Raw genomic sequence first — 72089 nt, 5'->3', positions numbered from 1 at the left:
CCGACAATATTGCTGCACAGATTTTGACGGTTTCTCTCTGTGTAAAACAGCGTGACACAGAGCTCAGAGCTAAAGTATTGAATTGTACACTCCTGTGGCTGGTTTTGTAGCAGGCACAACTGCACAACAAACAGCCTGGAAGTCAGCTAGTCTGGAGCTGCTGGGGATATTCCCAGTAACAAACTCAAGACCAGAACCAACAAATTATCAATGTGTGAAAGGAGAAGAGTAGAAGACAGAGGATATCAGTCCCCAAATAGGTGTCCTGGGAATTTGTTAGATAAAATATTCAGCTTCACCTTTGGAAGCAACATATGATTTGTTCTCCAGAAAAGTGTGAAATCCTGAGGGAAAACCCCTTCTCCCTGTCTGGTCACTACATTAATCACAAACAGGAAAAGACCAGCAGGAGGCAGGACTCAAAGTCCTATTGTCTCCGTACCAGCGAGTGGCCCACACTGTGGTCTATGCCTGCTGCTTCAAAGGGGGGAAGTGAATAAAGCTCAAAAGCTTTGTTATTCTTTCAGGCTGCAAAAAAATCTTCCCCAACCTTGCAGATGAGCAGCAGAGCACTGAAGCATGGAATTAATTATATACAGTAATTATTTGTTTTGACAGAACAATAAAGACCTGATAGCAAAGGCTTTATTCAGTCAGTTGAACTATTAGAAAAGTGTTGCTGCATTCACTGAGCTCTATCTTGAAATAGAAAAGGTTTCTTACTACTATCCCAATTAAAAAGCAGATCCAGAACCTTCACTGCTGGGATGACTTGAGCCTCCTGATACCAGCCTAAATTCACTCATACTTTTCACATACTCCTGTGATGCTGCAGAAAAACTGCCCTTAAACTGAAATAAAATCTTTTCTTTCCATTGATACTTGTTTCCCTGGAATGTGTTTAGAGACATTTCTTCAATCTCTGTTGCTAAGTTGGCTTGATGTTTTGCAAATGGCAGGCATCTGCACAGCCAATCATCCTACCAACCCTTTTCTCTTCATGTTTGTTTGAATTGATGTTTTCTGAACACAGATGTCCCTCACAACCTACTTTCATGGAGGAGGGAGATGGGGCATGACTATCCCAAAGAAACAGAAAGGCAGACAGTTTGTTTGACTCTCTGTTTCTTTTCAGTCCTTGTGCAGAGCACTCCTATAGCAGAACAGGAGTGTCTGATGCCCTTTCTACAGAGAAGCTGCAAGGCAAGGGAAAAATGCCCTACACATACAAATGACACTATTTACAAGAGCATGTAGGGGACAAGGGAGAATAGCTTCAAATTGACAGAGGTTTTGATGAGATATTAGGAAAAAATTATATACTGTGTGGGTGGTGAGGCACTGGAACAAGTTGCCCAGAGAAGCTGTAGCTGCCCCATCCCTGGAAGTGTTCAAGGCCAGGTTGGATGAGGTTTTGAGCAACCTGGTCTAGTGGAAGGTGTCCCTTTCCTAGGTGGGGGAGGTAGAACTAGATAGTCTTTAAGGTCCCTTCCAACCCAAGCCATTCCATGATTCCGTGGTACAGTAGAGATTAACCTGTTATAGTTTCAAGATTTACACTGAGCATAGGAACACCTGGGGTTTTCTGATGGTCTTTTCCATAAGGATTAAATTATACTTTTTTTCTCCTTTCAGAGAACCAGCACTTATAAAAAGGCAAGTAACTAAAACTAATCGTGTTGCTGTTGTTCATACTTCAAAAAAAATTCCATTTTTAAAAAGTTTGAATTGAAAGAAAAATATGGAAAGGGCATGATGGAAAGGGCATGATCTTGATTACATCAGTATAAATCTATTCCAGCTGTAACAGAGTCTGTGGAGTTTAGTGAGGGGTTATGCTCTGCTGATCCCATATTTCTGATGACCCCAGTATGTACATCCTTCTGTTCTGGCTGGTCTCTCTCTCTCTCCTGACATAGTCTGCTTTTCTATCTCTCATATTCTGCTCTCTGCCTTGTTCCACTGTGCCTTTCTCTATGGTTTCCCAACTGTAGCTTCTAAGAAGCTAAAGAATTTTAACTGAAATCATGTTGTGAAGTTGCCCTAGTATAGAAGGTGACTCTTAAATATGTCCAAGGAAGAAGAGACTATAATATCCTAAGGTAATTCATCCCAGGTTTTTTCCACAATAGATCCATGGTGTCACACTCAGTCTTTTTTTTTTCTGAAATTCAGAAAATTTCTTTCCCTTGCTTGTCAAGAATTTTGGGGGCTAATACTGTTAAACAGTGTATATACAACAACTTCACACAGTGTACACTATAAAGGTGGGTCATGTAAGAATAGTAACATCATGTGTTCACTGGGTCCAGTGAACTCCTTTGTTGTGTGAGCACTTTCACACAAGCATCTTCTATCAAGCAGATCACCCTATATTTATCTCCTAGTTGGAATAAAAGTAAATTGGCCCATGTCTTCCGAAAAAAACTCCCACCAGCCTGCTCCAACAGAATTCACAGACCTGTGTGTTAATTCCCTCTTGATGTCAAAATATTTGAAATCAATTTTTACCGCCAGATTCTATCTTTTAGGAGCATTTTAGTATTCAAGAAGACATTCTCATACACAGAACTGCTTTTTCAGAGGTTTTTTCACCTTTTTGTTTTCTAGGAGCCACTTCCATCATATGCTCATCTTCATGCCACATCATGACATTTTCTTGGAAGTTTCCAAAACAATAAAGAAAGATTCCTCCTATAAACCCATCAGCACATCATAGCCTGTAGATAATTTTATGTTTTGTGTAGTGATAAAGAAGGAATTATTGGTTTCATTTAGCCATGGTGATTAGTCAGCAAGTATCTCTAATGTTACAGAGCAAACACATAAGTGGAACAGAAATGTCTATTCTGACCAAAGTATGAATACTAAGATGCAGTACTTTCACCATTAAATGCAACATGTGTTTAACAATTTTCCAGAAAAGCAAAACCAGTGGGGTAAATGATTTTGGTGCGGAGAGGCTTTTTCTGGAGTTTAGTGGGCTTGGCAGTACTCTAGTGAAGGTCTATGTTAGCAGAGACAACATATGCATAAGCAGTGTTCACTCCCCTTCAGTGAGAAATTACAGTAAGGCAAGATCAGCCTTGCAAGATGAATTGTTCTCTTATGAGAGTGTAAATTTTAGCAGGTCTTTCATAATGTGTGTTTTAACATGCAAGCAAGGAAACTTTTCTGCTTCATAATGAGGAGGGAATTTGTACGAGACAGTTTGTGACATATTTACCCATGAAGAAACTTATCAGATGAAGAGCAGAGTGGCAAATGTCATAACTGGATGCTCTTGATTTGAGTCCCGTTCTTAATGTATGATTTCTGACAATACAATCAGATCTGTTATAAAATAACAGTCAAGAACATGGGAATTGTTTGGGAGTGGAAAATTCGACTCAGTCAGTCATGGGGCTTGCAAGTAAATGCTTTTCCTGATATTTCAAATTTTCTGACTCTGTAATGAGCTTCTCCATCTAGTTAATATATTAGTAAAGATATTAGTAAATATATATTATATATTTACATATTTATACCAGTAAATACATGAATTAATTTATCCAATGGTTAAAAATTTCGTAATGTGGTGGGTTTGTGTGCGTAGTTTTGGCCATTCAAGCAATTTCACAAAGCTCTACTGTGTCTTCACAAAATGCTTTTATCCAGAATCCCCCAAAACTCTTGTCAGAAAAAGATGTATATAAAGCACCATCAGGTTGGTGGTTATCTTTCAGCTGCAGTCTCTTGAATTAATTGAATTTATTTCTGCTGTGACTATAAATATTCCTGGACAGCTTATTTTCACTGGATTATTAATTTTCTGTAAAAGGACAAGGGTTATGCAGTTGGATTGCTTGCCCCAGTGGGAATACAATGGTTTAATGGTCATGTAAAAGGAAAATTTGATTTTTCTATCACATTAAAATATTTTTTTCCTTCCACATATTTCTTCTGATTTCTTTGTCAGCTCAAACTCTTTTCTACACTGTTAATAAATACACTATCCAAATAAATCTCCAACTCTGGAAATAAAAGTTTGTTCTTTAATTTGTCTCTTTATCTGAGCCACATATTTGCTAGAAAATGCAAAAAAAAAAAGTGCATTCATGTATAAATTCCTCCCATATCTTTACATTGAAATCCTGTCTGCTGATGAACAGAGATTCCTGCAACCAGATTCAATTCAAACCAAAACTGATGGTTTCCTCCCTTGCCAGAGGTTGAGGAGCACTGTCCCAATGTGCTCCCAACCTCTGACAACAGGACAGTGGCTTTCTAATGTCGCTAAATCAGGCTCTCAGCCAGGGAAGGCTCATAAACACTTTGATGTACTGTGCATCATCTGCCAGCCTTTCATCCCTTCAGTCAAAGCATTTCCTTGGGAAATGATTTTTTGAAACTGAATGATAGCTTACATTTTATTTTATTTCTGTATATCTACAGAAGTAGTGCTGCAATTGCATTTTCATGCCTCAGTATGCATGCCTTAATTGACTTAACCTGGTGAAAGTACACCAAAATCAAAAGATTCAGAGACTGAGTAGTCAAATGGAGCAATTATGGGAATTTTTAGTTACTTCAGGTGTAGAGATACTGTAGCATTGAGCAGATGACATTGTAAGTTAGGTCTGCATACAGATCTGTGTGTCTGGGACCACGAGCTCAAGAGCAGAGATCGTAGCACAGACATTGAATTTTTTTTCTAAACTGCTGGAGAAAATCTTTGCAAGACACTTGTGACCTTTTTATTTACTGACAGCTTTAATTTAAATTTTTTGAAGGACAAAGATGAACATTTACCGAACCCAGACGAAACCAGATATAAATTACCATCCAGGGAAGCTTGTCCACTGCCTCTCTCAAATTTAGCCAATAGAAAATGTTTCTCTATCAGGATCTTGTTTTAAAAATATCTTTCCCCAAATCACAACCACCTCATCTATATGTTCATTTTAAAAGTACATGTATTTAAAATACTATATTTTCCACATTTTTAAACTCCAGTTATTGTTTAAAGCATTGAAAATATCTTTCATTTCTGAACATGTCACATATGTTGCAGTTCAATGTTCAAGTTTCGGAGTTGATGCCTGCAACCCTAGCTCTCAGAAGGCTCTCTGAGGTCCATTTGTTTCATTTATTCAAGTAAGAACTCTGAAATACTGGGGAGTGGATAAAGGTGTGGAATATAAAAGCAAGGACAGCACAGTAAGGAAATATTCAATGTATCAATGTGTTTTAATCCTAAATATTAGCCAATTAGTTTGTGCTGCTCAAGTATCAATTTATGTAGCTGAAAATCTTAGAAACACTCCCATATTGTCATCTTCTTTTTTCTCTAAAAAATAAAGTTAAATGAATTTTAATAGCAACAGTTTTATCTCAAGGGATAGCTTCCTCTGAAAAATATAAACTACTTCGCAGAAAAATTTTCCCAACTTACCATCTCTGGAACTTAATAAGATGTTCAAGAGACTAATCAAATTACTATGTAGGAAAGCCACTGCTGGTATCATGTTCTTTCAGTCTGTTAGATTTTGGAATGTTCAGAAATTTGAAAATTAGCTTGCTTTTTCCTTTATTTTTCAGATCACTACATTTAGGAAAATTAAAGTCTTGATCAACCGTTTTGTATTCATGAGTGATATCTTGATAGCATTTAAAAGTAAAATTTTAGTTGTTATTTTTATTTTAAAATACTTTCCCTGTTAAGTCTTTAGAAAATATTTACTTTCTGCCTTATGAATACACACTTGAAGGTCGAAGCACAAATAAACCAAATCAGGGTTGAAATCCCTCCATCACTCTCTCATCACTCCTGACAGCATTAAGAAAGTGACAAAAAGGCAAATGTTAATAATGTAATGTCAGCCTGGATATTTGTCACTAATGTTGAATGCCCTTGCCCTTGTGTGTACTTTTATCAGTGCCCTTACATTACTTTAAATCATTCTCTAGGAGAAAAAAAAAAACAAACTATAAGAGAAAAACAGCACAATGTCAGCAAACAGTGTAATTGTCTGAGTTCTTTGTGAGGACTCTGAGGATCTCTTCAGATCTTTAATCTAGCTCCAAGGTTGCAGTCATCTATCCTTGATAAACCCCTCCCTAAAGCTGGACTGTTCCTTGATGGAGATGACACAAAAAGGACATCACCAAAGGAAAAAACTAGGGAATTTATGACTTATATGTTTTTCTAGAAACCATCAGAGATACTGGACATTTTCACTGGAAAGGCCCATGTCTCCTACCAATTTTTGTGTAGGCCAGAGGGGCTGGTCCAACAGCGTTCAGTGCACTCCCACTGATGGATTGTTTTCATTTGCTGTTTAAAATTTCGCCACCAAGTTCACAAAAATAAAATATGGCTAACAAGTGGGGACAAGTTCGTCACATCACAGCAACCTGGTCAAATTGCTACACTAGTCATGTCACTTAACTAGTCAGCCCAATTTCAGTTGTCATCAGAACTCAGGTTCCACCTACCAGAGGTGTCCTGGGGTGCCAAGAGCAGAGAGTAGGTTGTCATTTCTCTGAGACACTGCTTCAGGTCTGTTCCTTGCCTCCCCTATCATGAGTCAGTTGTCTCACAGCCCATTCTCACTTCTGCATGCTTCTCAGTCCAGACAAAATCCACTGCCCAGAGTGGATGGGCAGCAGAGCTGACACACTTGCTGCAGGGTGGGATCCTTCCAGGAAATGTTCTGGCCCGCAGAAGGCCTTCATAAATTATGGCCACTGCGATAGTGACCAAATTGACACTGGCCATATTTCTCTATTAAATGCCGTACTGGGGGTCAAGCAAGTTAGTCTCTTCTGCTGAGCCTGTTAGAGATGGTCCCAGAGAAAGGACACTACTGGAAGAGGGTATCCAGACATGCCCAGTACTCCCTCCATCCCATTAGCATTACAAAACCAGTGTCTACAGAGTTGTCTACAAAGCATTTGTGTTACAATACAAGCAGGCTCAGTGAAAAAGTTTTACACCAAGAGAAACTGTACTTGTGGGATTGGTAGTGCTACTGGAGACAAACTTAAGTTTTAGAGTGTGTTATAGAACTCCCATACACTGTATCATTGTCCTATCTTGGACTATGGTAGAGATTTAGGGTTTTGAGTTGCTACTGGCACTGCAGCTTTGATGAGCTGGCCATGGGTTTTGTTTGTTTATCTGTTTGTTTCTGTGTGCTTGCACTGGCTGATAATTTTTATTTATTGTTTTTAATGTACTTCTCCAATCTGTCTCCATCAGGTTAACAGAAATGAACTGACCTGATTCACATGACAGAAGAAAGGAAAACCATTTTCCTTAAAATTCAAAAGAAGGCATTTTGTTTCTTAACGTGCAATAGACTTTTGAAGTGTGAAATGGTCAGTGCAGTCTCTGGTATGCAGTCTAATATGACAGAAAAATCTATGTGGTGAAATGAATCTATGGGAGAAGAACAAGTGCACAGCTGTGGAACAAGCCTGCTCAGTCTGGATGCAGGTTGTGCTGTGGTCCCATCCTGTGCATGTGTCGGTTACCTCAGAAATTGTCTGTCACTGGGAATCCCTGGGATGCAGCTGTGGGGGTCTCCCACCACAAGCACCAGATGTGTTTATTGAGGGACATGGAAGGAGCTGGGGGGCTTCCACATGTGTGGAAGGGCACAGCATGCTTTGTCCTGTGGAAGCAGCACTAATCAGTGCGGCTGAGGTTCTGATGTGAGTAGTGATTCCTGTGGGTGCTTTTTTACTTCAACGTAGTAAAACTAAAGGATAACTGAAAGATAGTTAAGAAGAATGAAACTAGAAAAAAAGAATGTGTCCTGGTCCCTTATTACTGGTAGAGAAAAATCCTAATCACTGTTACAATTTTGGAGTCAGAGACAGAAAGAGATGAATGGGGCCATTAGTATTTTCAAAAGAACTCACAGTTCCTGCAGCTATATGGCTGAGTAGGATGAATTTACTCAAATGTTTCAGTAATTTTTTACACAGGTATTTAGTCTTCTGAACCAGTCAGCTAAGTACTTCTGTTCACCTTGTTCTACAAATGAAAGAGGGGAAAGGAGTAAAATTGAACTGGCAAAACTTTTTGTTTGGTTAATCATTTTAAACTCCAAAGTTTCAGCCTCAGAATCTGTTCTCATTCTACTAATGTTTTATGATCTCAAACCTTTGCTCAAGAGAATATTTTTTTTCTTTTTTTCATCTTACTTTAGGATTCACACTACAGTAAATCAATTTTCACATTAAAGGCGTATTAACCACCCCAGGCCCCATTCTCCTCCATGTTGCAATCACATATTCTTTAAATTGTCCTGACCTGGAGACAAATTAATTTATTATTTGATTGTCAAGCATTTTTCTAATGCTGTATATTTGTTTTTGCTTCAGCAGCATATTTATGACAGGAAATCCTTCTGACTGTTTTCCTTAATGACTAGCAAAGCAGTTACAGGCAGCACCACTGAGGGTTCATACCACATGTTTTCTGATTAGTTTGTGGAGGACGGCCTGGTTCATTACTTATGATTTTACTGTGATTTTTGTGTTTTAGACCTCTTTCTCATTTTATATGCTGGTATTTTGTTTTTAAAAATGATAGCTGTTAAAATGCCTTAAAATATACAAGCACTTAGTTTATTTCGAAGTCCTAAAATAATTGAAAAAAAAATAAAAATCAGAGGATTTTCATTATGTAACTTCCTTAAAGTTCACTGAAATCATTGTAGATGACTAATGACTCCATCAATCTTCTTATTATGTCATATCTCTAGGATAAAATAGATGGTAATGGTACAGGCAAGCACCAGTATTCTGAGAGGTCCTAGTGAAACTTGCACTGATTACCATGTAAGTGTCTATCAACCTGTCAAAACTCATGAACCAAAAAGGTTTGCAAAACCATATCTGAGTAACTACAGGGGGGAAAAGGTGAAAACTCTAGCAGAACTAGTTAAAGATGGCACTGGAATATCTCTGAGTATGAATAATTTATTTTTCCAGGCATGGGGTTTTAAACAACACAGTTTAGAGATTTACGATCCCTTTGCTGCCATGGAAACATCAAGTGATTAGTGTCCAAATGAAGTCTTCATCACAACAATGCTGTTAAGCAGATTTCACCTCAAAAAAATGCTAATTGTGTACACACTGTAAATATAAACAGTTTGGGAGAGGGATATGTATTACACCTTTCTTAGGTATAGAACAGGTTTCTGTCTTGGAGTAGTAACTCCAGAGGAATGAGGAACCCAGAAAAGCAAAATTTGGATCAGTATGGGAAGAGGTCTTCTATTTAGCTTTCTGATTTACCCATTTGAAGAGCAGATACAAAGGCTATTGCATTGTAAACCATCTCTATGGCATTACAATAAGATGGACAAAATTTGCTCAGAAGAAAATATTTTCATGGATCTCTTCATGACTTTCTCCTATTCACAGTGAAAACAAACGATCTTCACCTTCCAAGAGCTGCCAGCAGAGTGTCTGGATTACTCCTGAGTCTATACTGAAGAATATAGTACATTGTGAAGATTTTCATCTGCTTTTGCAACTATACCAAGAAGTCTTTCTTTTTTCCTTTTTTGATTGTTTAGTCGAAACCACATCACGTCCCAACATGCTGTGGTGGGTTGAGGTAAGGCTCACGGGTCGAGGTAAGGACAGAGATCACTCAGCAGTTACTGTCACGGGCAACACAGCCTTGACTTGGGGAAAGCAATTAATTTTTTAGCAATCAAATCAGTGTAGGAAAAATGAGAAGTAGAAACTAAATCACAAAACACCTTCCCCCCACCCCTCCCTTCTTTCTGGGCTTAACTTCATTCCCCTTTTTCTCTACCTTCTTTCCCCAGTAGTGCAGGAGGATGGGAAAGGGGGCTGTGGTCGGTTCATCACACATTGTCTCCTTCTGCTCTTCCTCCTTGGAGGGAGGACTCCTCACACCCCGCTCCAGTGTGGGGTCCCTCCCATGGGAGCCTGCACTCCATGAATGTCTCCAACATGAGTCCTACCCATGGGCTGCAGTTCTTCAATAATTCCCTTCCTTGGGGTGCAGTCCTTCAGGAACGGACTGTTCCAGTGTGGATCACACAGAGGGTTACAAGTCCTGTCCAGCAAACCTACTCCAGTGTGGGCTCCTCTCTTGATGGGACCGCAGGTCCTGCCAGGAGCCTGCTCCAGCATGGAGGGTCACAGATTCCTTTGGGCACATCCGCTTGCTCTGGTGTCGGTCTTCCATGGGCTGCAGGTGGGTGTCTGATCCACCATGGACCTCCATGGGCTGCAGGGGAACAGCCTGCCTCACCATGGTCTTCACCATGGGCTGGATTCTAGGTTTTGTGAAGTGGTTAGTGCAAGCTCTGCAAGAAAAAAAATTAGTGAAAGTAAAATTGATATTATAAACTGTGAGACTTCACTCTCTTCTTCATTGTTATCAGTTAATCCCATAAGAGACTAAATCAGAGAGAACTGTTTTTCTCCTTATTTTTACATTTTTATTTAATCATGAAGCAAAAAAACCAGTGTTATTCCATTAATACTTTGTTTCCACAGGAACATTCAAGAAAATTAAACTGAATTACCTAATTATTTAAATTTAATGCATGCAGAACAACTTGCCCTAGACCGCAGTGCAGCAATGTTCAGAAACAGCTTTCATTTATGAAAATTTGTTTCTGAACAATTCAGACTATTTCATCTTGAGTGAAATTTTCTGAGGAGAAGTCTAACATGGTTTAACATGTGCCTCATATTCATACCTTTGGGTAAATGGACTTCTCTTTCTTAAAGAAGTCCTGAGAAATTAGATATTCACAGAAGAGTTTAGATTACTTCTGTGTCATAACAGAACTTCATACCACATTCTTGATTTTAATATATCCTCTGAGTGATATATTTTAATATATAGTTCAACAAGAGAAACACTACTAAAAATTATAGAACCATAGAATCAGCTGGGTTGGAAGGGACTGCCGAGATCATTAAGTCCAACCCTTGATCCAACACTGCCATGATTACTAGACCATGGCACTAAGTGCCACATCCTGTCTCATCTTAAAAACCTCCAGGGACGGAGAATCCACCACTTCCCTGGGCAGCCCATTCCAGTGCCTGATTACCCTCTCTGTAAAGAATTTCTTCCTAATATCCAACCTAAGCCTCCCCTGGCAGAGCTTAAGACCATGCCCTCTCGTCTTACTGACAGCTGCCTGGGAGAAGAGACCAACTCCCACCTGGCTACAACCTCCTTTCAGGGAGTTGTAGAGAGTGATGAGGTCTCCCCTGAGCCTCCTCTTCTCCAGGCTGAACAACCCCAGGTCCCTCAGCCTCTCCTCATAGGACTTGTGCTTGAGTCCCTTCACCAGCCTCATTGCTCTTCTCTGGACCTGCTCCAGCACACTTGCCCAACATCATTGGGTTAAAAATTCACGGAAAAAAATAATCTCACTAATACTACATGGGCAACATTTTTTACGAAACACTTAGGGGATGAAACATAAAACTTTATAGTTAAGGATTTACTTTACAATTTCTGAATCAGGTAAAGCAGCATTAGATCTTCATTGGGAGATTTCTCTTGAATTTTTAGCATTTCATGAGCCATGTAAAAAGAAAACCGAATAACTTTATAAGGATTGGTAATAAAAATGATAGATTTTTATGTACCTCTTGCAGCAGGATGATGGTCACATTTCTAAAGCCATATGAAAAATTTAACTACTTGTGAGACACTAAGTGAGAAAATGGAAATGGAATAGGATGGTTAAGAAGAAATGATAGTCAAAACCATGACTACTTGTGCTAGAAAGTATTAGGAACTGAAGAGCACTCAGAAGGCCTTGCATTGCACAGGTCCTATAACTCAGCAATCTTTTAATTTCTCTCCTCCCCGTAAAGAATATTTTGTTTGGAAACTACAGAGAGATTTTAAAGCAAGATGATTATATTTTCTTTTTGAAGAATTCTTTTTTCTTAATGACTATTTGTTGAACATACAAGGGGGGGTGTCATTATTTGAACTCTTCATGTTAAAACATTTGAAAATTATGAAGACAGTCTTAATGAAAACAAGTTTTCTACACAACCTATTACATAGCAACAAAACAATTTCTTAGGAATGTATTATGAAAACTGCATGAAAAGAAACTATTCTCCAAAGTCTTGGGGCCCATTTTGAAGGCAACAGGACACAATTCTCTGAAAATCTTATGGTCTAATTTTTTTTATGTGAAAGGAGGAAGAGATGAAGAGGCACTTCCTTCTTTGACAGCAATTAAAGGTTAGGGCAGGATGCCTGGATTCTCGTTTTAAACAAAGAGCTGTTCAGGTGTGTGAACATAATATATGGCATGTGAAACTATTTATCCTTCAAACAATACAATCTATTTAAAGGAAATAACTGTATGGGCTGAAGGTAAAGAAAGATTTCTGGCTGATTTCTGACTGACCCTTACATCTAACTGCATATCAGTAACCTACTGATAAAAGGGCTCTCTCTGCACCCTCTGGAGTCCCTCCTTGCCAGTTACTGGACACATTCTGACACACTGTCTTTACCTATGACATAGAGGCACAGCTTCAGGGTGTGTACATTAAGATGCCTACTAGTATCATGGGTATGTTCATGTTGTAAAGCGTAAATGAGACACAATTTGATCCTCCTTTACAATGACACACAAGTTGATTCCAGACAAATTTCTGATCCACCAAACTACCAGTGTTTTACACAAGAATGGAAAACAATGGGAATGGGTGGGGTTTCACCTATGATTTATGTAGATATGTATTTTCACATCCATTATCCAACATCTGTTTTAACAGAGAACACTTTACTTATTAAGGTGTAAAGTGAATGGGCGATTGTCTACATTTGCCACTGGAGATTTTCCCAGTGTTGGGAAAATCATAAAGCTGAAGCATAGATTTTTCATCTGATTTAAGGAAGGCAAGAGTTGCTACTTCTCTGTCAACTGCTGACGTGAAAAGTCAAAATGAAGCTCTTGAACATGGTAGAACTTCTGGTTTATTTGAAAAAGAGTGTTCACAGCTGTCAATATTCTGCAATACAATGATCAGTAAGGTGCTTATTGCCTGTGTGATGGTGTGCTCCTTTCACCCCCAACCTGACCTTCATTTCCCATATCTCTGCTCAAGTGATAACCATCAATGATGGCTGGAACAGATGCCTCTGGTTACGTTGGTGGCATCTGACTCAGTGGATCCATGAGAGATCTTATCCATAAATACTGGACAGCTGTCACTGCCAGAATGGAAACTTTGGACAAAGTTTGTCAGGAAGGCCCTCTTGTTGAATCACAAGGTTCAGAATGGACTCCCTTTCTGCCTCAATCCCTTCTCAGGGAGGAGTCCAGGTATGCTTGGATCCAGTCTTAGTCCCAGACTTGGACAACTGTTTATGTCTAAGGGATTACATTGATGTAGTTAATCGTTTATACTACTTTTTCCTACAGGGTTAAGGACAGCAAACTAAATATATTTATATAGGTAAATAAACTTTGTATTTCAATTGATGATGGTAGTGACAATTGTTAGACTGAAGAACTTCAGAATTATCTACTACACAGTATAGACAGTTATAGGTGATATTAGATGGTACTATTTATTAAAAGCATAGTTTCAAACCTAGATTCATAATTGTTAAATAGAGATTGATGTTACTGACCAATACTGATGACTATAGGTAAATCTTTTCTGCTAATTCTCAAGGAGTAATCTTGAGGAGTGTCCCCACTCAAGGAAGGAATCTCGATACACTCTCCTGGAAGTGATGTGCTAGAAATCCCTACCAGTAAAAAGTGGCACTGAGCTTTAATATTATTAAGTGGTTGACTGTCAGTCATATGTTGCTAGGATAGCTGTGCTAGCTCGTAGAACATAATTTATCTTTAAATTAGTTATCAGTGCTATCACTTATCGGTTCCTCTATCAGGAAGCATCTGTCCTTCACAACCCTGCCAGCACAAGTTTCTGTCAGGAAACACATGTTCTTCACATCCTTGTGATGTTTAATTTTGGTATTCTCGAGTCAGGCTGGTCTCAGCATTCTCTAACATGAAAAGCAGCATGACCTTTCCCTCCATCACGGATACTCTGAGCAAGTAAGGTGAAGTTCGAGCTGTTCCACCCCCACTTAGAGTGTCCTGCTGCAACAGTCCGGGGCCCATTGAACCCTGCTGCACAGGAGCAGGCAGCACATCTGGATCTCCCCTAGAGTAGGGATGCCTCTCAACGCTACTCCTCCAGGCTGAGCAATTCCTTGTCACAATCGATTCTGGGTAAGTGATTAATAGCATGTTTAACTTTGAAATCTTAGCTAAGTGATATAAAGGATTGATTATGAACATATAATCCTTTAGACATAAATGAACCAATTTTGTGGCTAAGTTTGTATCCAGTTGCATCTAAACTCCTCTCTGAGAAGCAGTTTAGAATGCAGGGAGTTCCTTTCTGACCTCATGACTCAATGGGAGGGTCTACCTGACAATTTTATCTGATCCTGTCTTCTATGAAGTAAATAAAGTGTACCTTGTCATCGAATCTTGTTAAACCACTGTTGCATTTGCTATCAAACTTTGTAAAAACGTTGTTTTTATATCAAAAAGCATATTGCTACTTCTCTGTTAGGAATGAAGTGCTTCAGTGCATTTGCAACACCCTGGGACCAAATCAGCCTGGCCCTGGAGAGACCAAAGCAAAATAACTTGGCTCACAATGTCTGTGATCATGCAATATCTAACCTCTAGTTTTCCAAGGTTCTTGTTACTACTAAAAAATAAATAAAGAGGAATTTAATAAAGCAGGATTCTGAGCTGAGTAGAATCCCATGTCCTATACAAGATAAAAAGAAGAAAATAAGCAAATTGGATATAATATTATCCTGTAGTGAGACATAAAATTTTCCTGTGCACAAGCTTGAAGTCCTTACTTATCTCCTAATAGCATCTGTGGATGTGGGCTCACATGTGGAAGCTGGAAGGCAGAAGTGGTTTATGTCCACAATTTCTACTTCTCCTCTGGGATGGCTGGTTACACCATACATCTGCTCCTGCAGGAGGTTGTAATGTAAACCAGCAGTGGTTTTGGTTTGTTTTGCTTCAATGACTGTGACACTGGACAGCTCTGGAGCTGACAAACCTTCTGTTGACCCATGACAGTATGAAGGTGGCAGGTCTCAGACAGGGGCTGTGTAGGCAGGTTGAATAAATTAGCCCATCACCTGGCCCAGTTTAATCCACACTATATTCAAGGAGATACAATAGAATCACTCAGTACTACTTCCTGAGTTGCAAAAAGTCATGTTGACTTTAGCAAAACTTTGCAGGCAAGGCCCCTATCATGTTCATCAGAAATAGGTTGAATCTGCACACTGAAGCTTAGGATGTTTGAAAAAATATGAATGTTATCACTGACAGAGACCGAAGGAAAACTGAGAGCTGAAATTGTGTGCTGACAGACAGCAACTAGCTGAAAATGGAGCTTTTTTGCTTCACTTCATTTATTCTCACAATACAGATCATACATTTTTCATGAGAAGCAAGTGCCTATGCAAATAAATGTCTGCTGGGAGTCCAACTGGGATGAAAGTACCCACTTCGAACTCATATGCGAGTAAGCTTTTGAAGCTACTGACTATAATATAATATTGTAATGGTTTGGAAGTTATATATGAATTCTGAGTCCTGCTTCTCTAAAGATACACCAACCTATTGACTCAAATGGGAAAACAGATCAAGAACAGAGAAAGGCATTTCTCATTTAATCTGATCCTTTGACTGATACTTTCAAAAAAATTACAGTAAACTTCACTTTTCAGCATATTTTACTGGTTTTATGTTTGCATTTCCTATTTCTACAACAGAACAATGAAGAGTAAAGCAAGTGGCTTTAAATGTCAGGGGTAAGCTCAAAAGCTTTATTTACTTCTGTTCATCATGTCAATCTTCTGTCCATTTCTTTGAAAATATATCCCATGTTCACACAGAAATGATTGCAATTTTCAGTGTAGTACAGAGTATTCATATCACTTATGAGCCACAAGCACAGGTGACAGAAACTGTCAGCCTCCAAACAAAGAACACAACAAAATCCACTATAAATTTAAATAATTTAATAAATCTACTTAAAGTTTAAAACAATGTTCATAAACATTCCATTATATCTTGACAGCTGTTTCTCAAAGGGAAGGGATAAAACTTGTTTACAAAATACTCCCACAATTCTGAGAAAAATTACCAGCTCCTCCTGTGCTCCTCACTATAGAGACAGGCACTGTGCCACTGTGGAATTAAAGTGCATGATTTTCCAGGTTTGAATGCACAAAATCCGTTTCCAAGACAGGTCAATTTATTGTTGGAAAAATCTGTTGGGGAAAGAGGAAGGGAATAGGGATTAGAAGTTTATTTGCTTGGTCCTGATATTGATCACAGTGATTGTCAACATAATTTAGGGAACCCTAATACAATATTTGAATCTTCCCTTACGCTCAATCACCATCAGTCTTGGAAATATTTCCTTCCAACAGTGCTTATATTGGTGATCAAAATGGCTCTAAAAATCAGCCCATGAAGAAGGTCACTGAATTCAGCGGCAGGATTTCACTGCAGTAGTAGGCTAGACACCAAATGGATTCCTTTATCCTTCCCTAGCATTCCAGATTTTTCTTCTTATTATGTTTTTCCCCTTGTTATGCTTTTTCCCAGTATGAGGATGGTATAAATGCAGGACAGAATAAGATTAATAAGATTGTTGTTCTTAACTAATCATATTTTAAGATTATTTGTGCAAGGATACATAATTCTCAGAGGGAGAATAAGAGAAGCATTAAAACCTCCCAGGACTATTAGTTATTACAGCAGGCTGAAATCTCTTTAATTTTCAAAATGACTTCTAGAGCATGGAAGAAGCAAAACAAAACAGAAAGAAAACAGTTTGCAGAACCTGTGTAATATGTGAATGAGTGCGGTAATTCTCCAAGAGTTTCGGAATCATATAATGGGTTGGCTTGGAAGGAACCTTAAAGATCATCTAGTTTCAACCCCTCTGCGATGGGCAGGGACAGCATCACTAGACCAGGTTGCTCAAAGCCCCATCCAACCTATACTTGAAAACCTCCAGGATGGGGCATCCAAAATTTCTCTGGGGAACCTGTTCCACTGCTACAGTAGCGTCTGAGTAAAGAATTTCTTCCTAAATCTAACCTAAATATCTTCTCTTTTAGTTTAAAACCACTCCCCTTTGTCCTATCTGCCCGCAAACAGTCTGCCTCCAGCTTTTTTGTAGGCTCCCTCTAAGTACTGAAAGGTTGCAATAAGGTCTTCTCCTCTTCTCCAGGCTGAACAACCCCAACTCTCTAAGCCTTTTGTCATAGGAGAGGGTAGTTCCAGAAAACTTGCTATTCAGTGGGTATCACCATGATTATTCCTCTTAGACAAAGTTTTGCCTTCACTTTATTCTTTGACCATAAAAGGAGGTGATGTGCAGTGCATCGGTATTTATTTGCTATGGCTCATGGAAACTTTTGTAGGAGATACAACAAATCAGCACTCCAAGAAAATTCATACATTCAGTGTCCAAATGATACACATTCACTTAATGCAAAATAAGATCAAGAAAAAGAATGTAATTTTTAGATTTTAGTTTTGCCTCTTTTTGACTGTAGAGTTTTAAAATCTGCTTCTTGAAATAATAGGAGAGCAGTTCCCAAATGATGAGAATTATGCTATTTCATCTAAATGATATGAAAACCTGTGTCCATAGGAATACTCCCAGCTCCAGGACTCCCAAAAGCTCCATGGAGCATTTACTTTGTCAAGATTCAGAGAGGGCTGAAACTCAGTGCTGTGATAGCTCTGATTTATAAAATGGTGGGATGCAAAATAACTCCAGGCATGCTCAGAATGTGGGTGCTGTGAAGCCACTTGTCAGAAATATGCCAGGTGACCAGAGGGTCAGGAGAGACCTTTCTGCACCATACAGTAAAATGATGGCAGCTGAAAAATGCATTGTTAGTAGTGCCACTGGCTGGTTGAACTTTCCTTGGATACAGTCACCTTTTTTTCATCAGGAAAGTTTGTCTAGGAGGAATGGGAACTTTAACAATTTGGGATTCCTGAGCATCCTGTAGCATCAGTGGGACAGTGTCCCTGACTAAGCTCAGAATATCAAGGAATTGATACCAAGAAATCACAGAGCAATATCCCCAGTGTGTGCCCACAAGGTCCAGTGTATTCTGTGCATGTTTAAATAATTTGTGCAGCATATGCATGGTTAGGCAAACACATTTAGATGCCCAGGACTCAATGCATTTCTGCCATAAGGCATATACTCACCTAATTCTATCAGAGAGATCCATAAATAGGAACATTCTACATTTAAGTTTCTAATTTGTATATCTTCATGTTTAGGGTAATATATGTGCGTGTGTGTGTGTGTGTGCATGTATATATGTGCACATATGTATACATATGTGGTATAGGTATAGGCCTTGTTGGTACAGAACCTGGGATGTTTTGCACAAAAGCCTTGTTCCCTAGTAGTTGCTCATGTCCCTGAACGCATTGATCCTGTAATACGCTGAATGATTTCACCCAGGAAAGCAGGGCAGACTGATGAAGTAGGTTGTTATACAGCTAAAGATAATGCAGGAGAAATAATATTAGCCTAAACTCAACCTTCATGTCCAAGCAATTCTTTGGACCATCTGTGAGTCAAGATTTCATTCAGATCTGATTATTTTAAAATAATAATCAGGTCTCTACTAGATGTGATTGAGCCAGAGTCATAAATTGTTCTGTGTTTCTTTAGCTAAAATTGACCTGCTTTGGTCTACTTTATTTGTGTCATCTTTTGTAATTCGAAGCACTTTACCTACAGGCTCCATGCTCTGTGAAACCTTCTGTGTCTGGACCCCAGTAATTCTTTTTCCAGCATCTCTTAATGCATATTTCTTGCCAGGGCACTTTATTGCAAGATGTCTGGGAATAATTGGGTACAAAATAATATCATATCAGTTCCATAGAAAAGTCTGTGCAAAAGTATAAGACATTCATTGTAGTATTTAAATTATCAAAATTATTGAATTAATAAATCACTGGTGATGTAGAAAGACCAAAAAAAGACTATGATCCACTTGAAAGTTCTCCTTTTTTCTCCCCACTGTTTTGAGATCAATATCTTTTCCCTCTTCTGAGCTGTTCTTTCATTCAGGACTGACTAAACACAGTATGATTAGCTCCTTTCAGCTCAGAGGTTACGTATTTTGCATCCTTACAGAGGAAAAAAAATAATAAGCCACTCAGACTTTCCAATATTAGCCAGAGAGCACAGAACATGTTTTGCAAGTGCTACTGAGATTGAAACAGAATGTTTGTTCCAAATGCTCATTTTGGCTTTGCAATTAACAGATGATTTTTTAGTTATGCTATTTAGTGACATAAGTTTTTTTACCAGATCTTTTTCCAAGACCCTCTTTTGTTTTAACACATTGGTTTTAAAGGATACAAGACTTTCTTCCTCTGACTGAAGTTTTTACTTTGTCAGCAATTTAAAATGAACTGCATGTGTATTATGGTCAAGATGTTTACAAATTACCAGTGGAATTCTACGCTTAACCATTTTTACCTTGCTTTCTTTCAAGATTTCTATAGGAAATATCAGTGATTGAGTTTTAATAGCACATTCAATCACCTCATAGCTATTACAAACACAAATACTATGCCTCTTGTATCAGACATGGAGTCTGACACTGAGGCATTTAGCTTCAGACTGAGTGTTTTTCTGCTTTCTGTTTTCACACTTATTTGCTAAATAGCAGAATTAGACCATGAGCCCTTATTGCATTGGACATAATCCCTATAATAAATATTCAAAGTATTGTGGACTTAAACAGGAACTTTCTTTAAAGTTCCAGATCTAAATAAAACTGAGTAATGAGAGAATGCAAATGTTCTTTCTTAATTTTAACTGAGAGCAATTAATCAGCAGTTAATCAAGATGAAGAGTAATTGCAGTGGCTCAGGTTGGGAAAAAGGCCAGTTTCATTTTAGGGGATTTTTTTTTTAATTTTTTTTTCCCCAAGTGACTTCCTAATCTGAGTACTGTGGCTCCCTGACTATTTCTGGTAGGACAGGGTGGTGCTCTTAATGATGCTTCAAGGTAGAGCTTATATTACTAATATATGTGTATCACCTTTTCCCACCTCTGAATATATTCTGCTCTGGACTGAAAACCACCAATAAAAGTATAATCACTAGAGTTGAAGACTCTGGTTCAGTCTTCCACTCCTGGGAATAGAGAGGTTAAAGGCATGACAGAATCACATACCGTTCCCATGGAAACTTTTTTTGCATTGATGTTTCCAGGCAAATGACAATACCGGTGAATATTTAAAGATCGGGATTTCAAATGTCTGTTTGAAATATTTTCCAAATCTCATTGTTGTCTCAGAGAGAAAAATAACAATAATAAAATATTGATATTAATAATAATAATAATTTTCTGATTCCTGCACATTGTCTTCAGTTCAGTTTTTAAGACTTGACATTGGTTTAACTGAATGTCTGGATTAATTTTGAACTGGGCACTATAATTGCATCTGATCTGGTAAAGGCTAGAGGGGTGGTTTTTCAGGAGTAGTTTTGTTTTGTTTTGTTTCACTTCCGGTATTTATTTTAAAATCACTGAACTGTTGCTTTATATCTGGGGACTGAAGCTTGCCATAGATTATTCTGCTAGCCTTCATCAGCCTGCCACAGAGAAAGAGGGGTGTTACTTCCTCCTAAGGTGTGTGTTCCAACATGTGGCATTAGATAACCCCTCCTTGCGTCCATCCTCACAAGTGTTCAGGTCCTGCCCATTAGGATTTATACTGCAGTGATCTCCTGGGGAAAGCTGGAATCTGCTTCTAGGCACTGAGGCTGGAGCATGGAGGGAGCAGAACTTTCTCCGGCACTGAAGCATCGTCTATTCACCTGCAGGTCACTAGATGAAAATCCCTTACAGTCTGCCCCTAAGGAGCAGCCTCAGGTTTTGCAGGAGGGATAAGGAGAAGTGTTTCTATCCCATTTTCTTAGAAATCCTACAAAATCGGACAAGGGCCCTACACCCTTGGAGGTCAGTGGAAAAAACTTGCTCCTCCCCCATGTTTTGGGGCAGTCCTGCCACTCAGCCTGGGTTGAACACGCAGTGCAGAGCCCTTCCTGCAGCTCTTCATGCTGATGGCACACACAAGGGGCACTACACCAGCAGCATTTTTTCTTGGCCTGTTCTTTACTGAGTTAATCCTTTTTATCTTTTGTACTGCTTACTTACTAGCCTTATTAGAGGAACTTCACTGATGTGTTACCTGTCTTCCTTGAATATTACAAATTACTTTTCAGTTCATAAGTTACTCTCTTCCAAGAGTATAAACAACCACTTTTCTCCAACAATGCTGAATGCTGCACCGAAAAAAACCCAAAAACCTTATAGTTTTTCCTCTTTTAAAAATATCGCAAAATACAGAAAGATAAGCAAATCAAAAAGAGTAATACTTAAGAAATTAAAATATTAATTAAAGCAAAAAACGGAAAGAAAAGCAGAGCTAAATTTTAAGGAACAGGGAGTTACACAATTCTGGGGCTCCTCCAGTAAAAAGTTTGTCATCCAGGGACTTGGACCTGATGCCAAAATCCTCACAGCCAAGCAAATAGCTACGGCCAAGGTCTAAAAAATAAACATTACTAGTTCTCACTGAAAATTTGTAGCAGCAATGAAAACGACAGAAAGAATTTTGTACTGTTTTTCAAAAAAAAAAAAGAAAATATGTAGTATTTTATTGAATATATCTTTTTTGTTCTCCCAGTGCTGTTCTTAATTGGTGATTCCAAGCGGCAGAGAAATGAACATTACCAGCTGAAATGGCATCTGTGAAACATAATGTCTGGCACAGTGGGCAGATAAAAATATGTTTTGTCAAACCTCGTGGTTGCTTCTAACACTGCTTAAGAAAGGGCTGTGGGGAGACAACAGCATAGTAAGGGAGGTAGTTCTGAAGAGTGCTCTCAGTTACATATCCTAAATGGGACAATTCACTCCACCGTCTTCCTTTTCTGAGTCCAAGTGATTTTCCCTGTAAATGTGGAAAAGAGAAAAGAGTTATTCATATAGATAGAGAGCATGTTGATCCTTCTGGGAAATAGTGTGATTACTAGACAGGTTTTGCTTAACATTGAACAAAAACCTGTGCTATCAAAGGACCAGAAACTGCTAATTATTGTTAAGCTTTCTGAAATTGTTTCACAAATGGAAAGTAAGTGCTGAAGTGATGAAGGGCTAAAGTGGTATGAGAAGGAACATGGTACTGTGCTGTATCATCACTGGAGCATACCAGCAAGCTTCCAAATATTTTGACCAAGCATACATACAAATGTGTCTGTTTGAAATCACTGCATTAATGGAGCCCCTGGGCAAAGGTGACAGGTAATACTGAAGCAAAAATACTAATTAGTAATACTTTTATGCAGTAAACAAATACATATAAAACATTGTTATTTTTTCCAGTCCCAGAGCCACTCTTTTGCATTCTAACAATGGCAAAGTCACCTTTCTGGTATATCTAACTTGAAAAGGGGTAATAATATATTATTTATGGTAGGTAGATTAGATGCCAAGGCCATTGTTTCCAACAGACATTCCATAGTCTCACATGGTATGGCATTTTTGTTTTAAAACACCCTTGTCACCCCGGACTAGGATTAAATCCGTCTGAGCTCTGGATGTTGTGTCACCTGTTCTGCACAAAATGGGTGATGAGGAAGAGAAACAGAAACTCAATAACTGACACACAGGAATGAAAGCTTTCTCTACTTTGAATTAGAATCATGATGAAGCTAAGAAGATTTAAACCAAATTATCATCTGAATTTTAACACTTTCACAAAATACTTAATAAACACTGACATATGCTATTTTTTGGAATCACAGTTATTTAAAACTCCTGTCTTTGTAGTAATTTTATTTCAGGAATTTCATGAGATTTCCTGTACTGTACAAGGAGTTGATTTTACATTCTCTTTTTTACGCAAATGTTCTCCTAACAGCTTGCCTGCATAAAGAATAATTTTAAATCTGAATAAAGTAGTGAAGTTTAGTACTATTGAATAAAATTTCTCCTCTTTAAACAAAGACCATCACGACCCAACCTTCCCCCAAAACAAAAACTTTCCCACACTATGACTAAATTATTCTATTAAAATAACCTTCACTGTTTTCTGAGTAAAAATGAAACACAAGTTTCTATTTCTGAAGGTTTGTGGGATTTTTTAATCACTTTTCAAATTCTTGCAAACTTCTTTGTTAGAGTTTGGGCAGAAAGCAATCAAGGAAAGCTGAAATTATGAGAGATTGGCCTCACTCCAGCTGAGTGGACAATTGCATCAGCAGAGCAACTTTTCCCAGTTGAAGAAAAAGATGAGAGCTTGGTCAAGCAGCAAAAAGAGGAAGACATCACAACCCCAAAATGTTAATTCCAAACCCATTGATATATCTCTGATTCCACAGAAGGTGAGGAGAGGGGAAAGTCATCCAAGGGTAGCTTTCATGGCATCTTGAAAATTATCACAGAAAGGGAATGAAAATAAAAAGGTGACTGCTACTCCTGACTGTGCCATGAAACCATACACCCTCACACACACAAAGTGGGCACCTGTTGAATGAAACCATAATGGAAGAGGTTACAGCAAGGATGGGTTACAGGGTGATAACAAGATATAACTTCCTTTCTGCAGAAGACTGGCCTCTGATCTTGCAATTATAATGTAAGTTCCAGATCTTATTCAGGATATATGCCTATAAAAGACGTCATAGAGAATGAGAGGTACCTTATAGTATCTGCCCTGTCATTTGAACCTGGTGCTAAAACAGGGAACTGATAATCACAGGTGGGGTTCTAGGTGGACCATACATCTGATATATTACTACAATTATTAGGCTTCTAAATAAATAAGAAAGTAGGTGCTGATCACTACAGAAGCCTGTGGTTGTCTTTCAGTTACAAACAGTCATTATTTATTTAGCATTTCTGGTATTAAATGTTGAGATGTGTCTCTTTTCTTATAGTAAATATGTGAATTTTCAGAAGTTTTCTCTTATACCCAAGCAAAGGAAACTGGGGGTGCAGACTCCTTGTCTTAATCCATGTCCTCCAGGAGAGTAAACAAGCTTATAAGTTTCTCAGGCTGAATAAGGAATATCTCTCAGCACAAAGGTTCCTGTGATTCTCTTCTAGAGAATATGGATGATGAAGGTTTTTCCCTTTCTCTTTAAGCAGGCAGACCTGATTCCATAGAATTTTTCTGAATTATGGGAATATGGGCAACACACAGCTGTTGGCAGTAGTCAGGCTGTAAGGACAATTCATTCTGGTTCATTTATAATGTTACATGGGGAATTAAATGGACTCCCTGACATTCCTGGAAGTAGCTGGAGAGCTGGCAGAGACAGTATGGGCTTGCCAGGGTGCAGGTGTGGGTATGAGCACAAGTATAGAAGTGGCACAAGTCCCAGTGCTCTCCCTGTATAAGGACATGGTGCCTGGCAGGGAAACTCATTTTTGTGGAGCTCTCCTTGTCCACAGATGAGCAATTTCTGCACCCAAAGGGAGGAGCAACATCAGTGCTATAACGCACACTGCCACAGAAATCTCCTTGAGAGAGGTGTGAACATGGGCCGAATGCACTCGTTACAGTAGTGGAAAGAGAGCCAGTTAGAGGGAACAAAAAAGGTAAACTTAACATCCCTGAGGCCTAAAGGTCAGCAACCAAGATGCCCACAGGTTTTCACTGAATGCTACAGTTCCTTTTCACTCTTAGGATACCCTTGGGATTACAGGAACAGATACTGCTTCCTGCATCTGAGATGGAAAACCTCAATCCTGACCAGGTGCTCAGATCTGCCATCAGACCCCGTCCTGTATCCTGGTTGGGAAAAGAATCCAGCTCAAATCAAGCACCTGGGTGGTACAGTCCTGGGAGGTTCAAAGGCTGCAGTACAGTTCATCTGCTGTCTCACTATTGCAGATACTGTGTTCTAACTCCTTTCTACAATTTGATACCAGTCAGGAAGAAGAAACAAAGTAATTAATGCCTTACCCAGATCAACATTTGGGTTTTTCTCATTAGCCTTCACCAGACAGCAAATTATGAAACAGAAGTTTCAGAGAAAGCTTTTGATGCTTATTAGCAAACCCCACAGCAGCATGCCTGAATCAGAGGACAATGTCCTGCCATGTTAACATCTGTGCAAAAACCAGTCCCTTCCACTCGCTTCAGTGGGGACAGTTTTCCCAATGAGATTTTCTTTGGGCTGCAGCATGGATTGTGTTATATTTATCTGAAAGCACATGACCGTCCCTACAGAGGCAGTGGGGCTATTATTAGCTTTCCGTGTCAATATACGTGTAATTCTAAAAGAATAATAATATTAATCTGATGATGTCAGTAAATCTGATGGCATTAGTAGGACCTAATTTCCAAATTCAGCTTCCTCCTAGCAGAGACTGCTTGAAATAACTCATGCCATTTTTATCTTTTCTATTCACCTCTCCTGCCATATATGTATCTGTAGTCTCCTCTTCTTTGCAAAAGGCAAACGAGCTCCATGCAAACACTTTGCAACCTTCCAGACTGTTAACATCCCCGATGATTTTCAATCTCTCTGAAGCATGCACATAAACATTAGAAAGGAAAAGCAACAAGCTCACACATACCTAGTACCCAACTTTGCACATCACCTGAGCTACAGGAACTTTCAGGTTCCTCCAATATCTCAAAGACTTCCTCAAACAAAGCTCTGCATGGAGAGACCTTGGTCTGGGTCATGTTCACCTCTGTAGATGACTGTTCTAGAAAATACCCACTCAAAGGTCTGACTATAAAAAAACATCATGCAATAATGCAGTCACAGTTGTCAGCCTGTTTCTGTGACATTAATGATGCTTCTGTTCCGCTGACTTCTGCATTTCTTGTCAGCCGTTTCAGTGAAAAGACACCTGCTTAACACCCAGTCATTATGTTCTAAAAGAATTGTTTTCATTTTAAGACAGAATCCTGACATCCTACCTCAAGGCTAGGGAAGTTTTTCTGAAGCAAAACAGTACATTACAGTCCAAAAAGGGTACCAACATGTGAGCATCCTCTTTCCAGGTAGTTTGTCATCATTCACAGCAAATATTAGGGAGAGAGAAACATTGCAAAATTTAAGATTTACAGTGCAGAAGAGTAAAAATTTTATTTTCTTTCTTCTAAATTAAAAAAAAAAAAAAGGTTGGTGCAGGAAAAAGTTCAAAATTTCAGCTTTTACTAACAGTGTTTTATCTCCATCAGAGAGCTGGAGCTGCTTCTTGCACCAGCATGGATTTACAATGATACTCTGCTTCCCCACTGTGGCAGAGTTTGGTAGCTCACCAGTCGTGCAGCAACGTAGCAAGGAACGGAGGAGGTTTGTACTTCTGCTTATTAAAGAATTTGAATGAGAAAAAGAAAAAAAAAAAAGAAGGAAATTAGGAATAATTATCAAGAACAGTTTCAATGGTGTTCATCCTTTCACTACAGTCATTCATTTTTATTCCCATATTCCGCCCTTTTCAAAACTATTTTTGTCACCATATATTCCACTTCGAGGCATTCTTTTTAAAATCTTCCTGTTACTGTACTTCCTGACTTCAGGCTCGCAGCTGTGTGTAAGAGGAAGAACGGCGGGGAGGAGGCTTTGCCCTGCGGGTGGGGGTCTTCAGCACCCCCTATCTTACACCTGGGCACGTGTAGGTCTGAAAGGGCATCACTGCCATTGTGGGGCTTGTTGATTTGTGCACTGCTGTAACTGCGTGGCACTGCCGCGGAGACCAGTGGAGCACATCCATGCGACATGCCACTGCGACATGCTGCTGTGCCGGCACGATGGGACAGCTGGACCCACGTGGTGGGACAGGGCCACTCAGGCCTCTGTGCCCTGTGGCAGCTGGGTGCAGCATATACGCTCCTCAGCTTAGCTCTGTGCCCAAACTATAAGGAATAAAAAGCAGAAGGCAGCCCCAGGGATCCTCTCCAGGGTCTGTGCTGAAGTGTTTAATAGGAGGTCAATCCAGGTGTGCAATTTCCTTTTCACGTAAGGAAACCAGACACCAGAATTACAAGTCAATGAAATCCAGGGACAGAGAGTCACAGTTAAATCTTTCCAACAACCAATTCTTCTCTATAAGAAAAACCCCAACAATCCACAGACAGAAGGCAGAGTAAAACCTGATGACTAAAACTACTCTAATTAAGCAAGACTCCAAACAAACACATTGGCAACCACTGTCTCCTTATTATACATTGCTGTTGGAAGACAGTGTTAAACTTTAGGTAAATAAATGTTGAATTTGTATAACCTCTATTTATTTCTTTTACAGGCAAAAAAATGGTATTTTAATTTATTGCTTTTTTCTGGCTCTAACTCTGCAACTCTTTTTGGAGGGGCAGATTCTCAAAATTTATTAAATTAAATTTGTCTTACTAATCTGAAAGCATTTTATGTCTCCAGACAATGTATATGACCATAGGCTAAAAGTTAATTATTACAATATCTGTACAAACATATCAGTATTTTAATAATGCAAGTACATAATTAAAAATTAAGCTGCGTCAGATTTTAAATTAATGACCAGTGAATCAATGAAATTGTGTTGCCTTTATTACAGTAATTTATAGAATGGTTTTGTTGCTCTACAGGGCATTTCTTAGTTTCTTACTCTTCTGTATCTTCTATTTACACACCTTTTTTTTTTTGGTCTTATCTGCACTAGACTCACTATTTCCAAAATAAGATATGTTGTTTCAGCTGTTATTGCTCACAATTTTCATTTCTTGCTTTAACCACTATGTGGACACAGATCTGAACAGGTGAAATGATAATCTGAGAACCCAGAATGGACCAGTCAGACCAGAACGGATCACGTTTCCATTGCCATTGAAACAGGCGTGGCAGCTGTCGTACCTGCCTAAGGAAATCATTAAGTGGCGTGAAAGGCAAGGAGAAGAGCTTGATTTTTATCAGTATGTGGTGGGAAATGAGCTTGAGAAAACACAGTGGACGTGTTTGTATGGCCTAATCAGAAATCAACAAATCTGGGACATCAGAAATACTCCGTTTTAATGATCTCTTAAATGAAAGGTGTCATTTGGGGATATTCCTGACTACTCTCCTATGGCAAAGTTCCTTTTTGAATCCACATGTATGTAAGGAGTGTGTTAGGATGGTACTCCGCACATTCTCAGTATATGGATGGATTTAAAACAAGCACTTAAAATTGACTGTCACAGAACAGAGGGATAAAGAGTTGAACACTGAAGCAATAGTAAAATGCAGAAAATATTCTGACAAAATATGGGCAGCCTGATTGATGCAGTGTTGGGAGAGGTGAACAGGAAACTACTACTGTTTGTACTGAGTAGCAAACTTGCCCAAAGTAGAGGCAGGAGTTTAAATCTCTAGAATTGCAACTCATTGCTTTCAAGTTTTTGATTTCTCTGTGAAAGTCAGAATTTTTGTCAGTACCCAGGATCATACTAGTATTACAGTTGAAGCTGAGAGAGGGCCAGTCCAAGCTCCTTTTTCTGATCCTTCAGACGCCAGTGCTGCCAAATCACCATAAAAAACTTGAAACAACAGAACGACATGTTCGTGGAGCAGACAGCGAGTCTGGGATTTTTCAAGATGAGCACTGTGTGAGGATTGCAGAAGCCTCCTCACACGATCATCTTCCATAAGTCTTTTTATGAGACTAGTTATGAAGCTATAAAGATGATCTATGATCCTTTCCTAAATTTAGTATATTGAACTCTGCTGTCAAGCAATATATAAAGGTGAAACATTTTCCAAGACTGACATAACATAGGTGCCAGAATATACATTGCTTCTTCACTGCACTGGAAATAGAAAAGTAATATGATTGTACAATTGCATTGCAGGAGCTATGTGCACAAAGTGACAGCAGGCAGTTTTGTGTCAAGGAAATGAAATTCAGCTGGCTGCCTCCTGTCTGCTCCTTCTGAGTGACTGCCCAGCCCTGATCTGAAATGTTTCCCTACTTTTTTGCCAGGTGAGTTGTTGTGTTGCCTTAGAGAGATTAAACAGATCTGCACAGGGGCAGACCAATGCTCGAGGCAGCAAGAAGGCAGAGAAGGGCAGTAGCAGTAGATGTAGTCAGATTGGTTTGTTCTGCTGTGACAACAGCAGAATCCACAGCAGAGCAGTGCCTGATACCAAGGTTAGGGTAAGGGATGGAGGGGAGAAGTTGTAACTAGTGAAAGGAAAAGGAGGGGTCTGAACCATCCTTTTCTCTAAGTGGCTAGGAGCTGACCTGAATCCTTCGGAGGTATCTCTGAGGACATTTTCCTGAAGGTTTTCTCTGTTACATCTGCCTCATAGAAATGGAAAAAAAATAAACAGAGCAAATATTCCTGTGAACATTAGCCTTGCAGCTTCTCAACTGCAGGGACAACCACATTTTCCTTAATAAGCCTGTGCCTCAAAAACTGGAGCTAATTCTGCCCAGGACATATTCTCTGCATAACTCAAAAAGGTCTCTTAAATGCCATCCTTTTCCTCTAAGAAACACCTGAATTTGGAAGTAGTCCCAATTTTGCCTGTTCTCTTTTCTCAGTAATTTGTTTGCCATGCTTGACTTGGCTTGGCTACAGTTTATGGAAGTAACTGGTGCTACAGAGACTGTAAGTAAAGGGTCTATCTCTGTAAAAGTCTGAAGTTCATCTATACTGATCCCAGTCATGGTTTTTATGAGTGGTTTAAATAACTGATGAGAAATTTGCATCAAACAATGGAAATAATAATCTAGTGAAAAGTCATTAAAAAATCCTGGAATTCAGGTCTCCTCTGATGTTTTATTTCAGACCTCTTTTTTTTTGCCTTGCATTAAGTTATATCTACTTTCACAGTCATCCTCTGTTGATCTAGGTGTATACTACCACAGTAATCCTCTGCTGATCTAACCTTGATTCTCAGAAATGCTGAATGTTTATGGCTTTAAAGAGAGCAGTGAGATCTGTGCTTTAACTATGTGAAATCACCTGTAATACTAGGGGATCCAAAACCCTGTCAGAGAGCTTTCCCCACAGCTAGCTGGAACTTCTCAAGCTTAATCTCACATGCTTAAGAAATGTAGGGAGGAAGGGATTTCTAAATGTTGTTAGTTCAACCTCCTCAGAGGTTGCTCAAACACCATCATAACCAGCTCTAGATCTGATTGCTTATGGGTTTGTCTAGCCTGATGTTGAAAACCTCCAAGCCTGGAAACTCCACTACCACATCCTACTGTCATAGTGAAGTTGTTTTTGTAGAAGCCTTTTGTTACACCATCTGCCACTTTCAAGAAGGGTGTAACCCTGATATCTCTGTAGATATGCTTCGACTGCACTTTAGTCTTCTCTTCTCCATGCTATAAGCCCAAGTAGCAGTAATAGTAAGAAGGACAGTAATAATTTCCCTTGATCTACTGGTCATGATACACCTTGCATGTGTTTTGCCTTTTTTGCAACGAGACAGTGATCCGGGCTCATATTAAGGGGTCCACCACAAGTGTACTTTTCCATAAAAGGGATCATTCTTTCACCTCTCAAGAAAAGAAGTATTGGAACATCAATTTTTTGAAACTTCTCCTTAGCACTCATTGAGTGACTGTGTGATACTTTAGCACTCTCAAAAAGAATGAATTGCAACAGGAAAAAATGTAGGTAAAGCTTAATCTCATTGCCAGGGCACTGGAATGAGCTTAGCAAAATTGATAAAGGCATAAATTCATGCTCATTTTTAAAGTTGCCATTACACTGCATTTTAAAAGTAATTTTCTAAACATAATTCAAAATTTTTGAAATCAAAATGCAGGCAGGGAAGAACAAATTGCTGTCTGAGCTCAGAAGCCAAGTCAGTCCCAGAGTCCAGGCATATAGCCCAAAGAGGAAAAGCTGCTAATTCTCTGCAATTTAGACCTTTCAGTGCTAAGTGGAAGACACAGTGTACCCCTAGATAAATGCACTCCTGACTCTGCTTCTACTGTCTGTAGCACAGAGGGAAGGAGCTGAAAGTTTATTGAACTGGTCAAGTTCACCTAACATCAGCCCACTCCTTTCTCAATTAATTTTCCTCAGCACAAGTTTCTGTTTTACTAGCATGCAGGCATATACCTTGAACTGAGAACAAAAGAGAGGAAGTGGCAATTTGGAAAGGTTTTGATTTATAGATCAGATATAAATCATTTAATGCCTTACAACAAGACAGAAATTGAAAACAGATTTTGTTTTCAAATCGACTTCCACCATCATAGAAATTGTTCCATAGACTTGTTCCTTTTGTTTTCTATGCACAGAGTATTTGAGTCAACCAAGGCCATCTAAAGAAAATAGAAAAGCAGGATTGTCTCTGAAGTTTCAGATGTCTAACAGCTTTATTAATAAAAGAGACTCAGAAATATACCTATTATACCATTCACATAAAGAAGGGAAACTCAAAAATTACTTTTGCCAAAACCAGTCATAGATCTGAGACAAAAACTGGAACTTTGTGATTTAGTCTTCCTTTAAATTTCTATCCTGAATTTTCTTCTGAGGAACTTCTCTGTGAATCCACCCTGGAAGGTTTCAAAGTGCTCAAGCATTTGCAGTTCTCATTAAACACTCACAAACCCTTCCACTGGAGCAAACATCTGAATATCACAGTTTAGATTTAAGTCAGACTCCATCATAAAATGCTTTGGAGAGTCTTCAAGACATAAAAAAAACTACTGTCACCTGCATAAACATCAAGGGTTTCCATTTCTAGATACAAGGAAGAAACACAGTCTGAGTTAACTGCATGTCTTTACACAGAGGATCATCTGAATTTCTATCTATAGCAATATAGTCACACCCTTTGGCTAATGCTCAGAACTTTCAGCAAAAATGGCTGTACTGAGACAGTGGGAAATGGATGCAATTCATCATGTCCAGAGCCTCGGATGTTATGTCCACTCTGTAACCAAGGGCACCATAATCGTGACATAGGAAAGCTCAAGTCTCTCTGTCTTTACTGTCTGGGCAGAAGATTGTCAACATCAAGATGCCGAGTCCCTATATTTTAAATTATTTATTATGAAGGCAGCAATTTAAAAGGATTACTACAATGAACCACTTACAACTAGAAGGTTATGATCACATTGTTCTCAGGTCGTCCCTTGCCCATTGTCATGGGCAGGAGTGTTAACAAAAGGCACAGAATATGATATTTTTAATATTGTTCAGATCTTTGCATTTGAAAAGGTGAAGAAAACTCAAAATCCCTTAATTGCTAAAAAAAGGGAGGACATGAGAATATCTGTAATTGTCAAGAATTTTAATATTTAATACAGTGAAATAAAAGATTTTTCCATGAAGAGAAAAATATTTCTAGAGGTGCTGCAAAGACTGCACTGTTGATCCTAAAAATCTTTATTTTATATTATTTGTTGCATTTTTTAATAGTGCCACTCACAAACTAGGGCATGGCAAATACAGATGAGTGGGTCCTCCAACACTGAAAACGTCTTTGAAGCATTAATTGTTCATTACCATTTCAAGCAAATTCCCTGTGCTTTCTCTATTATGCATTTACAATATAATACTGAAGTATTGAAGCACACAAGAATTAATTTTGTATTTTTAAATAATTTCTGTGTGGATGTTAGTTCAAGTGAAAAAAAAAACAATAAACCAACCAATAAAAAATACAAAACCAACCCAAAACCTAAGTAACTCATCTATACAATTTTTCAGTTTCGGTTTAAAAGTTGTATGAAATACCAATGACAGACATTTTCTTCTGGGCTGTCAATATGTCAAAACCATGATTTTTCATCTCATCTTCATATGAAATTAGCAGACTAAATATTTGATCTGAATGACCTCTGACACAGTCCCCCACATCATCCTTCTCTCTAAGCTGGAGAAGTATGGAATTGATGGGTAGACTATTCAGTAGATGAGGAATTGGCTGGATGGTCCCATCCAGAGGGTAGAGGTCAATGACTCAATGTCCAGATAGAACTCAGTGACAAGTGATGTCCCTCAGGGGCCCACGTTGAGACCAGTGCTGTTCAATATCTTCATCAATGGCACAGCGGGATCGAGTGCACCCTCAACAAGTTTGCAGACAACACCAGGCTGAGTGGTGGGGTTGACATGTCCAAAGGACAGGATGCCACCCAGAAGGACCAACAAGTGGGTCCACATGAACATCAACAAGGTTCCACCACACAAAAAGGCCAAGTGCAAGGTCCTTCACCTGGGTTGGGGCAACCCCTGATGTCATGGCTTGGGGATGAACAGGCTGAGAGCAGCCCTGCCAAGAGGGACTTAGGGGTGCTGGTGGATGAAAAGCTGGACGTGTGCTGACAAACCATGCCTGCAGTCCAGGAAGTCAACTGTATCCTGGGGCTGCATCCAAAGAGCCATGGCCAGCAGGTCGAGGGAGGTGACTATCCCTCTCTACTCCACTCTGGTGAGACCCCACCTGGAGTGCTGTGACCAGCTCTGGGGTCCTCAGCACAGGATAGTGGATCTGTTGGAGCAGGTCCAGAGAAGGACCACAGAAATGATCATAGGGATAGAGCACCTCTCCTATGAGGAATGGTTGAGAGAGTTGTGGTTGTTCAGCCTGGAGAACAGAAGGCTCTGGGGAGACCTTATTGCAGCTTTTCAATACTTAAAGTGGGCCTACAAGAATGACGGAGACAGACTTTTTAGCAGGACCTGGTGCAGTAGAACAAGGGGGTAATGGTTTTAAAGTGAGAGAGTAGATTTAGACTAGATATGTGGAAGAAATTTTTTCATTATGAGAGTGGTAAGGCATTACCACAGGTTGTCCAGAGAGGTGGTACATTCAAGGTCAGGCTGGACAGGGCTCTGAGCAACCGGATCTTGTTGAAGTTGTCTTGCTCATTGCAGGAGGGTTGGACTAGATGATACTTTAAAGGTCCCTTCCAACACAAACTATTTTATGATTTTGTGACATAAAGTAATCTCAGTTTCATTTCCAGTTGGATCCCCCTCTGTCTCTCTCCTTTTCCCAGTGCCCTGGACATGTGACTCCAGCCATAGAAATTCAGATCACATTCCACAAGTGATTACAGTGATAGAGTTTAGGAATTATTCATGCACTTTTCCCGCCTTGACTGTAACTTTATTAAGAAGGCAGAATCTCAGTGCAATTTCAAAAATGGGTAGCAATTCTTCTTATTTTTGTTTTTCAAGTGACCCAGCAAATGTGGATTGAGGAAAATCACTCCTCCCTTTCCCACAGAAATGGTGCTAAACTGGAGGCAGCAACACACAGCATCCTAACAGGCTCCTCGCCATTTTTTGTAGGATATCTTTTGTCCTAATTCAATTTCTGCCTGTGAAAGTGTTAAACATGGAAACAGAAATCCAGAGGCTGTTACTCAGTAAGGATTTGCCTCTGATGACCCCAAGTAAACGTGTATGATGATGAACCACCTCCCTTAGCCCAATCCCACAGTTAGAAGACAGACACACAGCAAAGCTCAGCCTAGTCCCAGTGCAGACGGTCAACACTGCAGGAAGTGCTTGTGATGGACATGGACCAAGAAAGATTCAGTGTTTTAAAGCATTTCAATTTATATGGAGGACAGCTGTCCAAACAGGCAATCTTTTCTTTTTTTAAAAAAGATCCCAAAGTAAACACTAGCTTTCTTAATTTCTCTTCATCTCCCAAAGTAGCTAAGGAAGTTCATTTTCATGTTATAAGTATTGCACTTAAATAGGCAGTTATATATAATTAACAGAAGGAATTATTTGCACGCATAAATAGCAACTCCCAGATGAGCTCTCTCTTTAAAATGAGGATGCCTATCTCTCTCCAACTATTTTTTCTGCTGTAGTTAGACCTTCTGGTATCCGTACCATCCCTCTGGCAAGCAAGGACACATTTACATTAGCTTTCACAATGGGAGTAACAATCCCTGCAGCAGAAGACTGAAGGTTGGATCATAGCAAACAGATGTTCTTCAAAACTCCTCACTTTCATTTTGCCTCAGGTTTGACTAAAGGAAAGTGTAGGGAGGCAGAGAGCAGCACACGCTTGCTTTGTCTGTGCAGCTGGAATGTTGGGGACATGGACATTTATTTTTTTTCTCTGCTCCACAGGCAGGAAGGTGGCAGTCACTAGAAGTCCATGTGGTGCAAATTAAAGGAAATGCAAAGAAAACAATAATATTACATTTTTAATACTGTACTGGAAGACAGTTGAGGAGAAAAGCACTGCAAGTTTCCTGTAAAAGGCTGAAAGAGAAAATCACTTTTTTTTTCTCCATGTGAGAACATGGAGAACAACTGCCAGTGACAGAAATAAGAGAAATAAACCACAAACAACTTCAGTAGCAAGAAGCTGATAAAATATTAGTGTGCTCTCTGTTCTTTGTGGCAAAGTGGCCAGAAAGAGCCTGAAAACGTATGATGGAGCTGCTTCAAGAGGTCCCAACACGCTGCTGCAAGATGCAATATTTCCAGATAAAGATGGAACAGCTCTCACGTGCAAGAAAAGCCAAGACAGAAACTTGTTCTTTGCTATCTTGAAGGAAGATCAAATTATATCAAAATACATGTCAATTTATATTAGCTAGAAGACAAGTCTTGATATTTCAACAGGAGTGCATTTTAATTGCCTAAGCAATAGTAAAGGCTTTTTGATTTATTAAACTAAACTGATAAAAATTTGTCTGGTGGTGGATCTACATTTTAAGAAAGAAAAGAAAAGGGGGGGGCATATAACAGAGGGTCCTCAAGTCATGCTTATGGTGGGTGAGAATAAAGATATTATTTCCATGAGACTGAAATGTACAAGCTGTTGAGCTTATAGAAGTGGAGGAGTTACTCCTCTAACAATATCAGTCGTGAGCAATTAACTTGCAGTAGCAGGTGAAGTGGTTATGTACTTAAAAGCACACAAAATTTGAATGTACAGTTGTCACAATTGACCTTATTCACATGACTTACAGAAGCAAAACTTCCACGAAATGAACACGCACAAAGACATCATGGGAAGTTCACACCATGCCTTTCCAAGCTTGTTACAGATGTCCATGAATTCATGGGATAAATTTCAAGGAGTCTGAAAAGTGCTACTTAACAGAAAGTATATTACCAGTAGCTTAAACCCATTGCACAGAAGCAAGCAGTTTGACTGCCATGTTATATAAAATTAAAAATACAAGAGAAAGTGTGCATTAAAATAATAGAATCATTTAAGGTGGAAATGACCTATAAGATTGAGTCCAAAAACTCAAGAGTGTTATAACAAGCTGTCAAATTGCACAGGAGCAACTAAGTGCAGCCCTCTGGACCAGACCCTAGAACTCTGTGGGTGCCCTCTTAACTAAAGACATATGGCACAACTGAGGAAAAAAAACGGTGAAAGACTTTCTTTGTGAAAAATGAAACGGGCACGTAAATTCAGTCACCAAGCTCTTTTTGGCTCTTCAGGGCATTCATGAAAAGACAGAGCCCTCTACTGGCCTCTGCTTCCCCCTGCCCCAGGCCCTTTAGTACTAGAGATCCAAGTGTCAATGCTAAAAGCTTTTCTGGCGCATGTAGTGTTCTTGGTATAAATCTACTAGGATGGAGTGCAATTTAGGTTCTAAAAGCCATTCTTAAACATGCATAAAACTATTTTTGTAAAAGAAGATTAGGAGCTTATCAGAATAGTAAACAGATCTGGGTCAGTTCAGTCCAGTAGAAAATATATATATATATATACATATATAAGAAATACTTTACTTTTGGAAAATAAATTAAAATCTTTACTGCTGATACAAATATTTCCAACAGATTTAGGTATTATTCCAGAAAATTATCAGAAGCAGATTAAAGCACTTGCCTTTCCCCTGGTACAGATTTCTTACATATTTGATCCCTTTATTTTAGTTGAACACTATCCCTTGGCTGAAGTAGAATGTGCGCTATGCTACTTGCCCTCTGCAAATACAAACACACCATACCCACGCAGCCTGGCTGGAGTTCAGATGAGAGGAGTGCAAACATGACACATTCTTAACGCTATAATAAATACATTCCTTTGGAAGAAAAATGAGTGGTTTTTAAATGTAAAAGCCAAATCTGTGAAGTTTCTTCTCTGTCCATTGCCCCTAACAGAATTATTTATTAGCACGTTTGCTATGTTTTTCATTTAAATCATAGCATTTAATTTGGAAGAATTCCTGTAATTTGGAGTCATTTTACTTAAGGTGTATGATGAGTAAAGGGCCACCAAGCTTAAGCCTACAGCAGAAGTGATGGGCACCCACTTTGCAAGATGGGAAGAATCCCTGCTCCTCTCGGATGTGTCTTCCCCAAGACACTCTTCAGAGCATCACAACAGACAGCTCTCTCTGAATTCCTTTCCTGGTTAGATTACATATGATAAGGGGTTTCAAAACACCTCTGTACAGCTCCTGTGGCATATATTGCCTAGAGTCCATACAAGTCATACCATTCTGAATGACCTGAACTGTCCAGCACATCAGACAGTACTATGCATGATCCCCTGCATGTTTTTTGGCCTAAGCAAACCAGACCATCCCAAACTATTTCCCAGGCACAGTTCAGTAGTCTGCACAATCCCAGGACAATTCTCAATGAGCAGTCCACAAGCAGCTACTGTTTTAGAGTCTGAAAGTGTTTAGTAGTAGATACAAACAGTGTTAGTGCCAGAGCACAATTCTAGGCACGCTAAAACGTACCTTGTGTGAATACTGACTGGACTGTACTGGCACAAAAGCTGCCTGGTAACTTTGGTTCCTACCTGGGAAAAGATGAGAATCAGCAAAGCACATCAAGGCCAGTATTACCAGGATGACACGTGACTTCACTGTACATCCAGCCCTGCACATATTAAAGCATCTTTCAACTTATTCCATGGTTTCACTTATGAAGAGTGGCACATTATTAGAAAAAGGGCTTGTAATGGTACAGTTAGTACCCTACTACTACTATTCTCATGGAAACATGAGACTTGAACAGAATCAATTAACATAATTAGGAAGAGACCTGGAGATGATGTTGGAAAGAAAACTTCTTCAGATCCAAGGAACAATACTATACAGGGGATTTCTAAGCACTCATTTTCACAAACTGACCAACTTTCACAGTAACACACCTATAAAACCAAAACCAGTGAGAACTTGAATTATATTTATCACCTGTCAATAATGATAATCCCTCAGGCAGAAACTCTCACACACATGTGGACATAGCACAGCTGAAGCAACCTGACATGCATTACTGGAAAAAGGAAAAAAAAAACAGCTGGTGCACAAAGAAACAATAAAAACCCAACAAAAAGACAAAATATAGAAAAACACCTTCACAGACCAGTAGTTTCAGAGAGTTTATTTATAGAATTATTTCAATTTGGCACACAATTGGAAAATGCTAATACAATTTGGTGGGACAACAGGAAAAATGCTGGAGTGTTGCCAGTCCTTTGGAGAGAAAAAATGAAATGTGAATTACAAATAAGGAAAAATTGGGTTAGGAAATAAGATTATCTAAAAGTAGGCTCTATCAATTGTAGACCATAAAAAAACCTGAAAGACTTAGAATCTCAAGACACTGGGATGATGTTTCCGAATGTAGATTGAAGCTGCCAGAGGCAAGTTTAACACAACCCAGGTCATCTGCTCTATTGACACAAGTTGAGCTTTTCAGAACTTACTTTACTGTTCCTGTTTTATCTGGCTTGTTTCTGCTCACAATGAGTTCAGTGGGAATGCTGCTATTGAGTTCAACAAAATCAGGCCTTTCACAGAGGGCCAATGCACCCTCTTTCACAACCAATGAAGCTCTGCACCCAGGAGGCCACAAATGTCAAATGCTTGTAAGATTACACTGAAAAGCTGTCTTGTTTTTGTGTGTTTAACTTCCCCTTAGTCCATTTGCATCTTCTCTGCATGTTCAGTACCACTAATCACATGAACATCTCTAGGTTACCATTATTTTGTTGGCAACTATTACCCTTCTGGTACAATCAGTACATTAGATGTTGGTCCCAAACATTAACACCTTCAGGATGAACTGGATAGTTTACTGCTGGGGCCCTCTCATTTTGTGACTGTCTTCACCTTTGATCTCTCATTTTTCTTTTCCATATCGACTAAGAAAGGAGGAAGGATCAGAAAGGAACAGAGAGGAAGAGCAAAGAGGGAAAAGTGACCACTAATTACTGACTCCAGAGGGAGCTCCAGTAAGAACTCAGATGAGCACTTCTGAACTTCTCTCAAAAGAGCTGAAAGAGCTGATGTGGCATCTGAAGACCATGAAGTGAAGGCTTCAACAGCTTCTCAATATGAACCGTGAGCGGCACGACCTGCTTTGTAGGGTGGGGAGACACTCACAGCAGGTGCCAGCACTTTGTTGTAAGAGCTGCCAAACAGAAGCTGTGGTTCACAGATCAAGCAATTGAGTCCTGAGAGTTACCACATTCTTGTCTCAGTGAGTTACATTACAGTGAAGGGGCTATAGTGCAGTTTTATCATTAAGGATAGCAGATCAGAAGATAAGACCATCAGGCATATTTTGGCAAAGTCAAATCTGTAACTGTTTGTGTGAAAGGGTCTAAACATCTAAACCAAAGCATTGAAGAAAGGCTCAGTATGAATGGCCTGACAGAAAACCATCCATTCAGGCTCACCTTGATTACGGGCAGTCCTTTGCACTCTCATCAAGCTGGGGTTTAAAACCTCACAGGCATTTATTTGTGGTTCATTGAATCTTAACTGTATTATTATCTAACCCCTGAAACGAGGAAAATTAAATGATCAATGTAATTTAAAAATCAAGAAATAGAAATAAGTGTTTTGTGTTATAATTTCTTCAGCACAGTCATCTGCTTCTTTCCTCTCCACTTCTCTAGTTTGCTCAGGAAACAGATCTATGCAGAGGTTGGGCATAACTGGGGAGACAGTAGCCTAGAAAAGCAGTTTTGCTATGAGACAGACTGCAACTGGAATGACATCTATGAGACAATGAAGCAGCCAGTCTCTGCTGGCATAACACAGCAGAAGTGCAGCACAACACTCAGTCTCTTCTCACTGCATTGTTCTTGGGGGATATAGATTCCTGGTTTTACACTGCTAATCCAAGAGTACACAAAATTGAACCACTGTTGTACAACTCCAACAGACAACAGGATGCTACAAAGATGTTGGAATACACTTGTTTATAAACAAAACAGCAGAGATAAATTCCAATGCTGACTCCACTCTCCCCGCCCCTGAGCTCCAGCCACTGGCCATTTAAAAAAAATCAAACCTCTTCTCCACATCTGAAGCCAACTAGAAAATCTTCCCACTCTAACAACCATGAAGTAAGAGTAAATGTATGAACCAACATCACTAGATGACTGCAGCTTCACCTATATGGTTAACTCACTATCCAAGTAAGCCATCTATGCTAAGTATTTTCATTATTATTATGTGCTTTGTAGATTGGGACAGCTCTTATATAAGTCCATCTGTAAAAGTCTGCCAAACAGGTTAATCTCAAAACCAGTTAAGTACAATAGTCAACCCTTTTATTTCTGTGTCCATTTATTCAGAAAACATTCATTCAAGGAATGAAAGCTAGGACTCTTGGTACAGTACTAGGTATCATTTATCTACCATACACTCTTTTTAGCAGAATGAAAAAGAGAAAATACATATAGTTTTAGAATAATTTCACTTTCAATTACCTTAACCATAATAGCCACTCAAAAAATCCATCACTGGAAAACCAATACTAAAATAATATATTCTCTTACTTCTCTTATTTGGAACTAGGATGATACCACGATTTTTAGAAAATATATACTTGTGTAGGACTGACCTACATCATGCAATTGTTTTAAGTAGCATCCCTAAAAATGGTATGACAGTTTTATGTGGAAAAGGTTAGGATGCAAAGAACAATGTTCTAGCCTAGCAGTGAAATACAGGTATGGTACGATTTCCTATCCCTCTGGGCATAAGCTTACATCCACGCTGCTGAGACCAAACCAGTATTTAAGCTAAAACAGCAAAATGATTTAGAATGGAGTAAATGGTGTAAACATAGTCAAAGAAATAGGATATGCTGAGCATTAACGTCGTACGAACAACGCAGTGCACTGGCACACGTGCACTAAGCCAGCACTTTTGAACATTTGCTGGTCTGTGTAACAGTTACATTTATTGCAAAATGACATCAGAAACTGATATTCATCAGCTGCTTACCTATTCTCATACCAAAGCAGCTACTTTTTAAACTAGAGTGGGAGACCCCAAGCACTACCTTAAGCCGCAGCTGTGGGAAAACTCTTTGAGCTCAGGCTCTGCTAGAAGTAATCAACTGGGCATTGCACTCTCACCTTTCCTTGGATTTCACAGGAAGTGAGATTAGGCCAATAAGGGTGTCCTGTGACAGGTACTGAACACTGTGATCCATTGCAACAAAGCAATTCAGGACATAAACGGGTCCAAACAAGCACAAGTCTTACTAATGGAAGACCAGGTTCTTTAGCCAGCACATGGAAGGAAGGAGAGGGCTTTTCCTAAGGTATTTGCTTTTCCCTCAACTAAGATGCAAGTAAGCCCTGATACATTACATAACAGCTTATTTTTCATTTCCCATACAGAAGCTGTCTGATTACAGCTTATGCAAGGAAGTGACAGAAGCATACCCAAAATAAAAGCAGTCACATTTTCACAAGGTAAGTTTACACATGATTTCAGGCTGAATCTAAAATCACAACCTGCCACAGCCTTTGTCTTAATTGCCTATTTAAATATTGTGCATTCAATCCCCCTGTGACACAATTGGGTTTTTACACTAGGCTAACTAGGGCTATTTCTCATATTTAATTTTTAATCTGTCTTCTTTAACAAATAAACAGGTTTTTTTATTAGGCTCTAAGACATTTAAATCAGCCTTAAAAAGCTGCAGTCTTCTTGTATATTACTAAAACCTTGATAAATATCTGGCTTTTTATTCTTCACTGTGGTTTAGAAACTAAACAAGTTTTTGAAATAGATCAGATCCTTTTCAAAAAGGGCATAATCGCTTATTTGTCATAGCATATAGCAGTTTATTAAATTTAAGAACTAGAAGTAAAGTTGCTTTGTGTATTATCTACATATGTAAAAGCTATTTTCAAAGAGCAGCAATAGTGTTAACGTCGGAAAAAACGCTCCCTAAACAAAACTACCCGTTACCAAAAGGCTAGTAGGACTAAGCTTCAGTCTACTTTGCCAGTAAGATTGAGGAATAAAAGCCTGTATCCATAGTTCTGCAACATATGAGAAGATCTTCTGGAAATGTGAACTTCAGCTAGAAGTTAAAATCAATACCTAGCCACACTCCACTACTGATCTAAAAAGAAAAACCTCTTTTGACTCAGAACTGCAGTTCTGATTAATAGCATGAAAGAAGTTAAAGTCACTAAGAATAAGGTTTAAACAACCTAAGCCTATACTGATTAAACTTCAAACAGAAAACACCTGTATTAATTAAAAATTTTAGCTTTCTTGAGGAGAGAGGGGAATCTTCTTTACGATAATTCAAACAACAGGTATATTTTAACCTTCTGAAACCCTTGAGGGGGTGCAGAGAACAACAGTGCAAATGGTTACATTTTTGCAGATAGAGCTCCACACATTTTAGAGGTGCAACAAATTGTCATTTGATATCAAAGAACTCACATTCTGTTGTGTATATACTGGATTGGAAAGAACATTTTTCAGTAAAGTTCTGGAGACCCTGCTGTACTTCAAGTGCCACATGTTCTTCAAATTTGCTTAAACAGATTCAAGTTCAAATGGTTTCTCTCTCTCTATGTACATTACCACAACCCACAAGCTGTTTGGGATGGCTCAAGAGCTTTCTGCAGAAAAGAGTGCACCTTAAGATAAAAAGACAAAGTTATTTCAAGGGCTGCAGAAAAATTGCTGGTTTGTATCTCATGTTGTAAATGGAAATAACCAGTCAACTTACTATTTCTGTTAAACCCATTCCCTATGACTCCATTCAAACAAAAAAAAAACCCGAAACAAACAAAATAACAGGTACTGAAGGAAGAGGCTGCTTCTATCGGCACTAACACCAAATGATGAACAAGTCCTACATTAGAGAAAAATCTAGCATGCATCTTCAACACTGTACACAGAAAACAAGGACAAGAAGTAACTGCTAAAAACTATACAAGGAAACACTGCCTTCTTTTAAAAAGGTATATGGAAATAATTACACTGATTAATAAAACACCGATATTCACAACCCACCTGAACTAAAACTGGTTTACATCTTCAGGAAAGAAGTTAAAATAGTACAGAACATTTCTTTTTTTCTCTTAAAAAGCAGGAGTGCCACACTGTCAAAGATAAACTGTTGCTGCATATAGATTTGAATCAACCTTCTTGTGCTTTCCATTCAGGGGATACAGAACATGAGGTCATGTTTCCTGACAAAACTGTTCACAGTTATCAGATGCCTATTCAAATCAAATTTTTTTAGTACCTAATTCATTATGGAGTTGCTACAACTACAGTAAGATGTAAAAGGTTTCAAGAAATTCCTGTGAGAAATACTTAAGTTATTTTATGAAAAAATTTGGATTTTTCTTTAATTCACCTAAGTTCACTAATATATACGGTATACGCACCTTAAGTATGAGAACTGCATGAAAACAGTTTGAAAAAAATAAAACATAAAAATTGATGTGTGAGGCCATCGGTCCCCTTCCTACTTCTGATTATTATTATTTTATTCTCTTTTAAATACCACCACTGACGAAAACCCAATGCAGGATATAGTCCTCAAACCCACACCAAACTGCTTTGCTTTGCTGTGCATCTTTCCCAGCAGGTTTTCATACCTGCTTCTTCAGACAGAGCATCTGGAGGCTACAAAAGCACAACTTGTACTTCTCCATCAGTCATGTTTATTTGTGTGATGTTTTTTCCAGGTCTGGAAGTTTTTCAATTAGTGCTTTATGGTTCATGTTGATACTGGCTATAAGTCCTCCCTCATTGCCATCTGAGCCAGTATAACTGATTTCTTCACCAGTCAGGGTAGTCATATGGCCACCCAATGCTCTCAACACTGCATTTCCAGCACATATGTCCCACTTCTTAATGTAGGTGACATGGATATACACGTCAGCTTCTTCTTGATTCTTCTCAGGCACATCAAGGAGGGCCAACACTTTATAACCTAGAAGAAATGGGCAGAAGTAAAAAAGAAAAAAAAAATAAACCAGGTTTTCCTGTAGAGACATATTAAAAGAACAAGATCAGAAACTCAAATATAGTTCTGCTCTTACATTTATACCCGTATGTCTCAATCCCTGTATCATGCTGAAGTCTACCTTTTTCTTCCTGGTTTTTTATTACAATTGAAAGAAGATGCATACACCACTCTAATAAAGCACAGGGCATTCCCCTTTATCATTCATTATGCAGTACAAAGTCATTATTCAAAATAGTACTCTTTCTTTTATGGAATTTTTTTAGTTTTTCAGCTCTTTGACCGATATTCTTGTTTCATTAAACTGTTTCTTTCTTTTCTTATACAGAGTCAAACCCTGGAGAAGATTGGCTATGATCAAATACACTTACACTTTCTTTGTCATAAGAAGTTCAGATTAAGTATCAAGAACCAATGCAAAATATTCTTGACTAAACAATCTCTAGGGCAGCTATGGCTTTCCACATTAAAGACACAGAAAGATACATTTCTGTAAAATTCAAACTTTGCATGGTTTTTCTCAGACTTTAAAACTGCTAATGCCTCACACTAGTGCCTCACATATTTGCATTCTGTGAGTAACATGCACAAGGATATTGTGTAAGTAAAAAGTATGCTAAAAACCTCTTTGAGTATGAGGCAGATAAAAATGGACTATAGTGACACTAGTTTTCTCTTTTGACATAAATGCAAGAAATAGTACCAAACTTTCATGGCTTTTTTTCTTAATACTTTTTTAATCAAACATACTAATAGCTAACTAACAACCAACAGATTCTCTTCCATGATTCTGTCTGTGGTCACACAACCCTTTTTCTCCCACTGAGGCATCAGTGACTTCAAAGAACACACATTAGTCTGTTCAATGAAAGGACCACAACAACATTGCTGGTCCAGCCCAAGAGTCACTAACATACTGACTTGTGAATAGCCTGAAGCCTGAACTAAGGTTTCATCTACATCCCTAGACACAGCAAAAACTGTGTTCCTGTTGTCAAGTGCTTGCTTTTAGGGATGTGAAGATCAAAAAGCAAGAGGGAAAAGAGGAGATGCCACAGATACATTCTTTTGTCTGATAAAAGCTACACTGTTAAAACATTCAAAAGCAATAAAAGGGATAGGATGCTTAAAGAACCAAACCTGCTCCACCAGCGGGGATTATCACAGTTTTATTTCCAAATGTCTGCCGTGCAACCTGCTCAACTTTTCCTGCATGGGAGCGGGATACAATAATCCTTGGAGTTTTCTCATTGTAGGAGGAACGAGCTTTTATGTTCGACCCACCATCCACCATTGCCCAAGCTACAAAAGAAACACAAATTCTGCTAAGATTTACAAAAGAGAATCTCTGTTAGGTGTGGAGATAAAAGGATACTTATGCAAAAAAATACAATTGATACCCCTGACTTAGTATCTCTCTCCCTACTGTAAAAGAGAAAGTTAGGGCTGACAGAGGAAGGAGTAGATACCCACATTTGCACACAGGTAGAAGAGAAACAGACTCCCCCCCCACATTTATGCATATGACACTACACCATGCCTGCTTTTCTTACGTGATACTTTCAAAAAAACAGAGTAAGATGGAAAAATCACAAGTAGTAATATTTAGAATTTGCAATTGGAAAGCCATAGAAGTTAAAAGGATGGCCCCTAGTCAGAAACAGTTCCAATATTTCCTGAAATAACATTTTTATACAAGAAAAAAAAGCCCCACTACCCTTCAAAGCAGATACCAAAAATGTTATTGAGTCATTCTGTTCAGAAGGATAGTGATGCTAAGGAAGGAAATAGCTCAGGAGGATAGCAATACAAAGAAAAACAGTCAGTGCTGTATTTCAGAGAACTGAATTTAGAATACACAACTTCCCACGTGTTTCACCGTGAGGTTCAAAGCCAAGCTTGGTAGGTGGCATCCCCTAACCATTAATCTGACACTTACTCAGCAAAGTAACCAGCAATTTCATCTCACTAGAGGGCGAGATTGTATGGCAACAGACTGAGCTATGTGTGATAACAATGCCGACTGCCCTTTATCACTTCGTATTTGTGTGGTACTATTAGGAACAATCCTACGCATAACATATTGGGATTTCCAGCTTGGAAAATGAATACTTGTCACACAGAATGACAGAATTCATTGCATCTCATCTAGTGCCGTGTCTGAGTATTTCACACTTCACTATTTTTAAAGGAGATAAATTTTTTAACATTACAATGCTAAAACCTCATTTCTTCAGATAGATATTGATACATAGAAAAATGTTCCAAACCCTCTATGATTCTTGAAGCATAATGGAATATAGCACATACTTTAAAGATTAGAAATTAATTTCATATTTAAAGACAGTAAAATATTGGGACAAAATATTGAGTGTTCAGTGGGCCCCAAAAAGAAAACAAATACAAAATACCTTTATTCATTTAGTTTTTATGCTAGACCTACTGCATAACTTCAGAACTCTAGAGGTCAGTATTGCCTAAGGGAAACTGTAAACAGAACTTCTTGTTCCAAAGACATAGCAAGACATGAATACTTAAACTACTTTGAAGCCTTCAGAAGTGCACACACATTGCCAAACTTGCAGCAATGCTCGCTGATACACCATTAATACTAAAGAATTAATTACTTCACAGTTGTGGCATTAAAAGCATGGCAGATAATCAATAAGGCTATGCTAGACAGTCTTGCCTGTAACATACAAACAGCTGCCATTAAGATCTTTAATCAATCTTTGTTATTCACACTGAATAAACACCAGCTCCTGGGTATAATATTACAGACCCAAGTTATTCTGCTGAATGAACAAAGAACTCTTTTCTGCTAAAGACTAAAAGCAAACGTAAGACTGGTCAGTATTTGTAGGTTTAACTTTTTTGGTTTGCTATAAGCACTCTGATTGAAGGGGTCTTAATTCCTAAACATATTTTCAGTTAGTTTGTATTAAATGCATCATTTTTTTGTTAAACAAGGACAGCCATTTCATTTGTGGTTTATAGCACAGAACACATCTGCAGCCCTGATTGTGAGGTCTGCAGCAGTGATCTTTTACCCCAGGTACTATTTTCTCACTGATACCTAGAGAAGTTGTCTGAGACATCAAATTTTAATTAACACTATGGTTGATGATGATGGAAATTCGTGAAGGCATGAAGGTACCTGTATATGATGAGAATGGCTTGTGTATCACTCCTATTACTGGTTTACCATTTACAGCCACACAAACCATTGTGGTGACATACTGTCGAAGATCCTCTGTGGGGAAAACAAGAAAGTGAGCAAGTTTACAATCAGATGCCAAGAACAGAAAAAGAAAAAAAACATGAGATTATAGAAATGTTCTCTGAAGACCAGCCTACATTCTGCCTCTTGCAATTAAGTAACTTTGATGTATTTTCAAATAACCTTGCAGTTTTCAAAAGACTTTAAAGGCTGTTCAGTTTTCCAGCAATTTTTCCTGTTCAGCAGAAGTAACCTATACTACCAGATCTAATACTAACAGCTGTGTCTTATGTAGCACATATTTTCATGGAAATCTGTGCCCCTACATTCTCCTTTCTCTGCCTCACCTCCTATCATCTATTGGTTCAAAAGTGATATTCAAATACCAAGGAACGTTCACAGGAAAAGATGATTGCATAATGAAATATTCACAAAAAATTCTATTTGTTCTGCAGTACTTATCAGCATGAATTTTAGTTTAGATTACCTTGAACTTCTTACATGACAACCAAAGACTGAATTATGCATGCCTTTTTTTAAAAAGTATAACAAAAATTTTCTTTTATCAAGTTAAATAGAGTATTTACTTAGTATTCCCCTTAAATAAACAAAACCCAAAATCTGAGATACTTAGTGTTGCCACGGTAATAACTGAAATAAAGAAATGTGTAATTCCAGTAGAATCCATAACTGAGTTACCATTTATTATAGCAATTACTTAGTTGTGAGAAATACCAAAGTAATTTCAGAGCTGGAATATATAAAAGTAAATGCTGTGATCTGGGAACTACAGAAATTTCATTATGCAATTTGTTCAATTAAAATCACACTAGCTTTGACATAACACAATTTAACAAGGGATGTCATTTTAAATACTTACTATTTTGTTTCCAGTATAAAAGGCAGACATCAGAATTACACACATGATTTGTCAACAAGAATCAGCTACCTGTGTATTCTTGTGTAGCATCTAACGGATCAATCCAGACAGTAACACTTTCTGCTGGAACCTCTTTAGGCTGTATTTTTTGCTTTATGTCTTCAGGAATACTGTGATCCCAAGGGACTGTCTCCTGATCAGCTGTATCAACACGCTCCTCAGAATTTATCTGTGATAAGACAACAAAAGTAGTTGCATTAACTTATGAGACAAGGTAACTGTAGTACTTGGGAAAATTATAGGTTTGCTCATATTTTCTCCTTCTTCCTTCACCTCTAGCTCAAAGTGCATGAATTACTCATTTTTTCAGCAACTCACAAGCTATTACCATCATGTTACAAGCAATGGAAAACCACAATCAAGAACTTTACTTTGAACCAGATCACAGCTAGACACTGCTGCTTTGGCTGCAACTCTCCCTACTGAAAACTCCCACAGTATGAACTGCATTTTTTAAAAAATCAATATTTAAATGTGGTTGCTTCAAAGACTACCAGCAGAACATTTGACTATGGAGAATCATACAGTATACAGATAGTAGGGGTATAATATTCAATTTATACAGATCAGTAGCTGCATATTGAAATGTGCAGATACACTATAAACAGGTATTTTGCAGACTGTGTATGACTTGGACAAGTAGGCATCTTAGTATATATTTATTCCTGCTGCCAGTATTGAGTTACAGCCAAAAATCTAAGAAGCTCAACTGAATGTAACCATTACACAAACACAAATTAGTAACATCCCACATCTGTCTTTAGGGCAGGTTGGGATAAGGTCCTAAGGTGGTCCATGAAGAATAGTTATAAACAACAGTCAAAGGTCACATTTAAGCCTACTGTCACCTGCTGCCTAGCTTAATGAATTTTATTCCACACCAGAGGGCATTTCAGTATGCCAAATAGAGTTTGGTCCAGTAGCGGAGCACACAGCATCAGCCTGTTGAATGGAATAACGTTCTGTAAAACCCAATATAATGTCATTGTGACTACAGCAGCACTACATTTTTGGATCACAAGAGATGCAGTTGTCACAAAATACTGTATGTAATGATCTCTCATGTTACCAAAACATTGCATAACCTGGCGGGAAGAACCACTGTTCCACTAATTATCCAGCAGGATGATGACGCTTATGGCTTAGATGTATAGGTTAGATGTCTGAAGCCGAGTGTAACCAATCTGGACTTTTAGGCTATTTCAGAATATGAGAACACAAGCTTTTTTATTCTTGCTAATTTTAAAGGTGTCTTCCTCTAATATAATTCTAAAGGGTTGCCAAACTGATTAGTTCCCAAGTCCAGTCAAGGTAAAATAGTAGGTGCACATGGCATGCAATGTATCTACAACCTAGAACCACCAATTTCCCTTTACTTGCTACAGATAGAGTCAAGATGATAGTTCAGGTTCAAGTATCTGACTGCAGGAGCAGATAAGTCCCTTCTGACTAAAACAGCTTATTACAGATGTTGTAGGCAAGTGACACTGAAAGACAATTAAAATGAAGCAGCTATAAGACTATGTTTGAATGTGACAGCCTTTGTAAGAGCAAGATTTTTACATAATTCACATCGTGACAAGAAAAGACATCACACACACCTCAACTGTAACAGATATTTAGCAAAGAGTTTAGTCACCTTCTCCAACAGAATTAAAAAAGAAAAAGCAAGCAGAACTGCAGCTACTCCAGCCATACATCATAGCTGTCTTCTCACGTAAAACCAGTATCTAAAGCATTGTATGCCAGACACAGAACCCTTGAAGTTGCCGTGACATTTACAAATTAAACATCTGTCACTGTACAATAAACCTGATGATTGTGTTTTCCCCTAGGGAAAACGGTGCTGCAAAGTCAAGATCAGTAGTTTCACAGACTTGGCAGTCTCAACACAGCCCCTGGGCAGTCTAAGTTCCACTACGGCACACTACATACCACTATAAAAGAAACATTTCCTCAACAGAAGAAAGAGGCCTCCAAAAAGTTAAAGGGTTGGAACCAATGCTCAAAAGGAAGAGTATCTTGTTAAACCTGTTGTTACAGTACACTAAAAGTCAGAAACTCTCTGAAAGGTATTGTTTTCAGAGAAAGATCTCCTAAGTAGTCTAAATTTTGCAGTGGTGGCCATGACACTGTAGTATTCATAATGCTTGTGAGGAGTCTCTTTCAACAGCCATAATTATTCTGTCAGGAAAAAAAAAAACAACAGAGAAATAGTGATAAGGTTGCAGAGCCATCTGGAGAAAATAAATTAAAAAAAATAATCAACTGGGTCACTAGTTCTTCCATTCATATGACCATTTACTCTGTAGCTGTGGCTAAATACTCCATAAATAATAGATCAAATAGAAACACATAGCCATTCCAAAATATGCAGCTATTAAAATTATTGTTAGAAAGTTACAGTATAGGTTTTGCAAGACATAGTCACCTGAGAGAAAATCACCAACCCTTAACACTGGGAACTTCTTTTATTCCTCCTTTTTTTTTTTTAATGCAGGAGAATATACTCAGAAACATGTCTTTGTGTTATATGATGTCCCTTCTTACATGTCATTCTCATTTGCTGGATGCCTCCAGAAGCCATGACCTTATAATTGAAACTTTTCTGAAGTGATATGAATATGTAGTTGACTGCATTCCCAAATCTTCACTCACAAATTAGGAGCAGCTATGGTAGAAAGACAATCATAACACCAAACGTTTTAGACAACAGAGCTTGTTTCAGCCAGATGCTCTGACTCAATTAACCTGATACACTAGTGTAAATAAAGTTTACATGCATGTTATCATATAGAGAACTTTGCCTACTCCTAAGAGTCACATTTAGATAGTAACCCATCATGCAAGAATTTGAGATAGCAAGCATAAGACAGGAATAAATTGCTATTTGGGGTTACCCGCCTAACAGCCGTAATGTGTAAAAGCCCATTTTGGCAAGTTCTGGAAGCTGCCCACTGACACCAAGCTTAACTACATTTCAGCAATCTTCCCCAGTTATGCTTAAAGCAAAAGCCCTCCTCACAAAGAACTGCATCAAATACAGAGGTTTAATATATGTAAATCAGTGCATGGAATACTGCTGAAAAAAAATTCATAAACAAGGCGGTCTGGCTGCATCTTGACTGCACAGAGCTTCCTCAAACTGAGCCTGTGAGGTGCAGGAATTCCATAAGGAACAAGGGATGCCACTTATGGGAGCCAGCAGCAGATGTCCAATGGTAACACCAGGATCAGCCCACAGTGTATCTTCCAAAACATTCAGGTGTTTCTAGCCTTCAGGAAACTCTTGCACAGAGAACACTCCCCTCCAGCACACTGGTGGCTGGAATATAGACCTGCTCAGGGACACAGGAAGCAACTCCAGTGTACTACGAACCTGTCTGGATAAATGCAGTACTCTTAATAAAGAGCCAACAGTCCTGACCACGTAAAGACTTCAGGGAACCTCACAGTGGCTCTTTGTCCTGTGTGGGGATGCTCCCTACCAGCACTTCATGATGTCTTTGTGGCAGCTCATCACCCAAAAAGCCTACTTGAATACTAGCTAGGTGTCCGTGGCATGGTGCACAACCTCAGGCTTTTTCCTGGTTTAAAAGAGGAGGACACAACTGCAGTTTTGCCTTTGAATCCACCCATTAAAGATAAATTAAACTGAAAAAATATATGCTAAAAAAATAAATAGAAGCTTCTTTCAAATACATAGGTGATTTTTTAAAAACATGCATCAGTACATGAAAATGCAACGCTTTTCTTAGAAAGTGTTTGGTGGTACGTGAATTTGTTTTAAATTTAGTACCCCCCCTTCTTCCCCACGTACTTTATACAGCCCAACATTCATTTTGTATTTTAATATACAAATAATCCAGCATCTTGAAAAAGATCAGGTTGCACAGCTACCTATTCCTGAGAGCATCAACATCCCCATTTGACAATTAAGTCCTCTCAAATCCAAATTTTAGTGCTGTTTTATTAGAAAATAAAACAACACAAATACTATCACACCTCTGTTATAAAGAAGAAATACTCATTAAGATACTTAAACTAACAAAAATAAAACAGACACAAAACAACCCCCCCCCCCAGAGTACAGGTAACAACAAAAGACAACGTGCACCTGTCGGAATGTTGTAAGAGTATTCCAGGTATTACACTTCAATAACAGAGACTGAAACATGTTACCTAGAGAGGTAGTAGATGCCCCATTCCTGGAAGAGTTCGAGGTCAGGTTGGACAGGGCTCTGAGTAACCTGATCGAGTTGAAGATGTCCCAGTTTCTCTTCTGAGACAGACTGCCAGGGGGTTGGACTAGATGGCCTTTAAAGGTCTCTTCCAACCCCAAATTTTCTGTGATTCAATAGATAAGTCTATCGATTTGAATGCGACCACGAAAATGAAAAGCCTGGAGGCCTAGACAAAACAGCATGCACAGGGGAGCATAAGTAAAACATTAATAGATGTTTGTCTGTTTTGTTAGTGCACTAACGCTGCATGACCTACACAGCCACTTCACCAGCGAAGATGCAGTGTAAGCATTATGCATACCCAAGACTCAAACTTAACTTTGCCATCTGTATTCACCTGAGTGGAGATGGAGGAAAGAAGTGGAGAGACAGAAGTAAATACAAACATTTACAAACAATAAGGCAACAATGATTCCAATTTTCTGGCTGACTGAGAGATGTCCTCTGTGGACAGTAGAAGATATTTGACACTACATATATCCTCTGGACTAATGTCCAGAGCAACTAGTAAGAGTTCAGGTTCATGTCTATCCAATCTGGTGGCCTTCTACGATGGAGTGACTGCAACAGTTGACAAGAGAAGATCAACTGGTGTCATCTAACTAGACTTCTGTAAGGCCTTTGACATGGTCCCACATGACATCATTATCTCCAAATCGGAGGGACATGGATTTGAAGGGTAGACTATTTAGTGGATAAGGAATCGGATGGATGGATGCTGCCAGAATGTTGTGCTCAATGGCTCTACACCCATGTGGAAGCCAGTGACGAACGGTGTCCATCACGGCTGTGTTTTGGGACTCATCCTCTTTAAAATCTTCATCAATGATATAGTAAGATCAAGTGCAAGTGCACCCTCAGCAAGTTTGCAGATGACATGAAGCTGAGCAGTGCAGTTGACACAACAGAAGGGACACCTTTCGGAGAAACCTACTCAAACTTGAGAAGTTGGCTCACGAGAACCTCATGAAGTTCAACAAGTCCAAGTGCAAGGTGCTGCATCTGGGTTGGGGCAATACCAGGCATGAGTACAGACTGGGAGATGAACTCATTGAGAGCAGCATAATGGAGAAGAACTCGGGGTTCTTGTGGATGAAAAGCTGGACATGAGCTAACAGTGTGTGCTCACAGCCCAAAAGGCCAACTACCTCCTGGGATGCATGGCCAGCAGGTGGAGGGAGGTGATTCTCCCCCTCTACTCTGTCCTTACGAGACCCCACCTCAACCATTCCTCAAAGTGCTCAAGGCCAGATTGGATGTGTCTTTGAGCAGCTTGGTCTAGTGGAAGCTGTCCCTGCTCACGGCACGGAGGTTGGAAGAAGATGATCTTTAAAGTCCCTTCCAACCCAAACCATTCTACAACTTTAGGATACCCACAACTATACACCTTGAAAAGTGTACTGCCCTATTAGTTGGCTCCATGGAACTGTACTTGATTTGCTCTTACTTGACTGTGCTTCAGAGATGTCACAACTCAGGGGAGAGAGGTTCAACAAGTAGTCTTTGGGCCTTCTCACACTTACAGACCAAGCCTCACCCCTTCATCTGCTGTTGCTGCACTGCACCAAAGAGCAACATGCCCTTATACCCACTGCACTACAAGTCAGATTGTTTTACCTCCATTGGCTCCGCTTCTCTGCTTTTTTCCCCAAATGTATCAGAGGTGAAAGCTGTCTCAGCTTCTCAGAGCGTCTGTACATACACAAATTGTGTGAAGGAATCAGATGCCAAAACCTCTGAATGTAAACACCCACTTGACAAGTCAGGACATAAATATGCACAACAGCAGAGCACTCTCCAGGAAAGCAAAAAGCAGTCAAAGCACCATATTTCCAGTATCTGAGGAAAGTATCTAACCTACCACGGTTATGAAACAGGGCTCCAGAATCTGTTACAGAAGGAAGGATGTGCATTCACACCAATACCTAGCTCACATGCAGCCAGGACCACTCATGATCCCTCCTTTCCAACTTTTGAACTTGGGGGTGGTGAGCAGTAGTTTTCACTATGAATGAAAGCTGCTTCTTGAAAGCTTATGCTACTTGACTTCAAAATGAATGCAAACTCAGAAATCAAAATAACACTTTTTAAGTTTAAAATGCCTTTAAGCTTTAAACAATTTGAGTAGTTGCATCAAACACCAATGCCTGATTCCAGCATTATCATGCACAAACTTGAAATGAGTTTTAAACTGGGAAAGAGATAGAAAAGTTTGGATTCAGGACAGCAGGAAGACTCATAAAAAGATGCTCAAAGAGAAAGATTGGGACAGAGGAAGACTTGACTTCCACCACAGTCACAATAAAAAAAAGGAACAAATAAGATGAAACTCCATTCAGTATTTACACTAGAAAATAAGACATATAGCTGGGGCAACTATAGAACATAATTTAATGCACTGGTCAAAAATAAGCCAAAACAGCTCAAAAAGAGAGTGTAGGACAGAATTAAATCAGACAAACAAGACTGAAGTCTTCATCCTGTGAAAATAATGATAGTACAGTGCAGAAGCAAAATTGTCACTTTAAAATTGGCTTTTTCACAGTCAGAGCACAGAGAATGTGGTCAAAATGCAAGTTTAAGGAACACATTGTCCTCTGTCAATCACTCCTGCCTTTGTGACCAAGTAGGGCTGCTCCTTCAGATGTGTTGAAGATGGCCCGTAATGGGAAATGAACCAGGGTATTCCTAAATAACCTTTATTTTAAATTTTTACCTTGGATACATTCAGTTATCAAGTTCCTGACACTGACTCCCAGACAAGCCATGTAAGAGCCTGAGGCACAGTGCTGAAAGAGATCTTTTACCAGGTAATGCTGCTGAAACCCCAGTATTATGAGATCATTTCTTCACAGAAGCTCTTCTGAGCAAAACATACTAGTGTTTCTGGCCAGTCTCTAATTGAATTTGGAAAGACTACCTCCCCAGTCCACTCTCCTCCCACCAGCAAGGCTGGCTCAATCATGTCCTTAATCTCCTCACCTAAATGCCATCCCACTCCTTATTGTACCACCACTGTAGTGTAGCCCAAGAAATAAATAGGGCTGCATGGAGAACCAACCAGGAGAGCAGAGAAGCAACCCAGAAAAGATAAACAAGATGAATAAAAAATGAAAAGGAGCAGAGGGGATGATTACAGCTGGATCAGAGCTTTAACTCATTCTCAGCACGACAAATAGATGAGGACAACATACTGGCACAGTGAACACCTCAAGCCTGTAACTGCAGTTATGAAACCGCTGCATATATTTTAGTATTAAGTATGTTTTAAAATCAACTGTACAGACAGACCTCAGGGAATACACATGCAAATATTCACTGCTGAGAGTGATCAGATAACACTGAATAACACCCAAGTTACCCAACTGACTTGCCCCTTCCTCCCTTATCTTTCTCACCCCTGTTTCTGAGGGATATAAAAACAAGACTCAACACCATTCAATCTACTGCACAGTGATAAAACAGAATTGATCTGCTTCTCTTTGGTTTTACCTAACATAACTTTGAGAAGTCTTGAACTGCATCTATTTATATCAAACAGAGCAAATGATGTAAGCAGTTGAGTTGTTCTTCCTCTGTACAGACAACAACTTTACATAAAAGAACAAAGGCAAAATATTTCCTTTGTGGGTTTTTTTTCCCCTCAGATTTTGAAAGTTTTTTTATAAATCCTAGTATTGTAAGACTTTTTCCAGATTTATTTCAGCTTCTGCAAGTGAGAAGCCTAACTTGTCTATCTTCTCTTAATAACCACACCTTAAGAGAAGATCTGCTTCAGACAGACTGTTTACCTGCTTTCCTTCTTTATGTCCAGCAACACAAAATAGGAAACCCAAGGCTGCTCACTGACAAGTTTATTTCAGCCAAATGCCTTCTCCCCTTGGTCATTTTGAAACATTGGAAAGCCATGGCTATTCTTAAGAATCACAGAATACTAGAATGGTTTGGGCTGGAAGGGACCTTCAAGATAATCTTGTTCGAACTCTCCTGCCATGGGCTGGGACATCTTCCACTAGACCAAGCCTTATCCTGCCTACCTCTGAACAGTTTCATGGAGGGGTCACCCACAGCTTCTCTGGATAACCAGTTCCAGTGCCTCACCACTCTCACAGTAAAGAATTTTTTCTTAATATCCAATCTAAACTTGCCCTCCTTCAGTTTAAAGCCATTCCCCCTTGTCCTGTCACTATATGCTCTTCTAAAAAGTACCCCTCCATCTCTCTTGTAGCCCCCTTCAGGTACTGAAAGGCCACTATAATGTCTCCCCAGAGCCTTCTTTTCTCCAGACTGAACAAACCCATTTCCTTTGCTTTACAGGCATATTTTAGCACCTAGCTTTTGTGCTGGTTCGTCTTCTTCCCACCTGCAGCATTCGGCACCACTTTAAATATTGAGGTACCTCTGTTAGGCTCAAGGATTTCATTATCTGAGAAAATTAGCATTTAGCCTAAACTTACTTTTGGAATTATTTCAGTTTTTGTTTGACAGCTTTTATTAGCAGCATCTTCTCTTGCAAGGAGAGAAGAAGGGATTTATTTGACTTCAATGTCTTTTATTCTAGAGTGTCACTCTGTATAGGGGGATAAGGCTACAGATATAAAGTAAGATACTTCTTATGAGATGCAATTTTATACTGTCCTAGAAAATCCTCTGTAATCCTTATATTAACATCAAAACTGCAGCAGGTCTGTTCTACGAAAGAGCTGAAGTTTTAGATGTGTTGTTCTGAAGTTATACATGCAGGATTTGCAGATGGAGGTGATATCTTGTCTTTACACCTGAGAAGTGTATATAGTATGTATATAGTAAAAGAAAGCTTTTATTTTGGTTTGGGCAAATGTTTATGAATACATCTTCATCAAAGACTTTAAGAGACAGAATGTCTTATTAGTATATACAGCGTAGTGAATACTTTTAAACACCAATGAGATAAGCTGTTATTATCCACATCATGGACTTAGAATACTAAACATCCCAGAGCTGATCTGTCAGATTGAATAACTCCTGATCACCTGAAAAATCTGTCAAATGCATTCTTCCTGGACATCCTCAATGCTCAAGCTCAGTCAATCTGAGGAGGAGTGGGGAAAAGGGAAAGACATATGCCTGGTATTTACCAGTTCCACAGACCTACACACACATTTTTGTCTTCATACTGGTTTTGAGAACACATCTGCATTTTATACAGTACCATCTATTCTTAAACACTAGCAGCACGAGTCAACTGTAAGAAAAATGAAAAACAGTACTGAAGTTCTTTAAAAGATGTTTGAAGACAGCACCCTCTAAGAGAAAGACACACAAGTCAGGCTGTCACTACTAAGAATCCCAGGCACCACAGTGGAGTTCACACATGTGACCACAGACATAGAACAGTTCACTGAGTTCTTCAAGCCCAGACCAAAATCCAGTCTTCTCTAGAAGCACAGGCAACTCTTATATCTAGATTAATGAAGTCGCTCTGTCTGTGAAAGGGGAGAAAGCAAATAGGTTTCAGGCTGTGACCCAGGTAAGCTGTAATGCCAAGCTCCATGAGGACACTGAATAATAAAAGAGAATAGGGGTCAATACTTTTTCCTCCTTTAACGTAGAGCCTGTGAAGTTGGTTTGTCCCTTACATACAGAACCTTCACGATTTTTCTGTACGGGAAGATTCGTCACATATCAAGTTTATTTCAAACACTGAAGAATTTGTTGTTTCTTTAGATTTCATATTCAACAGGTTCTTTAAAACACTTTAAACCCCCACCAAATCCAAACAAACAAAAAAGTCAACAAACAATGACACACTACCGTGAGGAACTTCCAAAATAGCCACTGAAAACTCACTGTGTAGTAACTAAACAACCAAATTATAAACGTAACTACTTTTTCTCTCAACCTGTCCAGGAGAAGCATGCAATCACCACCTTTGAAATCCAAATTTAGGGGTTTCTAGCCATTTCAAATGCCTGTGAAAAACTAAGGAATTTAACATCGAGACAGCAGTTCCCACTTACTGAAGCAAAAGCAGAAACAATGCCAATAAACCCCAAAAAGCCTCAAAGTATAGTTCTGGTTTGGGTGTGACTTGAAGCATTAGACCCAGATTTCAGAAGCGAAGGAGAGCAGGGAGGGGTGCGTACACCTCTGAAAACAAAGTAAACTCATTTTGCCCACGTAGGCAGTGCTCCACAGCGTGACACAGCTGTTAACTTATCTGCTGTCCCACAGTCGCGAGAGATAAACACTGTTACTGCGGCGCTATGTTCCTAAACCTCAGATTCTAAATCGCTTCTCCCCGTTCTTGGCTCTTCCTCTAACTGAAGGCAGGAAAGACAACTACGAAAATAACAGCATTCCTAATTTCAGCACCTTAAGCATACGCGGAATTTGCGCTGCGAAATTACTTGTATCCTTAACCAGAGAACGCATAATCCACAACGGTGTTTCCCGCACCCCTCCATGCCCGTATTACTTCGTACTCTATCACCTCGCGTGGCTTCGCTTACAACACGCACCAACTCCTTCCCCTGCAACCCAACACCCCCGGCAACAAGCTTGAGGTGGCACTGCCACAAATTCAGCGCGAGGGGAAGGAAAAAACGCAAATCGAGGGCAGTGCTTCCCGCCAGCGGTTACAGACCGGAGAGGCGCCGGTGACGAGTAGCCCAGCTGGGGCTCCACACCCGTACTGGTAGCGGGGTCTACCAGCCCCGGCCTTCGGCAGCCCCCCGGCCCCGCAGCGGGAGCTGGACACCCACCTGCACGGCGGGGAAGGCGCTCTTCAGCAGGTAGAACATCCTGCGGTTGGAGAGGAGGTCGCCGGTCGTCAGCTGCTCCTCGGCCCCCTCCCGCGTCTTCCCCTTCGCCTTGGCGTTGAGGACGTTCCCCTCGCGGACCCGCTTCACCTCCTCCCCGCCCCTGGTGGCGGCCAGGACGGACACGGCCAGCAGCTCCCGCAGGTCCACGGCGCCGCCGGCCGCAGAGCCGTGGGGCGTCTCGGGCCCGGCGGCCGCCGGCTCGCTCAGCATGAAGAAGGCGAAGCGGCCGGCCAGGAAGCCGGAGTAGAGGTGGTAGAGGACGCCCAGCCCCAGCAGGCAGAACACGGCCATGCCGAGCGGCGAGAGGCGGATGCCCATGGGGGCCATGGCCGCGGGGCAGGGGGGCGCCGCGGGACGGGCGGGCGGCGGGGCCGGGCGCTCAGCACAGCCCCATGGCACCGCCGGGGCGCTCCGCTCCCTCTGCTGCGGCGGGGCCGGACCGGCTCCACGCTCCCCGGCGGAGCGGCAGCGCCGTCTGTATCCGGGTCAGGCGAAGGCGGAGCCCGCGGTTCGCACTGAGCATGTCCCGCTGCCCGCGGGTGGGACCGTCCGCGCCCGCTGCTGGGGCCCGGCGGGAGGCATTGGGATAGCTGTGCTACCTGCCGTGGGCATTCTTGGCAGCACACACTGCCCTTCGCGCGCTGGTGCTCCTGAACGGTGTAGTTCGGGGTGATTTTTTTTCCCCTCATCTCCTTCTAGGCAGCAGGTGCGCCAGGAGCCCACAGCGGCGGAGCCGAGGGAGCTGCCCCAGCCCGCCCGGCACGCTGGGAAGGAGTTTTCTGCTGGAAGTCGCTGTTAGCGTAAATTGCCGCTAAATTTCTGGAGACGTGCTGTTAGCGGTGTTGAGTATCAGTGCCGAGCATCTCCTGTTACTGTCATAGTGGTTCGGGAAGTTTGAGACTCTCGGCCCGGTTGGAAAAGGGAAGGGCCACGAAGCTGAGAATTCCTCTCATTCCTCTCATTCAGTAAAATGAAGCAAATCCAACTGTTTTCTTAGCCAAGTGATGTGCTAAAGGCCTGCCTGTCTTAATTTATACTTTTTCTTTGCACTTCAGTTGGTTTGGAGTAGTGTGAAACTATGTTTGTAGCCGCGATGGGCATCTGGGGTGGAAACTGGGAAGAGTCTGATTTCTGTCTGTTCTCATTCCTAATTCTTTCTAGTACTTTAGAGTAAGTTAGAAACAAAAGAATTAATTCAGCATTATTCGAATTAATTACTTATTGTTTACTCAAGCAATATTCATGTCTGTTGAAATTCAGGTTGTAGGAAGAGACCTCGATAGTAACTCTGGGAAGAAGTAATTACTTGGGATTGTGCATTATAACTGTTTTCTCGTGATCTTGTGAGTTTTTTTTGTTTGTTTGTTTGTTTTTGTTTGTTTTTGTTTTGTGTTTTGTTTTGTTTTTATTTTGTTTTTTGTTTGGTTGGTTGGTTGGGGTTTTTTTAAAGTTATGTAATCAAAAATGTGAAAACTAGGAAAGACCAAAATTAAGATTGATTTTCAAATTGAAGTTGACATATCATCACCTCTGTGTTCCTAATTTATTGGCATCTGCAATTATGTGGTTATGTACGAAATATCCTGCAGGATCACACCAAATCAGAAGTGTACCTGAATGTGCAGGGAGTGAAAATTAAAGAAAGAATATTAAAACAAGAAAGCATTCAATTTGAAATAGGATTCATGAGTTGGATTTTACTCTTAGCTATGCTGGGATTAAAGTTTATGTGTTACAACTGGAATGTCCATGTTTTTCAGCTTCTCATTCTTTTTAAGGTACAAGTTGTTGGTGTTTTCCTACGTAGTTGCTTCTCTGGCAGAAAAGGGGCTTGAAAGCTTGAAAGTTCACTTTCCTTAATATTGATTTCACGATTCAGCATTTCACATAATAATAATTAATGGTAAGAAACTATGCAGCAATACAGGGCTGGTATTAGACAGAGCTCACTTGTGTCAGTAATGAGCTATAAATACAAGACTTTACAAGCATGCATAGTTTTTGTGTCCCCTTTTAAAAAATACTGGGCAAAATAGTCAACAGCTGTGCTACCTGATGCTATCAGTAACAGTTTATGTGTGTTCAGTAAACTGGAATTTTAAACTGCTGTTGGAGAAAACCCAGAAAAAGGAAGAAAACCTGCAACTTTATGAACTGATTTCTTACTTAATGGAAAGAAAGTAAAACACTAGGCTTTTTGTACCACTGACGTTTGCAAAGACCTTACAGAGGTACAGAAAATTAATGGATTTATTACTCGCTGCTTACATTTTTATGCCTGCAATAAACATGGACAGAAAATATTAACAGTAATGTAAGCTGTGAAGAGAACCGTGCACAGAGGGCTCCTTATTTCCGTGATACTGTATGTACCATCTGTGCCATGTTTCAGAATAAACAGTGTTCATTACTGAATGCAATCATACCAGTAGACAATATGCTGACATCTTGCTTCTCTGTAGCACTCTTATTCTGTAATTAGTGATATAATTTTTAAAGGTCTCAGCCTGGCACCTCCCATGCTGTTTTCCCTAAATCCATAGATCAAGTTCCTCTTGTTTATCCAGGGTGCTGTTGACTTCACATGGACTCCAGAATGCCACAGAGACCTTTGCAAAGTAATCCTGGCAGATGGTATAAAGGGAGTTTATGCAAGGTTTCTTTATTGCTTCAACCTGTAAGATGGGTTTTCAGACACCGTGGTGTAGGCATAAAATGAAATCAGCTTGGGAAAAAAAAGTGTCTATTCACTCTTAGGAAAAGGAGATTTATCTCTTTACTTGAGGGGTGAGGTAAAAATCTCATGGAAATGTTCCGCTGGAAAATATATAATTATTCTTTTGGACACTTTAGCTAATTGTCAGCCAGATAATTTGATATATTTGAAAAAGAAAAGTCTGAAACAAACCAAGTTTTTCAGCTTATTTGTATTTTTGACAGAAAAATTATAACCATCTCTAATACTGACGTGATCCTTAACTGGACGAAAAAAGGGTGCTCCAACATGGATTGAAGCTGGGGATGCAGATCTGATGTTACATATGTTCCTATTGGATCTGTGTCAGCAGCCATTTTAGGAGTCAGCTTTATATGAAGGCAGCCTTGAGAACCTGAACAACAGGGTGATGTGCTGAAAGTAATGTACCCCTTTAGCTTCCCAGAGAAACTGTCACTGTGGAATGTCTTGGCAGAGTTTCTCAGGTGAGTTGCAGTGTGGTGGGAGTGAAATGCCTTGCTTTCCATTAGGTTCATCTAGCAGAGGCTGTGCATGACAGAGGCAACATATTACACTCTGGTTCCCTCCTGGAACTTACCAAGAGAGATGCTTCTGCTGTTCACTGCAGAACATTCATGAGATGAATGGTGGTGACTTCGTCAGAAGAATTATACTTTGAGTTCTGGAAGTTGACAAATGAAGAGGCCACTTGCTCGTAGGGAAAAGGCATTAACATGTCCTGAGCACTAGGTGCTGATCCCCAAGAAGCACAGTGAGGAAGGCTGTGTAGGTACTGGTAACCTCTGGCCATTGTCAGGGAAGTCAGTGCTGGAGAGGAGAAAGCCATGGCTATGCACAGAACCCTTGTTTGTGCTCTGTGTGTGTGGGGAGAGTGCCAGGGCACAGGGAGTTCGATGTCACTGACTTGTAGAGTCTGTGGCAAGAATGTATAAACTAGTGAGCTCTCATCTTTGTCCCGGCTAGTAGTTTTTTGTCAGCGGTACTTTATAGTGTAATGTATTACCGTGGCTGCTTTGCCAGCATCATTGCTAACTCGTGTTAAAACAGGATATCTTCCACGTGAGCTGGTTAGCAGGGTCTGTCAGCAGCCACAGAAGTGTTACTGGTTGTTTCTCTGTGACTCCTTCCTAACCCTGATGGCTTATGAAGCCATTCACAGGCAACCTTCTTGAGTGCTCAGTTTTTGTCTGCAGCTGCAGTGTGTCTGTGGAAAAGACGGGGAGCCCCTCAGGGTAAGAGCTGAGTTTGATCTGCAGCACATGAAAAAGATCTGCTGTGTCTGTGCTTCTGAGAGGCCAAGAAAGAGCAGATGGCTGTCGGATGGGACCAGAGAACCCGGGGAAGAACCTGCTGTGAAAGTGCCAGCACCAGCTGCAGCCACTATATTTCCCTGTCAGTGCTGGGAAGGTAGTCCATGAGGGAGTCCCATACAAGATCTTTCATAATATGGAGTAGCTTTTCCTTGCATAGAACATTTCATTGGTGCAGTATATGTGTATGGGCAGCTATGAATAGTTGGTTTTTGCAGTCAGGTTCTTCCTCCTTTCTCTCTCTTTTCTCCTTTTCTTTTCTGTCCTTTCCTGGTGATTTCGCTTTTAACACTGCCTTGCCCAATCCTGTTTGCAGCAGCAGTTCCAGTTATAGCTGTCTCTTTCTTATATCTTGACTTGACTCTTCAGGACTGAGAGCCTTGGGGGGGTTGTGCAGAGACATATCAAACTTAAGGGTATTTTTTAAGGGCTTTATTTAAATTAGTTTGTAAAATAAAAGCAGAATGCTATAAAACAGGTGAAGTATGAAGGTGGACCAAACAGGATAGAAAAAGGTGGATGAATGTCTCTGTTTTAGAGAGTGTATCTGAAGAGTTCCTAGGTACCTGTAGTCCATGTTTTCTCACAGGTTTCCTCCCCATAACAGTATGCTTGTTGGTCATACTTGCTTGCTTTTCCTTTGTGGAGAAGACATGGAGCCAAATACACCCGAAGGCTGTGCTGCTGTTCAGTGGAAACTCGATAGGCTGGAGAATTGTGCAGAGAGAAAGCTAATGATGTTCAACAAGGGCAAATGTAGGGTCCTGCACCTGTGGAAGAATAATGCCAAGTACCAATACAGGTTGGAGGCTGACCTACTAAAGAGCAGTTCTGCAGAAAAGGACCTGAGAGTCTTGGTGGATGACAAGTTGATCATGAGCTGGCAGTGTGCCCTTGCTGCCAGGAGGGCTAATAGTATCCAGGAAGAGTGGCTAGCAGGTCGAGGAAGATGATCCTCCCCCTCTCCTGGGCCCTAGTGGGACCATATCTGGAGTATTGTGTTCAATTCGGATCTCCACAGTTCAAGAAAGACAAGGAGCTACTGGAGAGGTCCAACTGAAGGCCACAAAGATGATGGAGCATCTCTCTTATGAGGAGAGAGTGTGGGAGCTGGGCCTGTTTAGTCTAGAGAAGACTTAGAGGGAATCTCATTAAAGCATATAAATATCTCAAACACAGGTGTCAAGAGGTTGGTGCCAGACTCTTTTCAGTGGTGCCCAGTGACAGGACAAGGAGCAATGGCCATAAACTAAAACACAAGAAGTTCCACATCAACATGAGGAAGAACTTTACACTGAGTGGGGCAGAGCACTGGAACAGGCTGCCCAGGGAGCTTGTGGAGTCTTCCTGTCTGGAGACATTCAAAATCCACCGGGACACGTTCCTGTGTAACCTGCTCTAGGCTACTCTGCCTTGGTGGGAGGGTTGGACTAGATGATGTCCAGCGGTATCTTCCAACCCTAACAATTGTGTGATTCTGTGAAATATAAATATAGGAATGGGCTATACTCTGCAGTCCATGTGGGAATTACATCTGTGTTCCTCACCAGGACAAGATCCAGCTCCTGGATCCCACTGCCAGAGCCAGAGCTGTCATGAGTATTCATGAGCTGTGCAGAGCCTGTCTCCTGCATTGCTCTGCTTAGTGCTGATACTGAGATGTTCAGCCAACAGCGATGCAGCAAAGCTCCTCACTGATTGCCAGGAGAGATTGCTTTGCCCCCCTACCTGCTCTCTCCCATGAGTTTCTCAGTGCACTAGGCTGCATCCAGGGAATGCTACTTATGGCAAGTCTGGCTCTGTGCCAGGGCTTGGTTCTCACTTAGTGGCAATGCCAAGATTATAATGAATCTCCTGTGATTCAGGAGAAGGCCTAAGGGAAAACGGAAGAGCCCAATCCAAGGGAGGGTATCCAAGGTGAAGGACACATGCAAAGTGTTATAGAAAGAGAGCTGACTATGGTGAGACTCCAGAAAGAAAGAGCATGGTCCAAGCCTGCATTAGCAGAAAAGCATCTGCAGTAAGGTCCTGTGAGCTCAGGAGTCAAGCAGTGGGAAGGGACCTGAAAGGATCTGTGGGGTGGTCTGGGGAATTCTGATACAGGTACCTTCTGTTCAATCTGATGCAAAACTGGTTAACCAAAATGTTTGGAACAAATTTTAATGGACAAATTTAATATAAATCAGATCAGAACTTATCTAACTCCAAAATTTTAGTGTGCTCCTTCAAGACCTTATGCCACCTTATGGGTACAGCCAAACCTTGTTTAGGATGATGAGAAATGCTACCTTTTTGAGTCACAGATTTGTTAATAAGCCAGTTAGGTACAGAGCTTAACAGCTATTCTGAAAAAAAAAGTATCTCCAAGGAAATTAAAAAGTCTTTAAGAAGTCAAGTTGAGAAATATCTTCTGAATAAGTAAGAAATTAAGAAGTTTAGAAGGGAAAAGGCTGAATTTGTATGCAACCCTTAGAGGATTAGAAGAGCGAGCTTATCTGTAAAAGCTTATGTGATACATAAAAAGAGGCTCTGTAGATACACTAAGCTATATGGTATGCAGAAGACTACAACCAAAGGAAATATGAGGAGGGATTTTTTTTTATATTTGATCTTGGTACGAAAAGCTTAAGTGCTTGTAACTTTGTCAGTTTTGGATGCTGTACAGAGAAATTCTTTTGTTTGAATTGTAAACAGCTTAGGAGTTAAATGTAATTTCACTGGTAACTGAAATCCAAGGCTGTGGAGATTCTGAACCCCACAGCTTAGGAAATGCCCAGCACTCTGGCACAGGTGAAGTGCATTGAAGCTGTACAGAGCTGTTTGACAGAGTGTTACAAAAATCAGGGAAAGCAGAAAAATTTGATGGTGACAGCAAGGAAACTGCTGTGTTGACAATAAAGCAGTGGGGAAGACACTGAAGTGCAGGAATATTAAGGGATTTTGTGGCAACTGTCAAGTATAACCTACACTTTGATCAAATAAATTACTTAGTGTGGAGTAAAGTGTAGGGGTCCAACATAAAGAGATTATAGTAGATGACCTGATACTCATTTCTGGTCCTACATGCAAAAGTGCAAGTCTGTAAAGTGAGTAAAAATGCTATCAAATTAGAACAACGTTTACATATGAATTGAAAATATCCATTAGCGTGAAATACTCATTCAATTTATGAAGTAATAGATGACATATAAGTACAAGCCAGTGAAATATCATATTTTACAGCTTTATGGAGAATGTTCTTTAAAAGTCTAGTATATATCGCCTGAGGGGTTTCATTGCTGATGGATTCTAACAGAGCCTTCCAGAAAGGGTTGTGATGGTAAGATCCTCTCAACTAGGCAGAACCTAATTTTAGCACCGTGCTGGTTTACAGAGACACCTCTCAGAGTGGTCACAATTATTCGCAGATTTTCTGTCTACTCAAAACAAGGCAGTGTGTTCTCTTGCTTCTAGCACAGCAGAAAGTTTCAGAATTGACACTGAGTGCTATCAGTTCATCAGGAGTTGGGTGGCAATCACAGCTGAAGAGGGTTTTTGCTCCTCTTTCAGTTCATGACTGCTCATTTCTGGCCCCACACTTTTCTATCCCTAGTTGTATCAGCACAGCTATTCATGGAACTCTCCTTCAAACAGAGCCAGAGTTAAATCAGTTTTGTGTCCCTGTGTAGTGCTGCCCACCTGAGCTCTTTATCTTGGTATGAGCTCAAACCGGCCTGCTCTCCCCGTAACAAGCTGTCCTCAGCTGTGTGTTTCCACTACTTCTGTGCAGAGTACTGTAAATGAAGCCACATGGAGAGATGGACCAGGGAACTTGTCCATCTGAAAACAAACCCAGCAAAGTGAATAGAAAGCATTGGGCATAGTGTTGTCCCTGAAGTCCTGCATTGTGAAACTGCCTCCTGTGCTTCCTGTTGTAGCTGCAATATACTTTTGCAAAAGAGTGTGAATACCCTCAATAAAAGTGCTTGTGCTCATTGAATATCTGAGGATGGTTACTTCAAAAGGAAGTAATAAAACCCGAGTCTTCCCATAGACAATGCCTTTGAAGGAGGCAATCTTAAAGTCTAGGCTGATTGAGTGCTCCTGGCCACAGCCTTCAAAATTTACACTAGTGTAGTGCTGTGATCCCCTTGGTATGCCTTTTGCAGCCCCAGTGTCCCTGGAGCTGTAGGCTTTGTGGTTCTCTGAACCCTAACCCTAATAACAGCTTGGGGTTGAGGCTGAGGTGCTCACTGCCATGGATGGCCAAGAACAGAAAGGTGTGGAGGCAGCAATGTTGGTGCACTGCTGTGCTGCTCTCAGCATGTCTTTTACAGCCCCAGTGTCCCTGGAGCTGTAGGCTTTATGGCTTTCTGAACTCCTACTCTTTTCTCTTCTTGAAACCAGTGGTAATTAGTTGCTTTTGGCTTTTTCCTTTCTGCCATACCTGTATCTTGGTTTTTATCTTCTATGCTCCCTTAGTTAAGTTGTCATTGGTTTACCTTGTTGTTGATAATACTAATAATGCTAGTTTTTGTCCTGTGTGAAATATTTAAAGAATTACAGAATCATAAAATCACAGAATCATTAAGGATGGAAAAGACCTCTAAAATCATTGAATCCAACCATTAACCCAGCACCACCATGTTCAGCAGTAAACCGTGTCCCCAAGTGCTACATTCACATGTTTTTTAAACACTTCCAGAGATGGTGATTCCAACACTTCCCTGGACAGTCTGTTCCAATGCCTGTCAACCCTTTCAGTAAAGAAATTTTTCATAATATCTAATCTAAACCTCCCCTGGCGGAATTTAAGGCCACTTCCTCATCCTGTTGCATGTGAACTGTGTAAAGAGACCGACCTAAAACTCACTACAACCTCCTTTTGGGTAGTTGTAGAGAGCGGTAAGGTCTTCCCTGACCTGCGTTTTCTCCTGGTTAAACAACCCCAGTTCTGTCAGCTGTTCCTTATAAGATTTCTGCTCTAGATCCTTCACCATCTCTGTTGCCCTTCTCTGGACATGCTCCAGTGCCTCAAATGTCTTTGCTATAGTGAGAGGCTCAAAACTGAACACAGGATTTGAGGCGCAGCCTCACCAGTACCAAGTACTGGGGGACGATCACTGCCCTAGTCCTGCTGGCAACACTATTTCTGATCCAAGCCAGGATGCCATTGGCTCTTTTGGCCACCTGGGCACGCTGCTGGCTCATGTTTAGTCAGCTGTCAAACAGCACCCCCAGTTCCTTTTCCGCCAACCAGCTTTCCAGCCACTCCTCCCAACCTGTAGCACTGCATGGGGTTGTTGTGTCCCAAGTGCAAAACCTGGCACTTTGCCTTCTTGAACCTCATACAGTTGGCCTCAGCCCATCAATCCAACCTGTCCAGGTTCCACTGCAGAGCCTTCCTGCCCTCCAGCAGATCCAAACTCCCACCTGACTTGGTGTCATTGCAAACTTGGTGTCATTGGACTAAGGGTACCCTTGATCCCCTTATCCAAATCATCTATAAAGATATTAAAACAGGACTGGCCCCAATACTGAGCTCTGGGGAACGCCACTAGTGATGGTTGCCAACTGGACTTAACCCCACCCACCACCACTTTCTGGGCCTGTCCATCCAGTCAGTTTTTTATCCGGTGAACAGTACACCCATCCAAGCCATGAGCAGCCAGTCCCTTCAGGAGAATCTTGTGGGAGACAGTGCCAAAGGCTCCACTGAAGTCCAGGTAGACAATATTCACAGCCTTTCCCTCATCCACTAAGCAGGGTCTCCTTGTCGCATGAGGTCAGGTTGGTTAAGCCAGGACCTGTCTTTCATAAACTCATGCTGGCTGGGCCTGATCCTCTGATTGTTTTGTGCGTGTCGTGTGATGGCAGTTGAGATGATCTGCTCCATAACCTTTCTTGGCAACGACGTCATGCTTGACAGGCCTGTAGTTCCCCAGGTCTTCCTTCCGGCCCTTGTAGATGGGCATCACATTTGCTAACCTCTAGTCACCTGGGACATCCCCCATTAGCCAGGACTGCTGAAATGATTGAAAGTGAGCACTTCTGCCAGCTCCTGCCGTACTTTTGTGTGGATCCCTTCTGGCCCCATAGACTTGTGTATGTCTAAGCAACATAGCAGGTCACTGACTGTTTTCCCTTTGGATTACGAGGGCTTCATTCTGCTCCCTGCCTCTGTTTCCAGCTCAGGGGGCTAGGTACCCTGGTCTTTTACTATTAAAGACTGAGACAAAGAAGTCATTAAGTAGCTCAGTCTTCCTCATCCTTTGCCACTATGTTTCCCCCTGAATACAATAAAGGATGGAGATTCTCCCTAGCCCTCCTTTGCTGCTGATGTATTCGTAAAAACATTTTTTGTTGTCTTTTACTGACTTAATAGATTTAGTTCCAGTTAGGCTTTGACCCTTCTAATTTTCTCCCTGCATAACCTCACAATATCTTTCTAGTCTTCCTGAGTAGCCTGGCCTTTCTTCCAAAGATGATAAAAAATGTTTATCACCCTCTGTTTATAATACTTAATTTTAAAAGATGAGGGTTTAATAACAATTTTTTACTACTTCATTTAGGAAAATTAGGATATTACGAGTGAGATTTATGGACTACCCAGGAAGAATAGCTGAAAGAATAATTGCTGTTTTGTCCTTTTAGTACTTTTCTAGATGTCAGACTAGGCAGATGAAAAGGAGCAGTGGGAACAGAGGAGAATGTTGGCTGAAGGATGATGGGTATAAAGTGGCAGTGTGTGCTGTTCTCAAATATTTATGGGAAACTATTTGTCTCTGTAGTTATCATTAGAAGTTGCAACAAACAATTTTCCTGAGACATTCATAAGTAAGATCCACTCTGTTAAAAATGCCATCCTTCTGCATATATAATATTGTTATGTGTGTGTGATTATGGAACTCTGTTTATGGTTTGAGATCTTCAAAATTCTAATTCCCTAGTCCTAGCCCCCTGTCACATCTCAATCCAATGTGAGATGGGTTTTTTCCAGACAAAACACACCAGACTCAAATGGGGGAAAGGGAATATATATACAATGACTGTACAAATAAATATTATAATACATTATACACACAATCACAACTATCTCTACCATGACATAAGTATTTACAATGGATCAGATCTCTTCTCGCCTCCAAATAAAAGTCCAGGAGGGAAGAAGGACAGATCCCTTCCAGTCTCTAAGCAGGAGTATCTTCTACAGCAGCAAGTTTTCTGTCCTCTCCACATGCAGCAGCTGATAGCCGGATTTCTGCCAGCACTCACGAGGGAGGCCTCCAAGCCTCTCTCGGCCCCTTGACGCAGGTAAAGGGGTCTTCCTTGGGCTACGTCACCCCAGACAAAGGTCGTTCCACCACGGTCATATCACGAAGTACAGGGGGTCTTCGTGACAGTCTGGTATCTTCAGGGAATTCAGATTCCCCTTTGCAGAGCTCCTGTGCTCTGCCTCAGGCTGCCAACGTGGCAGCAGCAAGGGGGGGGGGGGAAGCAAGGTCACCCCCCTCTGCATTCCATCTGGCCGTCCCGGTCCAGCTTCCCAGGATGCTCTGAGCTTCTCAGCTCCTCTCTCTCTCTAGTGCTGCATGTCCAAGACTCTTCTCCTTAATAGGAGTCCATGTCCCTCCTCTCCCGGAGGTCTCAAAGGAGTTTGGGGGGGGGGGGGGTCTGGTTCAGTTCTTACCCCCAAAATTCTGTAGCTCTGCTGCTGACTCTTTTTCCTCGGCTCTCCGAGACAACTCGGTGTCTTCCTTACTCAGTTGCATGCTGTTTCTGCTGCTTCTCCAGTTCAGTTCTTATCTGTCCTGGCTCTTAGCCAGAGTCTCTGGATGCTGCGTCTGCCGCTGCTGTCTCTGCTTCTGCTCTGTCTCCGCTTCTCACGGTGGAGAAAACATCTCCCAGCTTAACTACAAACACTTAACTCAGTCTAACACTATTCCAAGTCTCTGCAGTTCCCCCAGCCGGGGCTGGAGGGGGCGGAGCCCTCCAAGGGGCTCCGAGCCCCTTCCTCTTGGCTCACAACATGGCCACCTCTCCTACAACAACCAAACTACAACTCTTCTCTTCCGTTTGCTTGTGGTATGTTTACATTTTGCAGGAGCGCCCACTGGACAAAACTTCAAAACTTCCAGGGGTTTACCACCCCCTGGGGTTTTACCACTTTTTTTCTTAACTTCAGGGGGAAAACTTAGTTCAAACCACTACAAATGGTGTCCTTTAGTTTTTTACTAGTGTTGTGTAGGCAATGCCTTGTTCCCCATTTCTAAAAGAAAACTGTGCACTATCATAGTATCTTCACATCAATGAAATATTTGGAAACAGTGGGGTTCTTGTTTGTCTTTGCCTCAAAAAGAGTCAAACTGTTGGCTGCCTTCCTTTGTCATGTTTTGAATGTGAGCATGTTGTTCCATGATAATGTTTGGAAATAGTAGGCTAAGAGAGGAGCTGCACAAACTCAGACTCTCTCCCCACAGATGCACAAAATGTGCTCTCAGACATCAGGCAATGTTCTCATGCTCATAAAAAAGCATAT

General features: G+C 40.2%; 1 protein-coding gene and 1 long non-coding RNA gene across 2 annotated transcripts; both read right to left on the bottom strand.

The window, feature by feature from the left end:
* Nucleotides 1-16098: 16098 nt before the first annotated feature.
* Nucleotides 16099-19106, bottom strand: LOC120325086. Its single transcript, XR_005566901.1, has 2 exons — nucleotides 18871-19106; nucleotides 16099-16363 (listed from the first exon to the last, which is right to left on the bottom strand). It is a non-coding gene; the product is annotated as an uncharacterized LOC120325086 (long non-coding RNA).
* Nucleotides 19107-38434: 19328 nt separating this feature from the next.
* On the bottom strand, nucleotides 38435-59986 carry BPNT2 (3'(2'), 5'-bisphosphate nucleotidase 2). The gene is made up of 5 exons (XM_027749041.2): nucleotides 59465-59986; nucleotides 48487-48646; nucleotides 47475-47570; nucleotides 45458-45619; nucleotides 38435-44284 (listed from the first exon to the last, which is right to left on the bottom strand). The coding sequence occupies exons 1-5, from the start codon at nucleotides 59849-59851 to the stop codon at nucleotides 44013-44015; spliced, it is 1077 nt and encodes a 358-aa protein (XP_027604842.1). The 5' UTR covers nucleotides 59852-59986; the 3' UTR covers nucleotides 38435-44012.
* Between the last annotated feature and the right edge of the window lie 12103 nt (nucleotides 59987-72089).

The sequence above is a fragment of the Pipra filicauda genome, unplaced genomic scaffold, assembly GCF_003945595.2.
Source record: "Pipra filicauda isolate LSUMZ 115617 unplaced genomic scaffold, ASM394559v2 scaffold81_size6448238_pilon, whole genome shotgun sequence".
NCBI classification, from domain to species: domain Eukaryota; kingdom Metazoa; phylum Chordata; class Aves; order Passeriformes; family Pipridae; genus Pipra; species Pipra filicauda.
This window is presented reverse-complemented; position numbering and strand designations above follow the sequence as displayed.

Coding starts and splice junctions, on each gene's coding strand:
- BPNT2 (XM_027749041.2), bottom strand. CDS start 59,851: ATGGCCCCCATGGGCATCCGCCTCTCGCCGCTCGGCATGGCCGTGTTC. Junction 45,620..47,474: donor GCCATTCTCATCATATACAG/GTACCTTCATGC, acceptor TTTCTTTTGTAG/CTTGGGCAATGGTGGATGGT. Junction 44,285..45,457: donor AATCCCCGCTGGTGGAGCAG/GTTTGGTTCTTT, acceptor CATTTCTTCTAG/GTTATAAAGTGTTGGCCCTC.